General features: G+C 39.5%; 2 protein-coding genes and 1 pseudogene across 3 annotated transcripts; all 3 read left to right on the top strand.

Annotated features, from left to right (window-relative positions):
- The first annotated feature begins 42,550 nt into the window (after nucleotides 1-42,550).
- On the top strand, nucleotides 42,551-61,469 carry LOC138211741 (cyclic nucleotide-gated cation channel-like; annotated as a pseudogene).
- Nucleotides 61,470-61,879: 410 nt separating this feature from the next.
- On the top strand, nucleotides 61,880-64,204 carry LOC138211774 (calnexin-like). Its single transcript, XM_069171898.1, has 5 exons — nucleotides 61,880-61,914; nucleotides 62,396-62,467; nucleotides 62,914-63,033; nucleotides 63,129-63,231; nucleotides 63,741-64,204. The coding sequence occupies exons 2-5, from the start codon at nucleotides 62,396-62,398 to the stop codon at nucleotides 63,830-63,832; spliced, it is 387 nt and encodes a 128-aa protein (XP_069027999.1). The 5' UTR covers nucleotides 61,880-61,914; the 3' UTR covers nucleotides 63,833-64,204.
- Nucleotides 64,205-66,089: 1,885 nt separating this feature from the next.
- Nucleotides 66,090-69,856, top strand: fgl1 (fibrinogen-like 1). 2 transcript variants are annotated; one of them, XM_069170929.1, is made up of 7 exons: nucleotides 66,090-66,173; nucleotides 66,464-66,626; nucleotides 66,807-66,966; nucleotides 67,190-67,278; nucleotides 67,794-67,882; nucleotides 68,421-68,608; nucleotides 68,750-69,856. In XM_069170929.1, exons 1-7 carry the CDS (start codon nucleotides 66,120-66,122, stop codon nucleotides 68,946-68,948), a joined length of 942 nt encoding a protein of 313 aa, XP_069027030.1. In that variant the 5' UTR covers nucleotides 66,090-66,119; the 3' UTR covers nucleotides 68,949-69,856. The 2 variants fall into 2 exon arrangements, with proteins under 2 accessions (XP_069027030.1, XP_069027029.1); XM_069170928.1 differs by having other exon boundaries at nucleotides 66,464-66,966.
- Nucleotides 69,857-72,089: the final 2,233 nt, after the last annotated feature.

The following is a 72,089-nucleotide window of genomic DNA, read 5'->3' as shown; positions in this document are numbered from 1 at the left end:
CTTTGTGTCTGCAATTTCACAGAAAACAGCATTTCAAGTCTCACTTTCTCAGCCTAATGTAAAACTGCATCACAGTGCCACGGCTTAAACTAAGTGTTTACGAACAAGTTTCAGACTCAGAATAATGGAAATTGGGATAAACTACATGGCCGAAGTGGTTTCAAGTCACTTTGTGTGGACAATTTCACAGGAAACACAATGTTTCATAAACAGCCTTATGTCAGCGAGAGAAGCTCAAATACAGCATAAAACTGCATTACAGTGCCAAGGCTTAAACTAAGTGTTTACGAAAAAATTTCTTCATCAGTACTATGGCAAATGGGATAAACTACATGGCCAAAGTGTTTTCAAGTCACTTTGTGTCTGCAATTTCACAGAAATCAGCATTTCAAGTCTCACTTTCTCAGCCTAATTTAAAACTGCATCACAGCGCCATGGATTAAACTAAGTGTTTACGAACAAATTTCTTCATCAGTACTATGGCAAAGTGGTTTCAAGTCACTTTGTGTCTGCAATTTCACAGAAAACAAGATTTCAAAGTCTCACTTTCTCAGCCTAATGTAAAACTGCATCACAGCGCCACGGTTTAAACTAAGTGTTTACAAACAAGTTTCCGACTCAGAATTATGGAAATTGGGATAAACTACATGGCAAAAGTGGTTTCAAGTCACTTTGTGTCTGCAATTTCACAGAAAACAGGATTTCAAGTCTCACTTTCTCAGCCTAATGTAAAACTGCATCACAGCGCCACGGCTTAAACTAAGTGTTTACGAAAAAATTTCTTCATCAGTACTATGGCAAATGGGATAAACTACATGGCCAAAGTGGTTTCAAGTCACTTTGTGTCTGCAATTTCACAGGAAACACTATGTTTCAAAAACAGCCTTATTTCAGCGAGAGAAGCACAAAAACAGCATAAAACTGCATTACAGCTCCACAGCTTAAAACTAAGTGTTTACAAACAAGTTTCTGAATCATAACTGTGGCAAATGGGATAAACTACATGGCCAAAGTGGTTTCACGTCACTTTGTGTCTGCAATTTCACAGAAAACAGGATTTCAAAGTCTCACTTTCTCAGCCTAATGTAAAACTGCATCACAGCGCCACGGTTTAAACTAAGTGTTTACGAACAAATTTCTTCATCAGTACTATGGCAAATGGGATAAAATACATGGCCAAAGTGGTGTCAAGTCACTTTGTGTCTGCAATTTCACAGAAAACAGGATTTCAAGTCTCACTTTCTCAGCCTAATGTAAAACTGCATCACAGTGCCACGGCTTAAACTAAGTGTTTACGAACAAATTTATTCATCAGTACTATGGCAAATGGGATAAACTACATGGCCAAAGTGGTTTCAAGTCACTTTGTGTGGACAATTTCACAGGAAACACAATGTTTCATAAACAGCCTTATGTCAGCGAGAGCAGCTCAAATACAGCATAAAACTGCATTACAGTGCCACGGCTTAAACTAAGTGTTTACGAACAAATTTATTCATCAGTACTATGGCAAATGGGATAAACTACATGGCCAAAGTGGTTTCAAGTCACTTTGTGTGGACAATTTCACAGGAAACACAATGTTTCATAAACAGCCTTCTGTCAGCGAGAGAAGCTCAAATACAGCATAAAACTGCATTACAGTGCCACGGCTTAAACTAAGTGTTTATGCACAAATTTCTTCATCAGTACTATGGCAAAGTGGTTTCAAGTCACTTTGTGTCTGCAATGTCACAGAAAACAGCATTTCAAGTCTCAATTTCTCAGCCCAATGTAAAACTGCATCACAGTGCCACGGCTTAAACTAAGTGTTTACGAAAAAATTTCTTCATCAGTACTATGGCAAATGGGATAAACTACATGGCCAAAGTGGTTTCAAGTCACTTTGTGTCTGCAATTTCACAGAAAACAGCATTTCAAGTCTCACTTTCTCAGCCTAATGTAAAACTGCATCACAGCGCCACGGCTTAAACTAAGTGTTTACGAACAAATTTCTTCATCAGTACTATGGCAAATGGGATAAACTACATGGCCAAAGTGTTTTCAAGTCACTTTGTGTCTGCAATTTCACAGAAATCAGCATTTCAAGTCTCACTTTCTCAGCCTAATGTAAAACTGCATCACAGCGCCATGGATTAAACTAAGTGTTTACGAAAAAATTTCTTCATCAGTACTATGGCAAAGTGGTTTCAAGTCACTTTGTGTCTGCAATTTCACAGAAAACAGCATTTCATGTCTCACTTTCTCAGCCTAATGTAAAACTGCATCACAGCGCCACGGCTTAAACTAAGTGTTTACGAACAAATTTCTTCATCAGTACTATGGCAAAGTGGTTTCAAGTCACTTTGTGTCTGCAATTTCACAGAAAACAGCATTTCAAGTCTCACTTTCTCAGCCTAATGTAAAACTGCATCACAGTGCCACGGCTTAAACTAAGTGTTTACGAACAAGTTTCAGACTCAGAATAATGGAAATTGGGATAAACTACATGGCCGAAGTGGTTTCAAGTCACTTTGTGTGGACAATTTCACAGGAAACACAATGTTTCATAAACAGCCTTATGTCAGCGAGAGAAGCTCAAATACAGCATAAAACTGCATTACAGTGCCAAGGCTTAAACTAAGTGTTTACGAAAAAATTTCTTCATCAGTACTATGGCAAATGGGATAAACTACATGGCCAACGTGTTTTCAAGTCACTTTGTGTCTGCAATTTCACAGAAATCAGCATTTCAAGTCTCACTTTCTCAGCCTAATTTAAAACTGCATCACAGCGCCATGGATTAAACTAAGTGTTTACGAACAAATTTCTTCATCAGTACTATGGCAAAGTGGTTTCAAGTCACTTTGTGTCTGCAATTTCACAGAAAACAAGATTTCAAAGTCTCACTTTCTCAGCCTAATGTAAAACTGCATCACAGCGCCACGGTTTAAACTAAGTGTTTACAAACAAGTTTCCGACTCAGAATTATGGAAATTGGGATAAACTACATGGCAAAAGTGGTTTCAAGTCACTTTGTGTCTGCAATTTCACAGAAAACAGGATTTCAAGTCTCACTTTCTCAGCCTAATGTAAAACTGCATCACAGCGCCACGGCTTAAACTAAGTGTTTACGAAAAAATTTCTTCATCAGTACTATGGCAAATGGGATAAACTACATGGCCAAAGTGGTTTCAAGTCACTTTGTGTCTGCAATTTCACAGAAAACAGCATTTCAAGTCTCACTTTCTCAGCCTAATGTAAAACTGCATCACAGCGCCACGGCTTAAACTAAGTGTTTACGAACAAATTTCTTCATCAGTACTATGGCAAATGGGATAAACTACATGGCCAAAGTGTTTTCAAGTCACTTTGTGTCTGCAATTTCACAGAAATTAGCATTTCAAGTCTCACTTTCTCAGCCTAATGTAAAACTGCATCACAGCGCCATGGATTAAACTAAGTGTTTACGAAAAAATTTCTTCATCAGTACTATGGCAAAGTGGTTTCAAGTCACTTTGTGTCTGCAATTTCACAGAAAACAGCATTTCAAGTCTCACTTTCTCAGCCTAATGTAAAACTGCATCACAGTGCCACGGCTTAAACTAAGTGTTTACGAACAAATTTCTTCATCAGTATTATGGCAAATGGGATAAAATACATGGCCAAAGTGGTTTCAAGTCACTTTGTGTCTGTAATTTCACAGAAAACAGGATTTCAAGTCTCACTTTCTCAGCGTAATGTAAAACTGCATCACAGCGCCACGGTTTAAACTAAGTGTATACAAACAAGTTTCCGACTCAGAATTATGGAAATTGGGATAAACTACATGGCCAAAGTGGTTTCAAGTCACTTTGTGTCTGTAATTTCACAGAAAACAGCATTTAAAGTCTCACTTTCTCAGCCTAATGTAAAACTGCAACACAGCGCCACGGTTTAAACTAAGTGTTTACAAACAAGTTTCCGACTCAGAATTATGGAAATTGGCATAAACTACATGGCAAAAGTGGTTTCAAGTCACTTTGTGTCTGTAATTTCACAGAAAACAGCATTTCAAGTCTCACTTTCTCAGCCTAATGTAAAACTGCATCACAGCGCCATGGATTAAACTAAGTGTTTACGAACAAATTTCTTCATCAGTATTATGGCAAAGTGGTTTCAAGTCACTTTGTGTGGACAATTTCACAGGAAACACAATGTTTCATAAACAGCCTTATGTCAGCGAGAGAAGCTCAAATACAGCATAAAACTGCATTACAGTGCCACGGCTTAAACTAAGTGTTTACGAACAAATTTATTCATCAGTACTATGGCAAATGGGATAAACTACATGGCCAAAGTGGTTTCAAGTCACTTTGTGTGGACAATTTCACAGGAAACACAATGTTTCATAAACAGCCTTCTGTCAGCGAGAGAAGCTCAAATACAGCATAACACTGCATTACAGTGCCACGGCTTAAACTAAGTGTTTACGAACAAATTTCTTCATCAGTACTATGTCAAAGTGGTTTCAAGTCACTTTGTGTCTGCAATTTCACAGACAACAGCATTTCAAGTCTCAATTTCTCAGCCTAATGTAAAACTGCATCACAGCGCCACGGCTTAAACTAAGTGTTTACGAACAAATTTCTTCATCAGTACTATGGCAAATGGGATAAACTACATGGCCAAAGTGGTTTCAAGTCACTTTGTGTCTGTAATTTCACAGAAAACAGCATTTCAAGTCTCAATTTCTCAGCCTAATGTAAAACTGCATCACAGCGCCATGGATTAAACTAAGTGTTTACGAAAAAATTTCTTCATCAGTACTATGGCAAAGTGGTTTCAAGTCACTTTGTGTCTGCAATTTCACAGAAAACAGCATTTCAAGTCTCACTTTCTCAGCCTAATGTAAAACTGCATCACAGTGCCACGGCTTAAACTAAGTGTTTACGAACAAATTTCTTCATCAGTATTATGGCAAATGGGATAAAATACATGGCCAAAGTGGTTTCAAGTCACTTTGTGTCTGCAATTTCACAGAAAACAGGATTTCAAGTCTCACTTTCTCAGCCTAATGTAAAACTGCATCACAGCGCCATGGATTAAACTAAGTGTTTACGAACAAATTTCTTCATCAGTACTATGGCAAAGTGGTTTCAAGTCACTTTGTGTCTGCAATTTCACAGAAAACAGCATTTCAAGTCTCACTTTCTCAGCCTAATGTAAAACTGCATCACAGCGCCACGGCTTAAACTAAGTGTTTACGAACAAATTTCTTCATCAGTACTATGGCAAATGGGATAAACTACATGGCCAAAGTGTTTTCAAGTCACTTTGTGTCTGCAATTTCACAGAAATCAGCATTTCAAGTCTCACTTTCTCAGCCTAATGTAAAACTGCATCACAGCGCCACGGTTTAAACTAAGTGTTTACAAACAAGTTTCCGACTCAGAATTATGGAAATTGGGATAAACTACATGGCCAAAGTGGTTTCAAGTCACTTTGTGTGGACAATTTCACAGGAAACACAATGTTTCATAAACAGCCTTATGTCAGCGAGAGAAGCTCAAATACAGCATAAAACTGCATTACAGTGCCACGGCTTAAACTAAGTGTTTACGAACAAATTTATTCATCAGTACTATGGCAAATGGGATAAACTACATGGCCAAAGTGGTTTCAAGTCACTTTGTGTGGACAATTTCACAGGAAACACAATGTTTCATAAACAGCCTTCTGTCAGCGAGAGAAGCTCAAATACAGCATAACACTGCATTACAGTGCCACGGTTTAAACTAAGTGTTTAAGAACAAATTTCTTCATCAGTACTATGGCAAAGTGGTTTCAAGTCACTTTGTGTCTGCAATGTCACCGAAAACAGCATTTCAAGTCTCAATTTCTCAGCCTAATGTAAAACTGCATCACAGTGCCACGGCTTAAACTAAGTGTTTACGAAAAAATTTCTTCATCAGTACTATGGCAAATGGGATAAACTACATGGCCAAAGTGGTTTCAAGTCACTTTGTGTCTGCAATTTCACAGAAAACAGCATTTCAAGTCTCACTTTCTCAGCCTAATGTAAAACTGCATCACAGTGCCACGGCTTAAACTAAGTGTTTACGAACAAATTTCTTCATCAGTATTATGGCAAATGGGATAAAATACATGGCCAAAGTGGTTTCAAGTCACTTTGTGTCTGCAATTTCACAGAAAACAGGATTTCAAGTCTCACTTTCTCAGCGTAATGTAAAACTGCATCACAGCGCCACGGTTTAAACTAAGTGTATACAAACAAGTTTCCGACTCAGAATTATGGAAATTGGGATAAACTACATGGCCAAAGTGGTTTCAAGTCACTTTGTGTCTGTAATTTCACAGAAAACAGCATTTAAAGTCTCACTTTCTCAGCCTAATGTAAAACTGCATCACAGCGCCATGGATTAAACTAAGTGTTTACGAACAAATTTCTTCATCAGTATTATGGCAAAGTGGTTTCAAGTCACTTTGTGTGGACAATTTCACAGGAAACACAATGTTTCATAAACAGCCTTATGTCAGCGAGAGAAGCTCAAATACAGCATAAAACTGCATTACAGTGCCACGGCTTAAACTAAGTGTTTACGAACAAATTTATTCATCAGTACAATGGCAAATGGGATAAACTACATGGCCAAAGTGGTTTCAAGTCACTTTGTGTGGACAATTTCACAGGAAACACAATGTTTCATAAACAGCCTTCTGTCAGCGAGAGAAGCTCAAATACAGCATAACACTGCATTACAGTGCCACGGCTTAAACTAAGTGTTTACGAACAAATTTCTTCATCAGTACTATGTCAAAGTGGTTTCAAGTCACTTTGTGTCTGCAATTTCACAGACAACAGCATTTCAAGTCTCACTTTCTCAGCCTAATGTAAAACTGCATCACAGCGCCACGGCTTAAACTAAGTGTTTACGAACAAATTTCTTCATCAGTACTATGGCAAATGGGATAAACTACATGGCCAAAGTGGTTTCAAGTCACTTTGTGTCTGCAGTTTCACAGAAAACAGCATTTCAAGTCTCAATTTCTCAGCCTAATGTAAAACTGCATCACAGCGCCATGGATTAAACTAAGTGTTTACGAAAAAATTTCTTCATCAGTACTATGGCAAAGTGGTTTCAAGTCACTTTGTGTCTGCAATTTCACAGAAAACAGCATTTCAAGTCTCACTTTCTCAGCCTAATGTAAAACTGCATCACAGTGCCACGGCTTAAACTAAGTGTTTACGAACAAATTTCTTCATCAGTATTATGGCAAATGGGATAAAATACATGGCCAAAGTGGTTTCAAGTCACTTTGTGTCTGCAATTTCACAGAAAACAGGATTTCAAGTCTCACTTTCTCAGCCTAATGTAAAACTGCATCACAGCGCCATGGATTAAACTAAGTGTTTACGAACAAATTTCTTCATCAGTACTATGGCAAAGTGGTTTCAAGTCACTTTGTGTCTGCAATTTCACAGAAAACAGGATTTCAAAGTCTCACTTTCTCAGCCTAATGTAAAACTGCATCACAGCGCCACGGTTTAAACTAAGTGTTTACAAACAAGTTTCAGACTCAGAATAATGGAAATTGGGATAAACTACATGGCCGAAGTGGTTTCAAATCACTTTGTGTGGACAATTTCACAGGAAACACAATGTTTCATAAACAGCCTTATGTCAGCGAGAGAAGCTCAAATACAGCATAAAACTGCATTACAGTGCCAAGGCTTAAACTAAGTGTTTACGAACAAATTTCTTCATCAGTACTATGGCAAAGTGGTTTCAAGTCACTTTGTGTCTGCAATTTCACAGAAAACAGCATTTCAAGTCTCACTTTCTCAGCCTAATGTAAAACTGCATCACAGCGCCACGGCTTAAACTAAGTGTTTACGAACAAATTTCTTCATCAGTACTATGGCAAATGGGATAAACTACATGGCCAAAGTGTTTTCAAGTCACTTTGTGTCTGCAATTTCACAGAAATCAGCATTTCAAGTCTCACTTTCTCAGCCTAATGTAAAACTGCATCACAGCGCCACGGTTTAAACTAAGTGTTTACAAACAAGTTTCCGACTCAGAATTATGGAAATTGGGATAAACTACATGGCCAAAGTGGTTTCAAGTCACTTTGTGTGGACAATTTCACAGGAAACACAATGTTTCATAAACAGCCTTATGTCAGCGAGAGAAGCTCAAATACAGCATAAAACTGCATTACAGTGCCACGGCTTAAACTAAGTGTTTACGAACAAATTTATTCATCAGTACTATGGCAAATGGGATAAACTACATGGCCAAAGTGGTTTCAAGTCACTTTGTGTGGACAATTTCACAGGAAACACAATGTTTCATAAACAGCCTTCTGTCAGCGAGAGAAGCTCAAATACAGCATAACACTGCATTACAGTGCCACGGTTTAAACTAAGTGTTTAAGAACAAATTTCTTCATCAGTACTATGGCAAAGTGGTTTCAAGTCACTTTGTGTCTGCAATGTCACCGAAAACAGCATTTCAAGTCTCAATTTCTCAGCCTAATGTAAAACTGCATCACAGTGCCACGGCTTAAACTAAGTGTTTACGAAAAAATTTCTTCATCAGTACTATGGCAAATGGGATAAACTACATGGCCAAAGTGGTTTCAAGTCACTTTGTGTCTGCAATTTCACAGAAAACAGCATTTCAAGTCTCACTTTCTCAGCCTAATGTAAAACTGCATCACAGCGCCACGGCTTAAACTAAGTGTTTACGAACAAATTTCTTCATCAGTCCTATGGCAAATGGGATAAACTACATGGCCAAAGTGTTTTCAAGTCACTTTGTGTCTGCAATTTCACAGAAATCAGCATTTCAAGTCTCACTTTCTCAGCCTAATGTAAAACTGCATCACAGCGCTATGGATTAAACTAAGTGTTTACGAAAAAATTTCTTCATCAGTACTATGGCAAAGTGGTTTCAAGTCACTTTGTGTCTGCAATTTCACAGAAAACAGGATTTCAAGTCTCACTTTCTCAGCCTAATGTAAAACTGCATCACAGCGCCACGGTTTAAACTAAGTGTTTACAAACAAATTTCCGACTCAGAATTATGGAAATTGGGATAAACTACATGGCCAAAGTGGTTTCAAGTCACTTTGTGTCTGTAATTTCACAGAAAACAGCATTTAAAGTCTCATTTTCTCAGCCTAATGTAAAACTGCATCACAGCGCCACGGTTTAAACTAAGTGTTTACAAACAAGTTTCCGACTCAGAATAATGGAAATTGGGATAAATTACATGGCCGAAGTGGTTTCAAGTCACTTTGTGTGGACAATTTCACAGGAAACACAATGTTTCATAAACAGCCTTTTGTCAGCGAGAGAAGCTCAAATACAGCATAAAACTGCATTACAGTGACACGGCTTAAACTAAGTGTTTACGAACGAATTTATTCATCAGTACTATGGCAAATGGGATAAACTACATGGCCAAAGTGGTTTCAAGTCACTTTGTGTCTGCAATTTCACAGAAAACACGATTTCAAAGTCTCACTTTCTCAGCCTAATGTAAAACTGCATCACAGCGCCACGGTTTAAACTAAGTGTTTACAAACAAGTTTCCGACTCAGAATTATGGAAATTGGGATAAACTACATGGCCAAAGTGGTTTCAAGTCACTTTGTGTCTGTAATTTCACAGAAAACAGCATTTCAAGTCTCAGTTTCTCAGCCTAATGTAAAACTGCATCACAGCGCCATGGCTTAAACTAAGTGTTTACGAACAAATTTCTTCATCAGTACTATGGCAAATGGAATAAAATACATGGCCAAAGTGGTTTCAAGTCACTTTGTGTCTGCAATTTCACAGAAAACAGGATTTCAAGTCTCACTTTCTCAGCCTAATGTAAAACTGCATCACAGCGCCACGGTTTAAACTAAGTGTTTACAAACAAGTTTCCGACTCAGAATTATGGAAATTGGGATAAACTACATGGCCAAAGTGGTTTCAAGTCACTTTGTGTGGACAATTTCACAGGAAACACAATGTTTCATAAACAGCCTTATGTCAGCGAGAGAAGCTCAAATACAGCATAAAACTGCATTACAGTGCCACGGCTTAAACTAAGTGTTTACGAACAAATTTATTCATCAGTACTATGGCAAATGGGATAAACTACATGGCCAAAGTGGTTTCAAGTCACTTTGTGTGGACAATTTCACAGGAAACACAATGTTTCATAAACAGCCTTCTGTCAGCGAGAGAAGCTCAAATACAGCATAACACTGCATTACAGTGCCACGGTTTAAACTAAGTGTTTAAGAACAAATTTCTTCATCAGTACTATGGCAAAGTGGTTTCAAGTCACTTTGTGTCTGCAATGTCACCGAAAACAGCATTTCAAGTCTCAATTTCTCAGCCTAATGTAAAACTGCATCACAGTGCCACGGCTTAAACTAAGTGTTTACGAAAAAATTTCTTCATCAGTACTATGGCAAATGGGATAAACTACATGGCCAAAGTGGTTTCAAGTCACTTTGTGTCTGCAATTTCACAGAAAACAGCATTTCAAGTCTCACTTTCTCAGCCTAATGTAAAACTGCATCACAGCGCCACGGCTTAAACTAAGTGTTTACGAACAAATTTCTTCATCAGTCCTATGGCAAATGGGATAAACTACATGGCCAAAGTGTTTTCAAGTCACTTTGTGTCTGCAATTTCACAGAAATCAGCATTTCAAGTCTCACTTTCTCAGCCTAATGTAAAACTGCATCACAGCGCCATGGATTAAACTAAGTGTTTACGAAAAAATTTCTTCATCAGTACTATGGCAAAGTGGTTTCAAGTCACTTTGTGTCTGCAATTTCACAGAAAACAGCATTTCAAGTCTCACTTTCTCAGCCTAATGTAAAACTGCATCACAGTGCCACGGCTTAAACTAAGTGTTTACGAACAAATTTCTTCATCAGTATTATGGCAAATGGGATAAAATACATGGCCAAAGTGGTTTCAAGTCACTTTGTGTCTGCAATTTCACAGAAAACAGGATTTCAAGTCTCACTTTCTCAGCCTAATGTAAAACTGCATCACAGCGCCACGGTTTAAACTAAGTGTTTACAAACAAATTTCCGACTCAGAATTATGGAAATTGGGATAAACTACATGGCCAAAGTGGTTTCAAGTCACTTTGTGTCTGTAATTTCACAGAAAACAGCATTTAAAGTCTCATTTTCTCAGCCTAATGTAAAACTGCATCACAGCGCCACGGTTTAAACTAAGTGTTTACAAACAAGTTTCCGACTCAGAATAATGGAAATTGGGATAAATTACATGGCCGAAGTGGTTTCAAGTCACTTTGTGTGGACAATTTCACAGGAAACACAATGTTTCATAAACAGCCTTTTGTCAGCGAGAGAAGCTCAAATACAGCATAAAACTGCATTACAGTGACACGGCTTAAACTAAGTGTTTACGAACGAATTTATTCATCAGTACTATGGCAAATGGGATAAACTACATGGCCAAAGTGGTTTCAAGTCACTTTGTGTCTGCAATTTCACAGAAAACACGATTTCAAAGTCTCACTTTCTCAGCCTAATGTAAAACTGCATCACAGCGCCACGGTTTAAACTAAGTGTTTACAAACAAGTTTCCGACTCAGAATTATGGAAATTGGGATAAACTACATGGCCAAAGTGGTTTCAAGTCACTTTGTGTCTGTAATTTCACAGAAAACAGCATTTCAAGTCTCAGTTTCTCAGCCTAATGTAAAACTGCATCACAGCGCCATGGCTTAAACTAAGTGTTTACGAACAAATTTCTTCATCAGTACTATGGCAAATGGAATAAAATACATGGCCAAAGTGGTTTCAAGTCACTTTGTGTCTGCAATTTCACAGAAAACAGGATTTCAAGTCTCACTTTCTCAGCCTAATGTAAAACTGCATCACAGCGCCACGGTTTAAACTAAGTGTTTACAAACAAGTTTCCGACTCAGAATTATGGAAATTGGGATAAACTACATGGCCAAAGTGGTTTCAAGTCACTTTGTGTCTGTAATTTCACAGAAAACAGCATTTAAAGTCTCATTTTCTCAGCCTAATGTAAAACTGCATCACAGCGCCACGGTTTAAACTAAGTGTTTACAAACAAGTTTCCGACTCAGAATAATGGAAATTGGGATAAATTACATGGCCGAAGTGGTTTCAAGTCACTTTGTGTGGACAATTTCACAGGAAACACAATGTTTCATAAACAGCCTTTTGTCAGCGAGAGAAGCTCAAATACAGCATAAAACTGCATTACAGTGACACGGCTTAAACTAAGTGTTTACGAACGAATTTATTCATCAGTACTATGGCAAATGGGATAAACTACATGGCCAAAGTGGTTTCAAGTCACTTTGTGTCTGCAATTTCACAGAAAACACGATTTCAAAGTCTCACTTTCTCAGCCTAATGTAAAACTGCATCACAGCGCCACGGTTTAAACTAAGTGTTTACAAACAAGTTTCCGACTCAGAATTATGGAAATTGGGATAAACTACATGGCCAAAGTGGTTTCAAGTCACTTTGTGTCTGTAATTTCACAGAAAACAGCATTTCAAGTCTCAGTTTCTCAGCCTAATGTAAAACTGCATCACAGCGCCATGGCTTAAACTAAGTGTTTACGAACAAATTTCTTCATCAGTACTATGGCAAATGGAATAAAATACATGGCCAAAGTGGTTTCAAGTCACTTTGTGTCTGCAATTTCACAGAAAACAGGATTTCAAGTCTCACTTTCTCAGCCTAATGTAAAACTGCATCACAGCGCCACGGTTTAAACTAAGTGTTTACAAACAAGTTTCCGACTCAGAATTATGGAAATTGGGATAAACTACATGGCCAAAGTGGTTTCAAGTCACTTTGTGTCTGTAATTTCACAGAAAACAGCATTTAAAGTCTCATTTTCTCAGCCTAATGTAAAACTGCATCACAGCGCCACGGTTTAAACTAAGTGTTTACAAACAAGTTTCCGACTCAGAATAATGGAAATTGGGATAAATTACATGGCCGAAGTGGTTTCAAGTCACTTTGTGTGGACAATTTCACAGGAAACACAATGTTTCATAAACAGCCTTATGTCAGCGAGAGAAGCTCAAATACAGCATAAAACTGCATTACAGTGAGACGGCTTAAACTAAGTGTTTACGAACGAATTTATTCATCAGTACTATGGCAAATGGGATAAACTACATGGCCAAAGTGGTTTCAAGTCACTTTGTGTGGACAATTTCACAGGAAACACAATGTTTCATAAACATCCTTCTGTCAGCGAGAGAAGCTCAAATACAGCATAAAACTGCATTACAGTGCCACGGCTTAAACTAAGTGTTTACGAACAAATTTCTTCATCAGTACTATGGCAAAGTGGTTTCAAGTCACTTTGTGTCTGCAATTTCACAAAAAACAGGATTTCAAGTCTCACTTTCTCAGCCTAATGTAAAACTGCATCACAGCGCCACGGCTTAAACTAAATGTTTACGAACAAATTTCTTCATCAGTACTATGGCAAATGGGATAAACTACATGGCCAAAGTGGTTTCAAGTCACTTTGTGTCTGCAATTTCACAGAAAACACGATTTCAAAGTCTCACTTTCTCAGCCTAATGTAAAACTGCATCACAGCGCCACGGTTTAAACTAAGTGTTTACAAACAAGTTTCCGACTCAGAATTATGGAAATTGGGATAAACTACATGGCCAAAGTGGTTTCAAGTCACTTTGTGTCTGCAGTTTCACAGAAAACAGCATTTCAAGTCTCAATTTCTCAGCCTAATGTAAAACTGCATCACAGCGCCATGGATTAAACTAAGTGTTTACGAAAAAATTTCTTCATCAGTACTATGGCAAAGTGGTTTCAAGTCACTTTGTGTCTGCAATTTCACAGAAAACAGGATTTCAAAGTCTCACTTTCTCAGCCTAATGTAAAACTGCATCACAGCGCCACGGTTTAAACTAAGTGTTTACAAACAAGTTTCAGACTCAGAATAATGGAAATTGGGATAAACTACATGGCCGAAGTGGTTTCAAATCACTTTGTGTGGACAATTTCACAGGAAACACAATGTTTCATAAACAGCCTTATGTCAGCGAGAGAAGCTCAAATACAGCATAAAACTGCATTACAGTGCCAAGGCTTAAACTAAGTGTTTACGAACAAATTTCTTCATCAGTACTATGGCAAAGTGGTTTCAAGTCACTTTGTGTCTGCAATTTCACAGAAAACAGCATTTCAAGTCTTACTTTCTCAGCCTAATGTAAAACTGCATCACAGCGCCACGGCTTAAACTAAGTGTTTACGAACAAATTTCTTCATCAGTACTATGGCAAATGGGATAAACTACATGGCCAAAGTGTTTTCAAGTCACTTTGTGTCTGCAATTTCACAGAAATCAGCATTTCAAGTCTCACTTTCTCAGCCTAATGTAAAACTGCATCACAGCGCCACGGTTTAAACTAAGTGTTTACAAACAAGTTTCCGACTCAGAATTATGGAAATTGGGATAAACTACATGGCCAAAGTGGTTTCAAGTCACTTTGTGTGGACAATTTCACAGGAAACACAATGTTTCATAAACAGCCTTATGTCAGCGAGAGAAGCTCAAATACAGCATAAAACTGCATTACAGTGCCACGGCTTAAACTAAGTGTTTACGAACAAATTTATTCATCAGTACTATGGCAAATGGGATAAACTACATGGCCAAAGTGGTTTCAAGTCACTTTGTGTGGACAATTTCACAGGAAACACAATGTTTCATAAACAGCCTTCTGTCAGCGAGAGAAGCTCAAATACAGCATAACACTGCATTACAGTGCCACGGCTTAAACTAAGTGTTTACGAACAAATTTCTTCATCAGTACTATGGCAAAGTGGTTTCAAGTCACTTTGTGTCTGCAATGTCACCGAAAACAGCATTTCAAGTCTCAATTTCTCAGCCTAATGTAAAACTGCATCACAGTGCCACGGCTTAAACTAAGTGTTTACGAAAAAATTTCTTCATCAGTACTATGGCAAATGGGATAAACTACATGGCCAAAGTGGTTTCAAGTCACTTTGTGTCTGCAATTTCACAGAAAACAGCATTTCAAGTCTCACTTTCTCAGCCTAATGTAAAACTGCATCACAGCGCCATGGATTAAATAAGTGTTTACGAAAAAATTTCTTCATCAGTACTATGGCAAAGTGGTTTCAAGTCACTTTGTGTCTGCAATTTCACAGAAAACAGCATTTCAAGTCTCACTTTCTCAGCCTAATGTAAAACTGCATCACAGTGCCACGGCTTAAACTAAGTGTTTACGAACAAATTTCTTCATCAGTATTATGGCAAATGGGATAAAATACATGGCCAAAGTGGTTTCAAGTCACTTTGTGTCTGCAATTTCACAGAAAACAGGATTTCAAGTCTCACTTTCTCAGCCTAATGTAAAACTGCATCACAGCGCCACGGTTTAAACTAAGTGTTTACAAACAAGTTTCCGACTCAGAATTATGGAAATTGGGATAAACTACATGGCCAAAGTGGTTTCAAGTCACTTTGTGTCTGTAATTTCACAGAAAACAGCATTTAAAGTCTCATTTTCTCAGCCTAATGTAAAACTGCATCACAGCGCCACGGTTTAAACTAAGTGTTTACAAACAAGTTTCCGACTCAGAATAATGGAAATTGGGATAAATTACATGGCCGAAGTGGTTTCAAGTCACTTTGTGTGGACAATTTCACAGGAAACACAATGTTTCATAAACAGCCTTTTGTCAGCGAGAGAAGCTCAAATACAGCATAAAACTGCATTACAGTGACACGGCTTAAACTAAGTGTTTACGAACGAATTTATTCATCAGTACTATGGCAAATGGGATAGACTACATGGCCAAAGTGGTTTCAAGTCACTTTGTGTGGACAATTTCACAGGAAACACAATGTTTCATAAACAGCCTTATGTCAGCGAGAGAAGCTCAAATACAGCATAAAACTGCATTACAGTGCCAAGGCTTAAACTAAGTGTTTACGAACAAATTTCTTCATCAGTACTATGGCAAAGTGGTTTCAAGTCACTTTGTGTCTGCAATTTCACAGAAAACAGCATTTCAAGTCTCACTTTCTCAGCCTAATGTAAAACTGCATCACAGCGCCACGGCTTAAACTAAGTGTTTACGAACAAATTTCTTCATCAGTACTATGGCAAATGGGATAAACTACATGGCCAAAGTGTTTTCAAGTCACTTTGTGTCTGCAATTTCACAGAAATCAGCATTTCAAGTCTCACTTTCTCAGCCTAATGTAAAACTGCATCACAGCGCCACGGTTTAAACTAAGTGTTTACAAACAAGTTTCCGACTCAGAATTATGGAAATTGGGATAAACTACATGGCCAAAGTGGTTTCAAGTCACTTTGTGTGGACAATTTCACAGGAAACACAATGTTTCATAAACAGCCTTATGTCAGCGAGAGAAGCTCAAATACAGCATAAAACTGCATTACAGTGCCACGGCTTAAACTAAGTGTTTACGAACAAATTTATTCATCAGTACTATGGCAAATGGGATAAACTACATGGCCAAAGTGGTTTCAAGTCACTTTGTGTGGACAATTTCACAGGAAACACAATGTTTCATAAACAGCCTTCTGTCAGCGAGAGAAGCTCAAATACAGCATAACACTGCATTACAGTGCCACGGTTTAAACTAAGTGTTTAAGAACAAATTTCTTCATCAGTACTATGGCAAAGTGGTTTCAAGTCACTTTGTGTCTGCAATGTCACCGAAAACAGCATTTCAAGTCTCAATTTCTCAGCCTAATGTAAAACTGCATCACAGTGCCACGGCTTAAACTAAGTGTTTACGAAAAAATTTCTTCATCAGTACTATGGCAAATGGGATAAACTACATGGCCAAAGTGGTTTCAAGTCACTTTGTGTCTGCAATTTCACAGAAAACAGCATTTCAAGTCTCACTTTCTCAGCCTAATGTAAAACTGCATCACAGCGCCACGGCTTAAACTAAGTGTTTACGAACAAATTTCTTCATCAGTCCTATGGCAAATGGGATAAACTACATGGCCAAAGTGTTTTCAAGTCACTTTGTGTCTGCAATTTCACAGAAATCAGCATTTCAAGTCTCACTTTCTCAGCCTAATGTAAAACTGCATCACAGCGCCATGGATTAAACTAAGTGTTTACGAAAAAATTTCTTCATCAGTACTATGGCAAAGTGGTTTCAAGTCACTTTGTGTCTGCAATTTCACAGAAAACAGCATTTCAAGTCTCACTTTCTCAGCCTAATGTAAAACTGCATCACAGTGCCACGGCTTAAACTAAGTGTTTACGAACAAATTTCTTCATCAGTATTATGGCAAATGGGATAAAATACATGGCCAAAGTGGTTTCAAGTCACTTTGTGTCTGCAATTTCACAGAAAACAGGATTTCAAGTCTCACTTTCTCAGCCTAATGTAAAACTGCATCACAGCGCCACGGTTTAAACTAAGTGTTTACAAACAAATTTCCGACTCAGAATTATGGAAATTGGGATAAACTACATGGCCAAAGTGGTTTCAAGTCACTTTGTGTCTGTAATTTCACAGAAAACAGCATTTAAAGTCTCATTTTCTCAGCCTAATGTAAAACTGCATCACAGCGCCACGGTTTAAACTAAGTGTTTACAAACAAGTTTCCGACTCAGAATAATGGAAATTGGGATAAATTACATGGCCGAAGTGGTTTCAAGTCACTTTGTGTGGACAATTTCACAGGAAACACAATGTTTCATAAACAGCCTTTTGTCAGCGAGAGAAGCTCAAATACAGCATAAAACTGCATTACAGTGACACGGCTTAAACTAAGTGTTTACGAACGAATTTATTCATCAGTACTATGGCAAATGGGATAAACTACATGGCCAAAGTGGTTTCAAGTCACTTTGTGTCTGCAATTTCACAGAAAACACGATTTCAAAGTCTCACTTTCTCAGCCTAATGTAAAACTGCATCACAGCGCCACGGTTTAAACTAAGTGTTTACAAACAAGTTTCCGACTCAGAATTATGGAAATTGGGATAAACTACATGGCCAAAGTGGTTTCAAGTCACTTTGTGTCTGTAATTTCACAGAAAACAGCATTTCAAGTCTCAGTTTCTCAGCCTAATGTAAAACTGCATCACAGCGCCATGGCTTAAACTAAGTGTTTACGAACAAATTTCTTCATCAGTACTATGGCAAATGGAATAAAATACATGGCCAAAGTGGTTTCAAGTCACTTTGTGTCTGCAATTTCACAGAAAACAGGATTTCAAGTCTCACTTTCTCAGCCTAATGTAAAACTGCATCACAGCGCCACGGTTTAAACTAAGTGTTTACAAACAAGTTTCCGACTCAGAATTATGGAAATTGGGATAAACTACATGGCCAAAGTGGTTTCAAGTCACTTTGTGTGGACAATTTCACAGGAAACACAATGTTTCATAAACAGCCTTATGTCAGCGAGAGAAGCTCAAATACAGCATAAAACTGCATTACAGTGCCACGGCTTAAACTAAGTGTTTACGAACAAATTTATTCATCAGTACTATGGCAAATGGGATAAACTACATGGCCAAAGTGGTTTCAAGTCACTTTGTGTGGACAATTTCACAGGAAACACAATGTTTCATAAACAGCCTTCTGTCAGCGAGAGAAGCTCAAATACAGCATAACACTGCATTACAGTGCCACGGTTTAAACTAAGTGTTTAAGAACAAATTTCTTCATCAGTACTATGGCAAAGTGGTTTCAAGTCACTTTGTGTCTGCAATGTCACCGAAAACAGCATTTCAAGTCTCAATTTCTCAGCCTAATGTAAAACTGCATCACAGTGCCACGGCTTAAACTAAGTGTTTACGAAAAAATTTCTTCATCAGTACTATGGCAAATGGGATAAACTACATGGCCAAAGTGGTTTCAAGTCACTTTGTGTCTGCAATTTCACAGAAAACAGCATTTCAAGTCTCACTTTCTCAGCCTAATGTAAAACTGCATCACAGCGCCACGGCTTAAACTAAGTGTTTACGAACAAATTTCTTCATCAGTCCTATGGCAAATGGGATAAACTACACGGCCAAAGTGTTTTCAAGTCACTTTGTGTCTGCAATTTCACAGAAATCAGCATTTCAAGTCTCACTTTCTCAGCCTAATGTAAAACTGCATCACAGCGCCATGGATTAAACTAAGTGTTTACGAAAAAATTTCTTCATCAGTACTATGGCAAAGTGGTTTCAAGTCACTTTGTGTCTGCAATTTCACAGAAAACAGCATTTCAAGTCTCACTTTCTCAGCCTAATGTAAAACTGCATCACAGTGCCACGGCTTAAACTAAGTGTTTACGAACAAATTTCTTCATCAGTATTATGGCAAATGGGATAAAATACATGGCCAAAGTGGTTTCAAGTCACTTTGTGTCTGCAATTTCACAGAAAACAGGATTTCAAGTCTCACTTTCTCAGCCTAATGTAAAACTGCATCACAGCGCCACGGTTTAAACTAAGTGTTTACAAACAAATTTCCGACTCAGAATTATGGAAATTGGGATAAACTACATGGCCAAAGTGGTTTCAAGTCACTTTGTGTCTGTAATTTCACAGAAAACAGCATTTAAAGTCTCATTTTCTCAGCCTAATGTAAAACTGCATCACAGCGCCACGGTTTAAACTAAGTGTTTACAAACAAGTTTCCGACTCAGAATAATGGAAATTGGGATAAATTACATGGCCGAAGTGGTTTCAAGTCACTTTGTGTGGACAATTTCACAGGAAACACAATGTTTCATAAACAGCCTTTTGTCAGCGAGAGAAGCTCAAATACAGCATAAAACTGCATTACAGTGACACGGCTTAAACTAAGTGTTTACGAACGAATTTATTCATCAGTACTATGGCAAATGGGATAAACTACATGGCCAAAGTGGTTTCAAGTCACTTTGTGTCTGCAATTTCACAGAAAACACGATTTCAAAGTCTCACTTTCTCAGCCTAATGTAAAACTGCATCACAGCGCCACGGTTTAAACTAAGTGTTTACAAACAAGTTTCCGACTCAGAATTATGGAAATTGGGATAAACTACATGGCCAAAGTGGTTTCAAGTCACTTTGTGTCTGTAATTTCACAGAAAAACAGCATTTCAAGTCTCAGTTTCTCAGCCTAATGTAAAACTGCATCACAGCGCCATGGCTTAAACTAAGTGTTTACGAACAAATTTCTTCATCAGTACTATGGCAAATGGAATAAAATACATGGCCAAAGTGGTTTCAAGTCACTTTGTGTCTGCAATTTCACAGAAAACAGGATTTCAAGTCTCACTTTCTCAGCCTAATGTAAAACTGCATCACAGCGCCACGGTTTAAACTAAGTGTTTACAAACAAGTTTCCGACTCAGAATTATGGAAATTGGGATAAACTACATGGCCAAAGTGGTTTCAAGTCACTTTGTGTCTGTAATTTCACAGAAAACAGCATTTAAAGTCTCATTTTCTCAGCCTAATGTAAAACTGCATCACAGCGCCACGGTTTAAACTAAGTGTTTACAAACAAGTTTCCGACTCAGAATAATGGAAATTGGGATAAATTACATGGCCGAAGTGGTTTCAAGTCACTTTGTGTGGACAATTTCACAGGAAACACAATGTTTCATAAACAGCCTTTTGTCAGCGAGAGAAGCTCAAATACAGCATAAAACTGCATTACAGTGACACGGCTTAAACTAAGTGTTACGAACGAATTTATTCATCAGTACTATGGCAAATGGGATAAACTACATGGCCAAAGTGGTTTCAAGTCACTTTGTGTCTGCAATTTCACAGAAAACACGATTTCAAAGTCTCACTTTCTCAGCCTAATGTAAAACTGCATCACAGCGCCACGGTTTAAACTAAGTGTTTACAAACAAGTTTCCGACTCAGAATTATGGAAATTGGGATAAACTACATGGCCAAAGTGGTTTCAAGTCACTTTGTGTCTGTAATTTCACAGAAAACAGCATTTCAAGTCTCAGTTTCTCAGCCTAATGTAAAACTGCATCACAGCGCCATGGCTTAAACTAAGTGTTTACGAACAAATTTCTTCATCAATACTATGGCAAATGGAATAAAATACATGGCCAAAGTGGTTTCAAGTCACTTTGTGTCTGCAATTTCACAGAAAACAGGATTTCAAGTCTCACTTTCTCAGCCTAATGTAAAACTGCATCACAGCGCCACGGTTTAAACTAAGTGTTTACAAACAAGTTTCCGACTCAGAATTATGGAAATTGGGATAAACTACATGGCCAAAGTGGTTTCAAGTCACTTTGTGTCTGTAATTTCACAGAAAACAGCATTTAAAGTCTCATTTTCTCAGCCTAATGTAAAACTGCATCACAGCGCCACGGTTTAAACTAAGTGTTTACAAACAAGTTTCCGACTCAGAATAATGGAAATTGGGATAAATTACATGGCCGAAGTGGTTTCAAGTCACTTTGTGTGGACAATTTCACAGGAAACACAATGTTTCATAAACAGCCTTATGTCAGCGAGAGAAGCTCAAATACAGCATAAAACTGCATTACAGTGAGACGGCTTAAACTAAGTGTTTACGAACGAATTTATTCATCAGTACTATGGCAAATGGGATAAACTACATGGCCAAAGTGGTTTCAAGTCACTTTGTGTGGACAATTTCACAGGAAACACAATGTTTCATAAACATCCTTCTGTCAGCGAGAGAAGCTCAAATACAGCATAAAACTGCATTACAGTGCCACGGCTTAAACTAAGTGTTTACGAACAAATTTCTTCATCAGTACTATGGCAAAGTGGTTTCAAGTCACTTTGTGTCTGCAATTTCACAAAAAACAGGATTTCAAGTCTCACTTTCTCAGCCTAATGTAAAACTGCATCACAGCGCCACGGCTTAAACTAAATGTTTACGAACAAATTTCTTCATCAGTACTATGGCAAATGGGATAAACTACATGGCCAAAGTGGTTTCAAGTCACTTTGTGTCTGCAATTTCACAGAAAACACGATTTCAAAGTCTCACTTTCTCAGCCTAATGTAAAACTGCATCACAGCGCCACGGTTTAAACTAAGTGTTTACAAACAAGTTTCCGACTCAGAATTATGGAAATTGGGATAAACTACATGGCCAAAGTGGTTTCAAGTCACTTTGTGTCTGCAGTTTCACAGAAAACAGCATTTCAAGTCTCAATTTCTCAGCCTAATGTAAAACTGCATCACAGCGCCATGGATTAAACTAAGTGTTTACGAAAAAATTTCTTCATCAGTACTATGGCAAAGTGGTTTCAAGTCACTTTGTGTCTGCAATTTCACAGAAAACAGCATTTCAAGTCTCACTTTCTCAGCCTAATGTAAAACTGCATCACAGTGCCACGGCTTAAACTAAGTGTTTACGAACAAATTTCTTCATCAGTATTATGGCAAATGGGATAAAATACATGGCCAAAGTGGTTTCAAGTCACTTTGTGTCTGCAATTTCTCAGAAAACAGGATTTCAAGTCTCACTTTCTCAGCCTAATGTAAAACTGCATCACAGCGCCATGGATTAAACTAAGTGTTTACGAACAAATTTCTTCATCAGTACTATGGCAAAGTGGTTTCAAGTCACTTTGTGTCTGCAATTTCACAGAAAACAGGATTTCAAAGTCTCACTTTCTCAGCCTAATGTAAAACTGCATCACAGCGCCACGGTTTAAACTAAGTGTTTACAAACAAGTTTCAGACTCAGAATAATGGAAATTGGGATAAACTACATGGCCGAAGTGGTTTCAAATCACTTTGTGTGGACAATTTCACAGGAAACACAATGTTTCATAAACAGCCTTATGTCAGCGAGAGAAGCTCAAATACAGCATAAAACTGCATTACAGTGCCAAGGCTTAAACTAAGTGTTTACGAACAAATTTCTTCATCAGTACTATGGCAAAGTGGTTTCAAGTCACTTTGTGTCTGCAATTTCACAGAAAACAGCATTTCAAGTCTCACTTTCTCAGCCTAATGTAAAACTGCATCACAGCGCCACGGCTTAAACTAAGTGTTTACGAACAAATTTCTTCATCAGTACTATGGCAAATGGGATAAACTACATGGCCAAAGTGTTTTCAAGTCACTTTGTGTCTGCAATTTCACAGAAATCAGCATTTCAAGTCTCACTTTCTCAGCCTAATGTAAAACTGCATCACAGCGCCACGGTTTAAACTAAGTGTTTACAAACAAGTTTCCGACTCAGAATTATGGAAATTGGGATAAACTACATGGCCAAAGTGGTTTCAAGTCACTTTGTGTGGACAATTTCACAGGAAACACAATGTTTCATAAACAGCCTTATGTCAGCGAGAGAAGCTCAAATACAGCATAAAACTGCATTACAGTGCCACGGCTTAAACTAAGTGTTTACGAACAAATTTATTCATCAGTACTATGGCAAATGGGATAAACTACATGGCCAAAGTGGTTTCAAGTCACTTTGTGTGGACAATTTCACAGGAAACACAATGTTTCATAAACAGCCTTCTGTCAGCGAGAGAAGCTCAAATACAGCATAACACTGCATTACAGTGCCACGGCTTAAACTAAGTGTTTACGAACAAATTTCTTCATCAGTACTATGGCAAAGTGGTTTCAAGTCACTTTGTGTCTGCAATGTCACCGAAAACAGCATTTCAAGTCTCAATTTCTCAGCCTAATGTAAAACTGCATCACAGTGCCACGGCTTAAACTAAGTGTTTACGAAAAAATTTCTTCATCAGTACTATGGCAAATGGGATAAACTACATGGCCAAAGTGGTTTCAAGTCACTTTGTGTCTGCAATTTCACAGAAAACAGCATTTCAAGTCTCACTTTCTCAGCCTAATGTAAAACTGCATCACAGCGCCATGGATTAAATAAGTGTTTACGAAAAAATTTCTTCATCAGTACTATGGCAAAGTGGTTTCAAGTCACTTTGTGTCTGCAATTTCACAGAAAACAGCATTTCAAGTCTCACTTTCTCAGCCTAATGTAAAACTGCATCACAGTGCCACGGCTTAAACTAAGTGTTTACGAACAAATTTCTTCATCAGTATTATGGCAAATGGGATAAAATACATGGCCAAAGTGGTTTCAAGTCACTTTGTGTCTGCAATTTCACAGAAAACAGGATTTCAAGTCTCACTTTCTCAGCCTAATGTAAAACTGCATCACAGCGCCACGGTTTAAACTAAGTGTTTACAAACAAGTTTCCGACTCAGAATTATGGAAATTGGGATAAACTACATGGCCAAAGTGGTTTCAAGTCACTTTGTGTCTGTAATTTCACAGAAAACAGCATTTAAAGTCTCATTTTCTCAGCCTAATGTAAAACTGCATCACAGCGCCACGGTTTAAACTAAGTGTTTACAAACAAGTTTCCGACTCAGAATAATGGAAATTGGGATAAATTACATGGCCGAAGTGGTTTCAAGTCACTTTGTGTGGACAATTTCACAGGAAACACAATGTTTCATAAACAGCCTTTTGTCAGCGAGAGAAGCTCAAATACAGCATAAAACTGCATTACAGTGACACGGCTTAAACTAAGTGTTTACGAACGAATTTATTCATCAGTACTATGGCAAATGGGATAGACTACATGGCCAAAGTGGTTTCAAGTCACTTTGTGTGGACAATTTCACAGGAAACACAATGTTTCATAAACATCCTTCTGTCAGCGAGAGAAGCTCAAATACAGCATAAAACTGCATTACAGTACCACGGCTTAAACTAAGTGTTTACGAACAAATTTCTTCATCAGTACTATGGCAAAGTGGTTTCAAGTCACTTTGTGTCTGCAATTTCACAAAAAACAGGATTTCAAGTCTCACTTTCTCAGCCTAATGTAAAACTGCATCACAGCGCCACGGCTTAAACTAAATGTTTACGAACAAATTTCTTCATCAGTACTATGGCAAATGGGATAAACTACATGGCCAAAGTGGTTTCAAGTCACTTTGTGTCTGCAATTTCACAGAAAACACGATTTCAAAGTCTCACTTTCTCAGCCTAATGTAAAACTGCATCACAGCGCCACGGTTTAAACTAAGTGTTTACAAACAAGTTTCCGACTCAGAATTATGGAAATTGGGATAAACTACATGGCCAAAGTGGTTTCAAGTCACTTTGTGTCTGTAATTTCACAGAAAACAGCATTTCAAGTCTCAGTTTCTCAGCCTAATGTAAAACTGCATCACAGCGCCATGGCTTAAACTAAGTGTTTACGAACAAATTTCTTCATCAGTACTATGGCAAATGGAATAAACTACATGGCCAAAGTGGTTTCAAGTCACTTTGTGTCTGTAATTTCACAGAAAACAGCATTTCAATTCTCAGTTTCTCAGCCTAATGTAAAACTGCATCACAGCGCCACGGTTTAAACTAAGTGTTTACAAACAAGTTTCAGACTCAGAATAATGGAAATTGGGATAAACTACATGGCCAAAGTGGTTTCAAGTCACTTTGTGTGGACAATTTCACAGGAAACACAATGTTTCATAAACAGCCTTATGTCAGCGAGAGAAGCTCAAATACAGCATAAAACTGCATTACAGTGTCACGGCTTAAACTAAGTGTTTACGAACAAATTTATTCATCAGTACTATGGCAAATGGGATAAACTATATGGCCAAAGTGGTTTCAAGTCACTTTGTGTGGACAATTTCACAGGAAACACTATGTTTCATAAACAGCCTTCTGTCAGCGAGAGAAGCTCAAATACAGCATAAAACTGCATTACAGTGCCACGGCTTAAACTAAGTGTTTACGAACAAATTTCTTCATCAGTACTATGGCAAATGGGATAAACTACATGGCCAAAGTGGTTTCAAGTCACTTTGTGTCTGCAATTTCACAGAAATCAGCATTTCAAGTCTCACTTTCTCATCCTAGTGTAAAACTGCATCACAGCGCCATGGATTAAACTAAGTGTTTACGAACAAATTTCTTCATCAGTACTATGGCAAATGGGATAAACTACATGGCCAAAGTGGTTTCAAGCCACTTTGTGTCTGCAATTTCACAGAAATCAGCATTTCAAGTCTCACTTTCTCAGCCTAATGTAAAACTGCATCACAGCGCCACGGTTTAAACTAAGTGTTTACAAACAAGTTTCCGACTCAGAATTATGGAAATTGGGATAAACTACATGGCCAAAGTGGTTTCAAGTCACTTTGTGTCTGTAATTTCATAGAAAACAGCATTTAAAGTCTCATTTTCTCAGCCTAATGTAAAACTGCATCACAGCGCCACGGATTAAACTAAGTGTTTACAAACAAGTTTCAGACTCAGAATTATGGAAATTGGGATAAACTACATGGCCAAAGTGGTTTCAAGTCACTTTGTGTGGACAATTTCACAGGAAACACAATCTTTCATAAACTGCCTTATGTCAGCGAGAGAAGCTCAAATACAGCATAAAACTGCATTACAGTGCAACGGCTTAAACTAAGTGTTTATGAACAAATTTATTCATCAGTACTATGGCAAATGGGATAAACTACATGGCCAAAGTGGTTTCAAGTCACTTTGTGTCTGCAATTTCACAGAAAACAGCATTTCAAGTCTCACTTTCTCAGCCTAATGTAAAACTGCATCACAACGCCATGGATTAAACTAAGTGTTTACGAACAAATTTCTTCATCAGTACTATGGCAAAGTGGTTTCAAGTCACTTTGTGTCTGCAATTTCACAGAAAACAGGATTTCAAGTCTCACTTTCTCAGCCTAATGTAAAACTGCATCACAGTGCCACGGCTTAAACTAAGTGTTTACGAACAAATTTCTTCATCAGTACTATGGCAAATGGGATAAACTACATGGCCAAAGTGGTTTCAAGTCACTTTGTGTCTGCAATTTCACAGAAAACAGCATTTCAAGTCTCACTTTCTCAGCCTAATGTAAAACTGCATCACAGCGCCATGGATTAAACTAAGTGTTTACGAACAAATTTCTTCATCAGTACTATGGCAAAGTGGTTTCAAGTCACTTTGTGTCTGCAATTTCACAGAAAACAGGATTTCAAGTCTCACTTTCTCAGCCTAATGTAAAACTGCATCACAGCGCCACGGTTTAAACTAAGTGCTTACAAACAAGTTTCCGACTCAGAATTATGGAAATTGGGATAAACTACATGGCCAAAGTGGTTTCAAGTCACTTTGTGTGGACAATTTCACAGGAAACACAATGTTTCATAAACAGCCTTATGTCAGCGAGAGAAGCTCAAATACAGCATAAAACTGCATCACAGTGCCACGGCTTAAACTAAGTGTTTACGAACAAATTTATTCATCAGTACTATGGCAAATGGGATAAACTACATGGCCAAAGTGGTTTCAAGTCACTTTGTGTCTGCAATTTCACAGAAAACAGCATTTCAAGTCTCACTTTCTCAGCCTAATGTAAAACTGCATCACAGAGCCACGGCTTAAACTAAGTGTTTACGAACAAATTTCTTCATCAGTACTATGGCAAATGGGATAAACTACATGGCCAAAGTGGTTTCAAGTCACTTTGTGTCTGTAATTTCACAGAAAACAGCATTTCAAGTCTCTCTTTCTCAGCCTAATGTAAAACTGCATCACAGCGCCACGGCTTAAAATAAGTGTTTACGAACAAATTTCTTCATCAGTACTATGGCAAATGGGATAAACTACATGGCCAAAGTGGTTTCAAGTCACTTTGTGTCTGAAATTTCACAGAAAACTGCATTTCAAGTCTCACTTTCTCAGCCTAATGTAAAACTGCATCACAGTGCCACGGCTTAAACTAAGTGTTTCCAAACAAGTTTCCTACTCAGAATTATGGCAAATGGGATAAACTACATGGCCAAAGTGGTTTCAAGTCACTTTGTGTGGACAATTTCACAGGAAACACAATGTTTCATAAACAGCCTTCTGTCAACGAGAGAAGCTCAAATACAGCATAAAACTGCATTACAATTCCACGGCTTAAACTAAGTGTTTACGAACAAATTTATTCATCAGTACTATGGCAAATGGGATAAACTACATGGCCAAAGTGGTTTCAAGTCACTTTGTGTCTGCAATTTCACAGAAAACAGCATTTCAAGTCTCACTTTCTCAGCCTAATGTAAAACTGCATCACAGAGCCATGGCTTAAACTAAGTGTTTACGAACAAATTTCTTCATCAGTACTATGGCAAATGGGATAAACTACATGGCCAAAGTGGTTTCAAGTCACTTTGCGTCTGTAATTTCACAGAAAACAGCATTTCAAGTCTCTCTTTCTCAGCCTAATGTAAAACTGCATCACAGCGCCACGGCTTAAAATAAGTGTTTACGAACAAATTTCTTCATCAGTACTATGGCAAATGGGATAAACTACATGGCCAAAGTGGTTTCAAGTCACTTTGTGTCTGAAATTTCACAGAAAACTGCATTTCAAGTCTCACTTTCTCAGCCTAATGTAAAACTGCATCACAGTTCCACGGCTTAAACTAAGTGTTTCCAAACAAGTTTCCTACTCAGAATTATGGCAAATGGGATAAACTACATGGCCAAAGTGGTTTCAAGTCACTTTGTGTGGACAATTTCACAGGAAACACAATGTTTCATAAACAGCCTTCTGTCAACGAGAGAAGCTCAAATACAGCATAAAACTGCATTACAATTCCACGGCTTAAACTAAGTGTTTACGAACAAATTTATTCATCAGTACTATGGCAAATGGGATAAACTACATGGCCAAAGTGGTTTCAAGTCACTTTGTGTCTGCAATTTCACAGAAAACAGCATTTCAAGTCTCACTTTCTCAGCCTAATGTAAAACTGCATCACAGAGCCATGGCTTAAACTAAGTGTTTACGAACAAATTTCTTCATCAGTACTATGGCAAATGGGATAAACTACATGGCCAAAGTGGTTTCAAGTCACTTTGCGTCTGTAATTTCACAGAAAACAGCATTTCAAGTCTCACTTTCTCAGCCCAATGTAAAACTGCATCACAGCGGCACGGCTTAAACTAAGTGTTTACGAACAAATTTCTTCATCAGTACTATGGCAAATGGGATAAACTACATGGCCAAAGTGGTTTCAAGTCACTTTGTGTCTGCAATTTCACAGAAAACAGCATTTCAAGTCTCACTGTCTCAGCCTAATGTAAAACTGCATCACAGCACCACGGTTTAAACTAAGTGTTTACAAACAAGTTTCCGACTCAGAATTATGGAAATTGGGATAAACTACATGGCCAAAGTGGTTTCAAGTCACTTTGTGTGGACAATTTCACAGGAAACACAATGTTTCATAAACAGCCTTTTGTCAGCAAGAGAAGCTCAAATACAGCATAAAACTGCATTACAGTGCCACGGCTTAAACTAAGTGTTTACGAACAAATTTATTCATCAGTACTATGGCAAAGTGGTTTCAAGTCACTTTGTGTCTGCAATTTCACAGAAAACAGGATTTCAAGTCTCACTTTCTCAGCCTAATGTAAAACTGCATCACAGTGCCACGGCTTAAACTAAGTGTTTACGAATAAATTTCTTCATCAGTACTATGGCAAATGGGATAAACTACATGGCCAAAGTGGTTTCAAGTCACTTTGTGTCTGCAATTTCACAGAAAACAGCATTTCAAGTCTCACTTTCTCAGCCTAATGTAAAACTGCATCACAGCGCCATGGATTAAACTAAGTGTTTACGAACAAATTTCTTCATCAGTACTATGGCAAATGGGATAAACTACATGGCCAAAGTGGTTTCAAGTCACTTTGTGTCTGAAATTTCACAGAAAACTGCATTTCAAGTCTCACTTTCTCAGCCTAATGTAAAACTGCATCACAGTGCCACGGCTTAAACTAAGTGTTTACGAACAAATTCCTTCATCAGTACTATGGCAAAGTGGTTTCAAGTCACTTTGTCTCTGCAATTTCACAGAAAACAGCATTTCAAGTATCATTTTCTCAACCTAATGTAAAACTGCATCACAGCGCCAAGGATTTAAACTAAGTGTTTACAAACAAGTTTACTACTCAGAATTATGGAAATTGGGATAAACTACATGGCCAAAGTGGTTTCAAGTCACTTTGTGTGGACAATTTCACAGGAAACACAATGTTTTATAAACAGCCTTATGTCAGTGAGAGAAGCTCAAAGACAGCATAAAAATGCATTATAGTTCCTCGGCTTAAACTAAGTGTTTACAAACAAGTTTCCTACTCAGAAGTATGTCAATTGGGATAAACTACATTGCCAAGGATTATTCAACTCACTTTGGGTTTACACAGGAAACACAATTAACCTTAGGTCAGGGAGAGAAGCTTAAACAGAAAATTAGTTAAACAATATTCCTCCTTTAGATGTATCCTATTTCTAATATTTCTGTTACAAAAAAATATTTCACTTCAGTGTTGTGAAGTTTTATGCTTAAATTGAGCATCTCTGCACAACAAAAAGCTTGTTAAGACAAGCTGTGTGTCCTGGGCAATTCTTTAAAAAGCTTTCTCCTCCCTCAAATGTATTCAATTTCCAACAGTTCTGCTCAAAAACGTATTTTTTTAACTCTTAGTTTAAGCATTACAACTGTAGTGCTATTTTGTGTTTAACTTTACCATCTTTTGGAGATAAAGTCATTTTCTGTCCTATAACATTTTCCCTGGAAAGTGACTTCACAAAGTTTTCTCTAACAAACTTATCCATTTCCTATAGTTAAACTCATAGTTTCAGCAAACTTTTAGTTTTGCTGCATACCCTGGAATATGAGCGCTGATCCTCTCTCCATGCAGTGTTTCCACACTGTTTCTTATCTCTTTGCCTTATAACATGCAGCAAAAATCTTGATATTTCCCATTTATTTCTCAATTGCCATCAGTTTTGGGGGTTGAAAATACCCCCCCCCCCTCCATTTTGAACATTACAATTACTTTCCATTCTGTTTGTTCATCCTCCTTCCACTGTCCACTGTCCACTTCTTCCATGCACATCAGTATCCTGTTTTTGACTCTGATTGTGGTTTATGTCATATTCAGGATATAGTGTTCTGCTACTTTGAACATGAAACCTATATCTCCTCATACATACGGACGTTACAGCATGCAGATCATCGGTTGCCAGTTTTGTCTCATTTTGCAAACCACCACAAACCGAGAGAAGCCCGCAAAAACTACAGGCAAATTTCTGGCTTGCCAGGGGGCAAGCGAGATACTGCACCAAAAAACTTGTTGTCTTGGCTTGTATTGCAACTAGCTATGTTTCCAAAAGCAAAGATGTAATCCCAAAGTATTACAGCAGAAGATTTTATGGATGAGAATACATTTGACAATATATGGCTACTAATGTTTTCTGCCAAGCGTGGCTGGACAGGTAAAACAGTGGGTTTTTATTTTTCTGAGTATTATGACAGGTTTTATTGTTAGGACTAAATTAAAGCAAAAGCGGTACGCTGTGAGTCATAAACCAAAACAAAAGGTTAACGTTGCTAAAACACTCTTTAATATGAATGAAGCTGGGGGATAACAGACCTTTTTCAAACGAGATATTTTGACTTGTCATAGCAGGAAAATCACAGGTAGAATTAAAAACATTAACATTATACAACAGTAGTCCTAAACTGTTCAAGTAAGTTATTCCAGTGAGTCATGCAGAACAGGACCTAACCTAAGTGGAATATAACCATTGGTAATGTGAGTCAATGTCAGTTACACAATGACAGACTTTTACTTAGTCTTAAATCTAAATGATAGCCAGACTTTAGTTGAATATCCTAATGTAAAATAATTCACCGTTGACAAAACACAACTAATTCACTATGATATATTTAACAGTTATCATGATATTTTAATGGGAAAGTCCAAGAATGTAATAATATTTTCAATTTTTCTTTTCAAAAACTGATTTGGTGAGGATATTGCAGCCATGGCAGTGTAAAAATTTTGTCAGCCATTTGCTTAAACATTAGAAAAAGGATCGCGGGTGATGCGACACCTACTGTACCTCTTTCTCCCCCACTATATTGACAGCTTTCCTTTATGACACAAAACTGTTTTTTCCATAAATAATTGCTGCTTTGATTTCTGTTTTTCATATTTACTTACAACATAAAGAATATATGCTCTCATAGCCCAGTAATGTGGTTTTCAGAAATGATAAGCCTCTCCCTGAATGTAGACATTACATACTGCATGTTATTAATTTTGATGTGCATGCATGCGTACGTCGACCTGGCAAGTGGGGTCAAATAAGGCCAGCAGACGGTTAAAGGAAATGTCATTGAAGTGGCTATTTGATTTCTCTTCAAAACTTCCACTTAAGCTAGCAAAGTGCCTGAGAGGGATTGACAGAAATGCAGCTGTAGTTGACACCTGCAACTTCCAGATCTAGAGTAAAAAGTAAAAGTATAGTTCTGAAACATTGCTAGGTTCCATGCGCCAGGTAAGTTAACTCGGGGTGCCTATTTTCCTATTTTTGCCTATTTTTACTTTGCCTCATGTTTAGCCACACCCACTTAATTTTTTAGGTATCTGACAATATGAATAGCCAACCTTCATTGAGAAATGATCTGTCGTTCGCATAGGCTATCAATATTGGTCCCATTGAGGGCCCATTATTTGCCAAATTACCTTTTATTTAGCACTTTTTATTAAAGTAATTTGTTATGGTGTCATGGTTATTATCAGCATGCGAGATACAACCCTGTTTCTAAAAAGTTTGGAGGCTGTGTAAAATGTAAATAAAAACAAAATGCAATGATTTGCAAATTTCATAAACACACATTTAATTGCAAATATAGTCAAAACTGCAAGCATTGATATGCAGGCCCTTGGACGCTGCATGGGCTGGTGGCCCCAACCTGCTGGATCCCCGACATGCAGCATGCGAGGGTCCGCATATTCCCACTTGCAGTTTTAATTTTTTTTCTCGATCTCGTTCCTTATTCTTCTTAAAAGAAAATTGGCTATTTTTGACGGCTTTAACATCTTCAAAAACTCATGAAAGTTGGTGCCTGACGCATGTGCAAAGTTTCATGAGGTCTGGAGCATCGTTTGACCTTAAACATCAACTTCATGTGAAACGGCGAAACATCAAACTTAGCCGCATTGCTCTGGCTATACTATATACTAAAAACAAAAATGAATTTTGGGTCACTTTTTGGACGAGATGCTATAATATAACTCCTTTTGAATATTTCGGACAACATACATAGTATGACTTTTTTTGTCATATTTTGGACAACATACTTTGGATAACTTTTTTATCACTCTTTGGAGTATGACCTTTTTTCTGAACTGACACGCATGCCTTAAGTTACTTCTCACTGTGAGGCAACTGCCCTAACCACTGCACCACTGTGTCATACATGTCATACACCATGTCTGAAATATGAAAACAAATATCTCTTTTGGGGATTTTCATTTGAGTTTTGTTGTTGACCTTTGGTTTGGTATTAGTGTGACTGCGTGTACAAACCTGTGTGGCTTACCCTTACAGGGACTCACCCTCCATGATCCATGTGGCTTGCCCTTAGAGAGCTTTTCTCTCCTTGAACCATGTGGATTATAAAGGTGACTTGCCCTCCATGAACCATGTGTAATACATTGAGGAGGGGTCGAACCTGTGTCTTCATGAAGTAATTTCCAGTTCTGAATTGGCGACGTAGACCACTGGACTATCTTCGGCACCGGAGAAGAGTTGCGGCAGAAGAAAGTGTTTCATGGAGTTCACTCAGCCCTTTCCAGTGACTCAACCGGCAGTCTGGTTAACTCAACAGATAAAAGATTCTACTTCACCAAAGTTGCTATTAATGGTTCAAATTCCACCTTGGCCTGTTGCTGGTCATTCAACTTTTAGTGAAGTTGAAACATTTGGAGAAATTGAAAAAGTTTTGCATATACTACACATTACAGGAAGATATTTAATATCACTGCAGACCACCCCTGAAAACATGTATATCTAGTGTCCAAAAAATGTCTGCGGCAATTTTGGTTGCATTTGAATGAAAATGTATGGTCAGTGGAGTTATAGGTTGCAGTGAGCCAAAGATTTGTCACAATGCTGTCTAATTCGTGGGATAATAGATGGTGCAGTGTTTGGCACTGCTGCCTCTCAGTTAGAAGGTTTGGGGTTCAACCCCCCCCCCCTTTGTCATGACTTAAAAATAAAATCGTGTCATGGGTACATTTTTGCCCGCCACGCCATGGGCACACCGATCGATGAAAACGTATTATTTTGATAACTTTTAATTCCAAGCATGTTAAGAGTGCACAGTCTCAATTTCAAGTCAGTCCGACAAAATCTGTATGAGGAGTTCGTTAAAGAACAGTATGTGTGAATCAGAAAAAATGGCAACTAAATTCAAAATGGCGGACTTCCTGTTGAGTTGACGTAATGGTTCATTGGAACTTTTTGGTACATCTCGGTGTGATACACATGTCCACTGAAATTTGTGCATGTAGGTAAATATAGCTGCCGGGGCATCTGTTTAGGGAGCGCTAGCATGAGGTTTCAAGCATCTTTTGACCTTAAACATCAGCTTCCTGTGTCAAGGCGAAACATCAAACTTTTCCCCATCACCACGGCGATGCCCTTTGACAAAGTTGCATGAACTTCTCAATATATCATCATCAATGTTTGAAGGCTATTCTGACCCGACTTTAGGTTCATATGATCAACCAGCTCGACATTACATGTGAAAGTATGAAATATTTCATTTCCAATTTCCAGCAGGGGGCGCTATGACTAAGAGCAAATATGACCATACAGATGTCTTTTCAAGGCTGGACTTTTATCAGGGATGTAACATTTGAGGAAGATTGGAATATTTACATTAAAGTTACAGCAACTTGTAGTTTCATGGCGAGATGCTCAAAATGGCCATGGGCGATCGATGAAAACAAATTCCTTTGATAAATTTCCATCTCCCAGGTGTTAAGATAGGACAGAAAAAACTTAAGGTCGGTACGTCAAAGTCTGTAGGAGGAGTTCGTTAAAATACAACAGGTGCGATTTGCCCAAAATGACAACTAAATTCAAAATGGCGGACTTCCTGTTAAGTTGAAGTAATGATGTCAAGATACCTTTTTGTAAATATTGATGTGATATACATCCAAAAATGTTGGTGCATGTAGCTGAAACTAGGTGCCTGGGCTGCAGTTTAGGGGACGCTAGCGAACCATTTGGCCACACCCACTCGCAAAACACATATCAAATGTATTGTCTCACCACGCCAGGTTTCAAACATATCCTTTAACCTTAAACATCAACTTCCTGTGTCACGGCGAAACGTCAGACTTTGTCGCATCGCCACAGCAACACTCTTGGACATAGTCGAAAGATTTTCTAAATATATCATCAATCACATTTTTAAGCTATTCTGACCCGACTTTAGGTTCATTTGATCAACCAGCTTGACGTAGTACAGTGGTGTGAAAAAGTTCCTGATTTCTAATTTTTTTGCATGTCTGTCACACTTAAATGTTTCAGATCATCAAACAAATTTAAATATTAGTCAAAGATAACACAAGTAAACACAAAATGCAGTTTTTAAATGAAGGTTTTTATTAGTGATGTTACGAGGTGTGCCGATGCTTCGAAGCGTGTGTCGAGTAATGGAGGGGGCGTTTCCTCGATGCGTGTGTCGAGGCTTGCTTCATTTAGGGGAGGAGCCAAAAATGATGACGTCCGAAGCCTCCCTGCCCGGCTGTACCACGTGACTGCTTCGGGAAGTGGTTCAGATTTTGCCAGGAGGTTTGACAGCAATATAAACCCCTCAGGCTCCATTCAAAATGTGGGTTGTTGGTGGAGAGTTGAGGTCAGTTGAGAGTTTGGATAGTTTGGATAGTTTGGATCGCGTTTATTTAGTTTGGAGAAGTTAGAGAGAGAGATAGGTGATAAGATGGAGCCAGCTGGGAAGAGGAGGATTTCCCCTGTGGGAACACTTTGATTTGATAACTCCTAATAAGGTAAGCTAAATCTAACTCTATTTCAGACACATTAGATTTGCTTATCAAGAACTGTATTTTTCACAGTTTCTTATTTTATTCAAAGGTGAGGTGTTTATTGTGCTCCAAGGAGTTGGGGTACAATAACAACACCTCATCCATGCTGAGGCATTACTGTGCCTTGCATGAGAATAAGGAGGAAACTGGAGCTTCACCCAGCCAAGGTAAGTCATTACAATATTACAAATGCACCATCACAATTTTTCTCTGTTCACTTTTGTTTATTGTGCAAATAAAGACAGGTAACAGACACTGTATTTATTCTCTTTTAACCAGCCACCAGAAAACAAGAGCTGGATGAAGCCCTCGTCTCCATGATAGTGAAGGACATAGCCCTTCAGTATTGTGGATGATGTTGGATTCAGGGCATTTGTGTCCAAACTGGATCCTAATTATGTTCTCCCTACAAGGCAGGTATGTATGGGTGCATGCATGAAACAAATGAGTACTTTATTGTGTCTCACAGTTCAGCACTATATATTTTTTCCTTTAGGCTCTGAAGGCCATGGTGGAGGCCAAGTATGAGTCAGCTAAGGAGAAGGCTAAGGCTAAAGTGGAAAAGGTGGCTGCTGTTAGCCTTACTTCTGACATGTGGACATCCACAAAACCAAAAACTGTTGAGAAACTGTTATTTCTGAATAAAAATGAATAAAATGTCCCCTGTCCTGTACATCATTGTCCAAGTTACACAAGCATATTCAGTCCCCTCTTCCGAGTTCCACAAGCACTTTCACTGTCCTCTGCCTGCTTAAGCCCATGCCATTTTCCTAAAGTGACAGAAAAACATGATTACACAACCTGCCATATCATATGATACTACCATTTTGGGAAAATTTACACACACAGAATACATTCAAAAAATATTTTATTATGCACATATGTGTACAGAAATTATTTGGTCATACATTTTTGTAATTCATAGTCATTCCCAACAGCCATAACAGACACAAAAATGCAATGCATCACATTATGTGGTTCAGATACAGCTGCCTGTGATTATACACTTGGCCAGTAGGTGGTTCCGTGTGCACATGAAGCTTTGAGAAATGAACCCTTTCTCGAACCAATTGGCTGAAGTGGTTCGATGCCTCATGAGTAGTGATGTTACGAGGTGTGCCAACGCTTCGAAGCGTGTGTCGAGTAACGGAGGGGGCGTTTCCTCGAAGCGTGTGTTGAGGCTTGCTTCATTTAGGGGAGGAGCCAAAAATGATGACGTCCGAAGCCTGTACCACGTGACTGCTTCGGGAAGCGGTTCAGATTTTGCTGGGAGGTTTGACAGCAATATAAACCCCTCAGGCTCCATTCAAAATGTGGGTTGTTGGTGGAGAGTTGCAGTCAGTTGAGAGTTTGGATAGTTTGGAGAGTTTAGAGAGAGAGAGAGAGATAGTTTGGAGATTTAGGAGAGAGAAAGAGAGAGATAGTTTGGATAGAGTTTATATAGTTTGGAGAGTTTAGAGAGAGAGAGGTAGTTTGGAGATTTAGGAGAGTGAGGAGAGAAGGATAGGTGATAAGATGGAGCCAGCTGGGAAGAGGAGGATTTCCCCTGTGTGGGAACACTTTGATTTAATAACTCCTAATAAGGTAAGCTAAATCTAACTCTATTTCAGACACATTAGGTTTGCTGATCAAGAACTGTATTTTTCACAGTTTCTTATTTTATTCAAAGGTGAGTTGGGGTACAATAACAACACCTCATCCATGCTGAAGCGTTACCGTGCCTTGCATGAGAATAAGGAGGAAACTGGAGCTTCACCCAGCCAATAAACAAAAGTGAACAGGGAAAAATTGTGATGGTGCATTTGTAATATTGTAATGACTTACACAATATTACAAATGCACCATCACAATTTTTCCCTGTTCACTTTTGTTTATTGTGCAAATAAAGACAGGTAACAGACACTGTATTTATTCTCTTTTAACCAGCCACCAGAAAACAAGAGGTGGATGAAGCCCTCGTCTCCATGGTAGTGAAGGACACAGCCCTTCAGTATTGTGGATGATGTTGGATTCAGGGCATTTGTGTCCAAACTGGATCCTAATTATGTTCTCCCTGCAAGGCAGGTATGTATGGGTGCATGCATGAAACAAATGAGTACTTTATTGTGTCTCACAGTTCAGCACTATATATTTTTTCCTTTAGGCTCTGAAGGCCATGGTGGAGGCCAAGTATGAGTCAGCTAAGGAGAAGGCTAAGGCTAAAGTGGAAAAGGTGGCTGCTGTTAGCCTTACTTCTGACATGTGGACATCCACAAAACCAAAAACTGTTGAGAAACTGTTATTTCTGAATAAAAATGAATAAAATGTCCCCTGTCCTGTATATCATTGTCCAAGTTACACAAGCATATTCAGTCCCCTCTTCCTAGTTCCACAAGCACTTTCACTGTCCTCTGCCTGCTTAAGCCCATGCCATTTTCCTAAAGTGACAGAAAAACATGATTACACAACCTGCCATATCATATGATACTACCATTTTGGGAAAATTTACACACACAGAATACATTCAAAAAATATTTTATTATGCACATATGTGTACAGAAATTATTTGGTCATACATTTTTGTAATTCATAGTCATTCCCAACAGCCATAACAGACACAAAAATGCAATGCATCACATTATGTGGTTCAGATACAGCTGCCTGTGATTATACACTTGGCCAGTAGGTGGTTTCGTGTGCACATGAAGCTTCGAGTAATGAACCCTTTCTCGAACCAATTGGCTGAAGTGGTTCGATGCCTCATGAGGCTTCATCTCACCATCACTAGTTTTTATTATTAAGGGAGAAAAAAAATCCAAACCCACATGGCCCTGTGTGAAAAAGTGTTTGCCCCCTCCTGTTAAAACATAACTTAACTGTGGTTTATCACACCTGAGTTCAATTTCTCTAGCCACACCCAGGCCTGATTACTGCCACACCTGTTCTCAATCAAGAAATCACTTAAATAGGACCTGCCTGACAAAGTGAAGTAGACCAAAAGATCCTCAAAAGCTAGACATCATGCCGAGATCCGAAGAAATGAGAAAGAAAGTAATTGAGATCTATCAGTCTGGAAAAGGTTATAAAGCCATTTCTAAAGCTTTGGGACTCCAGCAAACCACACTGAGAGCCATTATCCACAAATGGAGAAAACATGGAACAGTGGTGAACCTTCCAGGAGTGGCCGGCCGACCAAAATTACCCCAAGAGCGCAGCGACGACTCATCCAAGAGGTCACAAAAGACCCCACAACAACATCCAAAGAACTGCAGGCCTCACTTGCCTCAGTTAAGGTCAGTGTTCATGACTCCACCATAAGAAAGAGGCTGGGCAAAAATGGTCTGCATGGCAGAGTTCCAAGACCAAAACCACCGCTGAGCAAAAAGAACATTAAGGCTTGTCTCATTTTTGCCAGAAAACATATTGATGATCCCCAAGACTTCTGGGAAAATACTCTGTGGACTGACGAGACAAAAGTTGAACTTTTTGGAAGGAGTGTGTCCCATTACATCTGGCGTAAAAGTAACACCGCATTTCAGGAAAAGAACATCATACCAACAGTCAAATATGGGGGTGGTGGTAGTGTGATGGTCTGGGGCTGTTTTGCTGCTTCAGGACCTGGAAGACTTGCTGTGATAAATGGAACCATGAATTCTACTGTCTACCAAAAAAATCCTGAAGGAGAATGTCCGGCCATCTGTTTGTGACCTCAAGCTGAAGCCAACTTGGGTTCTGCAGCAGGACAATGATCCAAAACACACCAGCAAGTCCACCTCTGAATGGCTGAAGAAAAACAAAATGAAGACTTTGGAGTGGCCTAGTCAAAGTCCTGACCTGAATCCTATTGAGATGCTGTGGCATGACCTTAAAAAGGCGGTTTGTGCTGGAAAACAGAGTTGTAAAACCCTCCAGTGTGGATACACTGGAGGGTTTTACAACTCTGTAAAGATGAGTGGGTCAAAATTCCTCCACAGCGCTGTAAAAGACTCATTGGAAGTTATCGCAAATGCTTGATTGCAGTTGTTGCTGCTAAGGGTGGCCCAACCAGTTATTAGGTTTAGGGGGCAAACACTTTTCACACAGGGCCATGTGGGTTTGGATTTTTTTGTTATCCCTTAATAATAAAAACCTTCATTTAAAAACTGCATTTTGTGTTTACTTGCGTTATCTTTGACTAATATTTAAATTTGTTTGATGATCTGAAACATTTAAGTGTGACAAACATGCAAAAAAATAAGAAATCAGGAAGGGGGCAAACACTTTTTCACACCACTGGATGTGAAAGTATGAAAAGGATAATTTCCAGTTGCCACCAGAGGGTGCTATGACTATGAGTGAGTATTACCACACAGGTGTCTTTAGGGCCGGACTGTTATCATACCTGTAACGTTTGGAGAAAGTCGGTCCATATACATAAGATTTAAATCAACTTGTAGTTTCATGGTGAGACGCTCAAAATGGCCACCATGCCAAGGGCACACCCATCAACAAAAACAAATTCTTTTGATAATTTTTAATCCCAAACATGTTAAGAGTGAACTGACTCATTTCAAGTCGGTCCGACAAAATCCCTAGGAGGAGTTCGTTAAAGTACAACGTGTGAATCGACAAAAATGGCAACTAAATTCAAAATGGTGGACTTCCTGTTGAGTTGATGTAATGGTGCAATGTAAATTTTTTTGTACGTCTAGGTGTGATACACATGTCCACCGAATTCCGTGCATGTAGGTAAATCTAGCCGCCGGGGCATCTCTTTAGGGGGCGCTAGCGAGCCATTTGGCCACGCTCACTCGCGACTCCACTAGAATACGATATTTTTCACCGGGAGAGATGTGTGTACCTAATTTCATGAGTTTTTGAAAATATGAAAGCCTCCAAAAATGCAGTTCTTTGCAGAGAAAAGTAAGAAATGAAAAGAATAATTTAATTTAAAGTGCAAGTTGATATGCCTTGCACGGTGCGCCTCGGGGATTCGGCGGTTCGGGGCTGGCAGTTCCCCGACGTGCAGAGCGTGAGGGACCGCATATCACTGCTTAAAGTTAAATTTTTGTCTCGTTTCCTTTTGTCTCGTTTCCTGTCTCCAGCAGGGGGCGCTATGAATGAGCGAATATTACCATACAGGTGTCTACAGGGCGGGACTGTTATCAAAGATGTAATGTTTGAGGAAGATTGGAATATGTACATAAAAGTTACTGTCACTTGTAGTTTCATGGCGAGAAGCTCAAAATGGCCACCACGCCACGGGCATACCGATTGACAAAAACAAATTCTTTTAACAACTTTCATCTCCCGGGTGTTAAGATAGGACAGACAAAATGTCAGGTCGGTGCGTCAAAATCTGTTGGAGAAGTTTGTTAAAATACAACATGTGTGAATAGCCAAAAAAGGTGACTAAATTCAAAATGAATTTGGGGATTTTGAATTATCTCCTTGAAGAACAATAGGGCTTTCGCAACATCGGTGCTCGGGCCCTAATAATTCCTTGGATAACAATAGGGCTTTCGCACCTTCGGTGCTCGGGTCCTAATAAAAACAACAAATCAAGTTTTGAAATGGAGAAATGTTATTGTTTTATGAAAAATATTTGCTCATTTTGAATTTGACACCAGCAACACATCTCAAAAAAGTTTGGACAGGGGCATGTTTACCATTGTTTTGCATCACTTTTTACAACACACTGTAATCATTTGGAAACTGAGGACACTAGTTGCTGGAGTGTTTCAATTGAAATGCTCTGCCATTCTTGCACATTTTAAACAGCGTCCCAACTATTTCGGAAACAGGGTTGTATATACTATGCCTTTTTAATATGAAATGTTTGTATTGCCACTAAAGATGCTTCAGCACTTACCTGTTAGACAGGGCTCTCGGGTGGGGCACCGTGATAAAAGTGACAATGATGTGAGTGCTTAAGTAGCCTATAATGTGCGACTGGTGAAGTAAGTCCATGCCATATGGCATCTTTTAACATTACATGACAAATTTGTGGTAAACCAATGACAAAACAACACAACTCAGAAATAATTGGGACAGGTCAAATACCTGCTATTTACCCAGAACAAGCTTTCATATTTTGTACGTGCATGTGTGCCTGTATGTGAGAGTATTAGGAGTAAATTGTGTTTCATTGATGCAAATGTACATTGTACATATATACAAAACAACCCATCAGATGATTCCCTGGCTCAATATGATGCTGTAATGGAAAATTTGAAAGGCATTTTTGATTCAAATGTATTTCCTGAAAGAGCTGAATCTTATTTCATCAGTGCAGGTGTGTGCATAAAAACACTTATCTTCCTTAGTAATCAGGAGAATAAATGGAGGCAAAGACACACTAGCAGATCAGAGGCCACTTCAAACAAGGTTCTTGAATTTAGATGAGCTTGCCAGTGAAAAGAAACACACACACACACACACACACACACACACACACACACACATTTGCAATTTAAAATTATGCTCTTTTTCGTGTTACGTGATTATCGGTTACATTTGTTCGCTGCATCCATCCACCTCGTCATATCGTCTGACATTTGTGATTAATGGCTTGAGAATTTAGAGAAATACATTAAAAAAAATGTTTTTTTTTTTAAATAGATGGGATGCAATGAACTGAACTGATTGACCAGCTGAACACATCAGGAAATTTATCAGGTTTGTTGGCTTGAACACCTATTTTTCCCTCTCCATTTTATGATTTGTTGTCATAACCATTATATGGTTTGTTGCTATGCCATCTGGTTTCTGTGGTGATGCAGGATGACCTTGTACTGGATAACCTTCCTTTTCTGACTGTGGGTCTTTGTGTATGTGCTGGTTAGTGAGATTAGTGTTTTTAGTTTTTTTTTTTCAGTCTATGTAAATACCTGTATGTGCCTGTCTCTTTACTCGAACAGTATGTGGTAGTGCGTACTTTATATTTACCCAATGTGTAAATATAGTGTGATATCTGTAGTTTGGTATGTTGTTATGCATCTGTCTATTTGACTGTGTGTGTGGTATTTAGTTATTTCTGTAATAGACAAAATGAATTGAATCTGAAGTTGGTGTGTGTATAGTATGACAGGTCCAGCGCAGGATTCCCACAGGCTGTCCGTGAAAACATGGACAGAGGAGGAGAGTGACCGAGCTGACAGCATCCTTAGCAGGTACACACACAGACACACACGTATGTGGAGTGTTGATGTCTCTCAAGTGTATCTTGAACTATGAATACTGGCAGTTTCAGAATACTAATCTATTGTTTGCAATAGTATAAGAGAATACATACAAATAGCCAAACACTGTTAAGGAAAGACAGAGCTTAAGTGATTACAGTCAGAGCCTGCCATTAAGGCTTTGCTTAACTTAGAATGATATTACACAATGGTAAAAGTCTTTTTAATTGTGCATTATTAATTTAATTTAATATGTTACAATCGTGTCTAAATAAAAGACACATATTTGCTATTGGATTTAAAATATTTACACATTGTTTTTAAGGCTGCACCAATTGAGATTTTGATATTCAAATTACAATCTCAAAGACCTATGGTGATAAGCAGTAATTACAGATGTGTTTTTCAAATTGTCAAAGACTGAGACCATGTAGCAACTCCTGTTGCATTAGCGCCACCTAACCTCTCTGGTGGAACAACAACTGTGAAAACAAGTCTCCATCTGGGCTACACTAGTGAGCGTTGTCAAGAACAACTACTTTGTTTAATTTATAATACTGCAAATGCAAGGGCTTTTATCAGTGGACCACAGACTTAATCACCATTGTGTTACTTAATTCAGCAATAGATAGTGACTTCACAGGCATTTTGTAATTTAAAATTCATGCATTTATAGGCCACCACTGCATCTCACTAACTTTATACCCTCTATCCCATAGTTTTGTTTATTTTATTAGTTGCCTCTGCAATTCTCCTTGCTTGCATAGTTGTTGTTTTTTGTTGTTTTTTACATATCTGGCCCTGGAGCTGCATGTTTCTGGTCTGCAGTTCCTGGCCCCACCATCATTTATTGTAACTTTTATCTCCATACTGTTCTTTTTCTTCTCCCACTCCTCTCAACCCAACCGGTTGAGGCATATGTCCTGGTTCTGTTGAAGGTTCCTTCCTTTCAGCTATCAGAAGCTTTCCTTCTGTTAAAAAAAAAAAAAAAGTTTTTCCTTCCTAATGTGAAATTATTTCTTCCAGTTTAAGGGGAGCTTTTTTATTCCAGCTATTGCTTGTCAGAATTCTTGAATTGTTGGGTTTCTCACTATAATGTTCTAAGGTTCTCTTGTAATGACTATTATTTTAAACACCTTGAGATAGCTTGTGTTGGGATTTGGTACTATATAAATTAACTAATTTGACAAATTTAAAATGAGATTGTTACTTTAACCATGGAAAAATGACTATGTATAGATATAGGTGTTTGTACTAACAAACCTATAAATAAAATCACAACTCAAGATATTTGCTCATCACTCCCCAAACTTCTGTGTAATCCCATCTACGGGGAGTGATGATTCAGAGCCTTGACAGCAAACTCGAACTATATTCTGCCGTTGAAATAAACATTTCAAATGTGGTGTCAGACTGAAATCTGTTCAAAAGTTTCACCCATTATCTCCAAATGAAGACATTGCAGTCTTCCGTAAATGTGTTTTGTAGGTGTTGTAGATATGATTTGCTTAATTATTCTTTTTATGTATGTTTTTGTGTGTGAATGTGTAGAGGACAGTCAATGTGTGATGACACTTCTTCAGAACTACAGAGAATGGCAGCCATTGACAGAAAAGATATTCATTCCCAGAACTCCTTTCGTGGGCGAGGTGCTTTGTCCAGGTATGACATTAGCCAGACATTCAGAAGCATTTAAGGAGATTTATTTAGTTCTTGAAAGGGATTATGTCAATTGTAGGGGTCCTACTGATGTTTTTCACGTTGTCTTAGATTCCGAATGTGACCACCGGTACCGCAGGGTGGGTTAATTCCACTTAGAATTTGGATAGAACAACCACGGCTCCACAAGTGACAGAAAGCAAATGGGCCGAGGCAAAGGATTCCCCCAAGATTACAAAGTTTATTTAAACAACTTTTAGAATATAACTGAAAAATAAAAAGCAATTTATTAAATCAACTACAATTATAAAAATACTATCCAATGTGCTTTAAAACATAAGCGGAGTACTACTGGTGACTAGGCCGCAGCTGTAGGCAGTAAAAGGGGGGAAGGGTGGAAACGGACTCTGGGACAGGGCCCTCACCAGCTCCTGTGCGCTACACACTCACGTCAAACAATACAAAATGATAACCAAAAACATGCAAATACTGAAAGGATGTGTAAAATAAAAAGAGAAAATACCATCAACCACATAACTGAGAATGTGAGGAGCAGGTGAGAGACCCAGTCACCAGACCCACCACCATCTGGGCGGCCACGCCACTGCCAGCCCCAAGCACTCCTAAAAGGAAACAAGAGAATCAAACTTAACGCAAATACAATTTTATGGAAAGTAATATTTTTGGGGAAAATACCAAAAACTGTTTAGTTAAAAGACAGGAAACTAACACCAACAATGGTCATCTAACTAAACAACACCACAGAAATAAAGAAACACAAAACAGGATCAAAACAGTAACAAAACAAAACAGCAGTGGCTTTCAGTTCTCGCCTGAATATTGTGGCTCCTCCATCTGGGCAGGCTCACACCTGAATTGGACCTCCCTGAGGAGCTGGATCTGGGGTACAAACAAACAAGCAATTACCAATAGCAGCATAACTTTACTTACAAACTGAACCTAAAAACACCTACCAGATCACTGTGGATCCTCAATGCAGCACTGACACCAAAAGGGACATTTTGTCATTCTATGCAGTTTTTATACTCTGCCTAATGGGTGAACCAGGAAGTAGGAGGTGCCAAGGCCTGCCTGAACCTACAGTAGCTCAGGAGGGACATTTCCTGACTGGCTACACATATAATGGTCAGACAACAACACAAGACGACTGATGTTACACTGTACCAATTTCAGGTGTAATCATGCTTTTTGTCTTTTTATCTTCAGAATAGTTAGTATGGTAATGACTTTGAGAGAATGGGCTCAGAAGAGTTTGGCTGAGGAGACGGAACGACCAGATTCCTTTTTGGAGCGTTTCAGAGGCCCTGCTAATATGGATATACAGGCTCCACCCAGCAGGTTCGGCCACAGTCACACAGTTTCTGATACAGAGAATGAAATCAGATGCTCCAGACGCACGTAAGGAAAAAATATAAACGCCCTAAATGCACAAGCATTGAAACATCAACTTATACTCACATGTAAATCTCTGTCTTCTTTTCCCTCTGTCAGGAGGAAGAAGTGTAACGTTGCGGTGTTATCCCCAACTGATGATGCGTACTACTACTGGCTGATGGTGATTGGTACTGCAGTCTTTTATAACTGGACCCTACTCGTTGTCAGGTTGGGAACTATTATTGTAACAATGCCAGTAACCATTGGTGTAGTACAAAATCCTGTGCACTGTACACTACCAGTCTCTTTGGGTCCCTTTTCTCTTTTGATCCCTTTCTTTCCAAAATCTTTTGAAAACTTTTAACATATAATTGGGCCAACAACTGTTCGCATGAATCTATAGTAGTTATCAGGATAATCACTATGAGGAACTCTTCATACCACATTTAAACTATTCATGTTTTAAATGTCACCATATTTCAACCCTCCTTTCGCAACAAACTAGCCTACTTTACTATGGTAAAATGACGTTGGCTTGGAGTTTCAAACTTAAGAAAAAACTATTGTCTTCCTATTCATTTATTCACCATTTCAAAGGTATAAAAGATTTTACTAAAGCTGTTTTACAAGGAAAAATGAAAAGACAAAATGAATCAGCTTTCCAATACACATTACATTGAACTACTTGTATGTTCAATTTGAGTAAATATATCTGTAGTAGTATCCAAGCCCACAGTTTAGTCATTCAAATGTACATAGGCCTAAAAGCAAAATAATTACAACTTTATACAAGCTGAAAAACAACTTTTTTTACTAGCTCGCTAAGCTTAGGCTAATATGATCGGTTTTGTGAAGTAAGTCTCACTTCAAACTTTGATCTGTATTTGAGTCTGACACATGATGTTGATGTTGCAGTTCATTCCCTAGTAAATGGTCACTCACAGGTCTTCTTGTTAGCAAAATCATTGATAACATCTTAAAAATCCTCTTTTCTTGGCTTTCATTGGAGAGAAGTGCAACGATTTTCAGTCTATCCTGGGACATTGTTGATCTCAGGTAGTTTTTCACCAGCTTCAACTTACTGAAAAACCGTTCACCCGCAGCAACACTCACAAGCAGTGTACAGAAAATCTTCAATGCAATACAAACTTCTCCAAAAATGCTCTGTAGCTGCATAGATGGCATTAAGGGGCTCAAGAAGGGAAAGAGTGTAGAAATGTGTCACCATATATTGTGCTCTGGTGCAGCATTTCATTTTCAAATTCAAATGAGATCCTTGTAAGATGGCGCCGCGCTAGCGGCAGCCTGTTGCGGCAGCTCCCCTCCCCTTGTTATTAGTATTATTAGTATTTTTTAAGCCTTTCTCCTCTCTTCGGATTTGTCTTTTGTTTTTTTCTTTCTCTCGTGTTAAGTTAACGGTCCGTAATGGACTGTAATTTTTCCACGTTTCTGGCTGGGGGCTCTGTTATTGTTTACTCTCGTGATCAGCTGGTCGCGCTGAGTAGACCTCTACTGCTGCTGCCCGGAGCGAGGCCTGAGATCCCCGTTGAACTTCGGAGAAGACGGCGGGGTTGCAGAGCCGGAGCTAAGCTAAAGGCGGAAAGGAGGAAATATAAACCAGCGGTACCGGCGATCTTAATGGGGAACGTGAGGTCGTTGGCCAACAAGACGGACGAGCTCGGCGCGCTGGTAAAGACCCAGAGAGAGTACCGGGAGTGCAGCATCATGTGTTTCACCGAGACATGGCTGCACTCACATTTCCCGGACCACAGCGCAGCCGTACCCGACTTCAGGACTGTTCGGGCGGACAGAGACGTTGTGCAGAGCGGCAAGAAGAAAGGTGGAGGGATTGCAGTCTATGTGAACGAGAGGTGGTGCAATCCCGACCACGTGTGTGTGAAGGAACGTTTTTGTAGCCCGGACATTGAACTGCTAGCCGTGGGGATGCGCCCTTACTATTTGCCGAGGGAGTTCACGTCCGCCATTGTTATCGCTGTGTACGTTCCTCCATCAGCTGACGCAGAGGCAGCAGTGGACACCATCTACTCCACTGTGGCTAAACTACAGACTAAGCATCCCGGTGCATTTTTGGCAGTTACTGGAGACTTTAACCACACCAGTCTGGATAAAGTACTGCCAACTTTGCACCAGTTTGTTAACTGCCCCACAAGGAACAATAAAACTCTGGACTTACTGTATGCTAATGCCATGGATGCATACAGTACTACTGCCCTTCCCCCCCTTGGTAGATCAGACCACAACCTGGTCCTGCTGACTCCCAGGTATGTCCCCCTGGTGCAGAGGCAGCCTGTGACCACCAGGACTGTGAGGAGGTGGACACAGGAGGCTAAAGATGCCCTGCAGGACTGCTTTGGGTCCACGGACTGGAATGTGCTGTTTGGACCACATGGGGAGGACATCAACAGCATGACGGACTGTATCACAGAATACATCAAATTCTGTGAACACACCACCGTACCATCCCGGACTGTAAAATGCTTCCCCAACAATAAACCGTGGATCACCAGTGACCTGAAAGTTCTTCTTAATAAGAAGAAAGCAGCCTTCAGGTCTGGGGACAGGGAGGAGCTCAGGAGAGTGCAGCGCCACCTGAAGGAGAAGATGAGGGAGTGCAAGGACTCCTGCAGGAGGAAGCTGGAGGCCAAACTCCAGCAGAACAACATGAGGGAGGTGTGGACCGGTATGAAGGAGATTACTGGGTTCAAGGGGCGAGAGAGACAACCAGGGGGCTCCCTGGAGAGGTCAAATGAACTAAACTGTTTCTTCAACAGGTTTAGTTCCCCACCCTCATCTGTCTCCTCCACACCTCACACCTCCAAAACACCTCTGCTGCCTCCCCCCCTCCCCCCTCTGCGCCCCCTGGTGAACTGCATAGAGCCCTCAATCACAAAGGGCTCTTCCTCCATCGACACCTCGACCCCCCCCCCCCCACCCCCCTCACCCCCCTCTCTGTGACGACTGGCCAGGTTAGGAGACAGCTGGAGAGAATCCACCAGCGCAAGGCTGCAGGACCTGACGGCATCAGCCCCGTGGTCCTGAAGACCTGCGCCGTCCAGCTGGCTGAGGTCCTACAACACCTCTTCAACCTGAGCCTGAAACAGGAGGAGGTCCCGGTGCTGTGGAAGACGTCCTGTCTGGTTCCTGTCCCCAAGAAGACGACTCCATCTGGCCTCAACGACTACCGACCGGTTGCCCTCACATCTCATGTGATGAAGGTGCTGGAGAGGCTGGTCTTGGCCCACCTCAGGCCGCTGGTGAAATCTTCTCTGGACCCTCTGCAATTTGTGTACCAGCCTCGTGTGGGAGTGGACGACGCCATCATCTACCTGCTGCAACGAGCTCAGTCTCACCTGGATGGAACCGGTGAATCTGTGAGAATCACCTTCTTTGATTTCTCCAGTGCATTCAACACCATCCAACCACTGCTACTGAGTGAGAAGCTGCGGGTGGTGGGGGTGGACGCGCCCACCGTCTCCTGGATCAATGACTACCTGACAGGCAGACCACAGTTTGTCCGTCTGGGCAGTGTGCTGTCTGATACGGTGGTCAGTGGTACTGGAGCTCCACAGGGGACTGTTCTGTCCCCCTTTCTGTTCACCTTGTACACAACTGACTTCCAGTACAACTCAGAGTCCTGCCATCTGCAGAAGTTCTCTGATGACTCTGCAGTGGTAGGATGTATAAGGGATGGACGGGAGGATGAGTACACGGCAGTAGTGGAGGACTTTGTGAAGTGGGAGGGAAGAAATCACCTGCTCCTGAACGTGGCCAAGACCAGAGAGATGGTGGTCGACTTCAGGAGGAAGACGACGGCTCCACAACCGCTGAGAGTTCTGGGAGAGGAGGTGGACATGGTTGAGGAGTACAAGTACCTGGGTGTGTCCATCGACAACAGACTGAAATGGAAGACCAACATCAATGCTGTCTACAAGAAGGTGATGAGTCGACTCTTTTTCTTGAGGAAACTTCGATCCTTCAATGTGTGCAGCGTGATGTTGGAGATGTTTTACCAGTCTGTTGTGGCCAGTGCTTTGTACTTCGCTGGGGTCTGCTGGGGGAGCAGCATTGGAGCCGGTGACACCAACAGACTTAACAAGCTGGTTAAGAAGGCTGGCTCCATCATTGGCTACAAACTAGATAGTCTGGAAAAGGTGGTGGAGAGGAGGACGCTGAACAAACTATTATCCATCTTGGATAATCCTGTCCACCCTCTCAACCACCTGCTGCAGGGACAGCGGAGCACTTTCTCTAAAAGGTTCCTCCAGCTCCGCTGTCACAAGGACAGATACAGGAGATCATTCCTGCCCACTGCCATAAGACTTTACAATAACTCACCTCTGGCAAAATCCGTCACAGTACAATAACACTGTTGACTGTGTTTTCTGGTTGCTTGTATATTATATATATAGATATATACTGTACTGTATGTGTATATATATATGTTGACTGTGTTTATTGGTTTGTTGTATATAATATATATAGATATATAATGTACTGTATATACTGTGCATTTTATATTTTATATTTATATTTTTTACTGCTATTTACTGCTATTTTATTTTATTGCTTTTCTATTATATTATTCTATTCTATTACTTTATTCTATTGTTTCTATTATTGCTTCTGTATGTATGCTGCTGTGGCGAAAAAATTTCCCCTCGGGGATTAATAAAGTATATACCTACCTACCTACCTACCTTGTAGTATCTTGACATATCTGGCATGTTGAATATATTTGATCTTTAGTCATATCTGTCAGCTTGAGAATGGGTGGAAATGTTTTGCATATGGCTTCTGTGGTCTGGAACCTTGCACTCAAGTCACTAATAATATAATTGTGACAAGCATCTTTGCCTTCACTGCGGATTCCCTCAGCACGAACGACAACACTTTCAGGCACAGTTCACAAAGGTGTTTATTTCCCCACCACCCCTATCTCACAGGTCAGTGTGCTATCCTGTCAAGTCTATGCGCACACGTCATACGTCTCAGGTCTCAGGTCTGCAGCCAGCCTGCTGCTCAGTCTCTCCAGGAGTGCGGACCCGTCTGGTGTCCTGCTACTTGGTTTTAAGGAGGAAGAGAGGGACAATCAGGGATTCGATTCAGCTGGGCTAATTAAGCCTCTTCCAGGCACCGTTCCCTGAATCACTCCCCCAATCAGTCCCTCCTGCAGCTGAGCCAAACCACGCCCCATCACCACAATAATTCATTGCAACAAAAAATGTGTTGTTTCTGAATATATTTTCTGTGCTCTCCTCAGTTGCATCGTCTCGTGTCATCTCATCTGGCATGCATTTCCTTCTCCACTCTCATCTCTCCTCCTTTTGAAATTGAGCAGGGATTTCCATTGCTTGTGCCACGACGGAGGCTTCAGCAAGCAGGGAGACCCATTCTTTACCAATAGCCTGCATTTGTTCTTGAAGTAACGTGATATCTGCAGCCTCAATGTTAAGAGAAATATCTCCAGCCCGAAGAATCAGGTTTCAATTCTCAATGCTCTGTTGGACCTTTACCCACACCGTGAGAAGGACAACTGCATCAAAGGCCTTGAAATAATTCTTCAGACAATTTGCCTCAGACTTTGCTTCACTTGTAAGATTGTATGTGGTTAACATGCATTCTACTGCATCAATGATCAAGGTGAGTCGCCACAACTCATACAGCAGCAATGCGGGCACCCCATCGAGTGTCAGAGAACAATGAAGAAAGCATCCTATCACTCTGGACAAGCACTGAAGAGACTGACAAGACAATTAACGGAGCCAAAAAACTCTGCTGCATGCAGAGTACATAGTACAGAGTACATAGCAATTGGATTGGCTTTTAAAATCTGAACTCTTTCAGGGTGGACTAAACCATTGTATGCTGTTTGCAGGGGGGTGAGAGGAGGCTGAGGGATTGTCCACTTTTGGTCCACTAATTTCTTCAAAAAATGTACTAAAAAGGTAGTCAGTCCCAACCAGCAGGTGTCACTCCTCATATTGTTGCTGCCTTAGACTGGAGTTGATTGTTGGGCACATGGTGCATTTGCTTGGCAGCACCGATGGAGACACACTTCTTCTTTGTAACAAGCCGGGTTAGCACAGGTTACTTCATGTACTGGCTCTTCGGCTAACCCAGCTCCCCGTTACCAATTGGCACCAGAACATCTCTTCTGTGGACCTTTGTTCAGCAAGCTAAACTGTAGGAAGACTTAATAGAGTCTTTCTGCATTCTCCCACCATGAAAGTCATAGTAAGTGGATATACTGCAGTTTTTCGGCGGAACTGTGCCGTGTTTCTGGCTAATGCTCGTTGAAGCTAACTGACTGTGCTTTGAAGTACTGGAGCACATGTGCCACGTTTCGCCGATGTTGGATTTATGTGCTATACATCATGGGATTCTTCATACAACATGAAAGATTAAAGTCAGCATTAAAAATCCAAAAAAACATGCACCTCAGGTCAGGTTACCTGGCGCCGCGCTAGTGGCAGCCTGCTGCAGCAGCTCCCCCCTGAGAGCCCCCCTGCTGTAGTGAAGAAATTTCCCCTCGGGGATTAATAAAGTGTATAAAATAAAAAAAAAAATTAAAAAAAGACACTCATAGATGCCATTTGCATTCACTTTGGATTAAAGGACAATTGAAAACTTTTTCTCCATGTCACAAAATGGCATCCCATCCTGACGTACAGGCAGCCAACTCTGATTCTGATATGGACATTGTATTGCTCACAATTCGCTCTATTCCTCAACGTGTTACTTCTGACCTTGAACTGCAGGTGCAGTACCTACAAGCAGAGATTGACTTGCGTGAATGTCTACATGACTCTCTGAACCTACAGCGCAACAATACTTAAGCACTTGGATGAGAAAAATAAAAGTGAAACTAATACCCCAGCAGCCCAACCATCACCTCAAACCCCCATCGCCACATCAACCCCACCTAATGTGATTAAAGTGCAACTTCCATCTCCAGAATCAAAATCGTACTCTGGAGCTCCGGATGAACACCCTGGCACTTTTCTGCACCATCACTGACTCGAACAAAGCAACACAACAAGAGTGCTAAAGTGGAGCCCACTGTGTTTGCTGGTGATGGTAAAGTTCACCCCTGTCACTAATTACAGATCCTAACTGAACCTGACAGATGTTCAGATATTGACTGAACTACCACATTTCCTTGCTAAGGAGCCCAGCAAATGGTTTAAAGCACAGTTCACATTTTCATTCACAATTCTGCCAGCTTTTCAACCAAGAGTTCAACCAAAAACGAGTCCCGAGAGCCATTCTTGACCATGCACAAGCACCGGATGAACCCTTCCCAACATCTGTGGCCCACATGCTGAGTGAATTTAATAAGTTAAAGAGCCTCCCACCAGAGCAACAACAAATTGAGTTGAAATGTAAGCATTAGCTGGAAAAATACAGAGTTGCCCTTTATGGTACACTTATCTTGCTGCTACGGGCTCACGAGCGACATGCACTCCTGGGACCTGACAGTCGCAAGAAATCCCCCACCTTGGACATACTACTGTGGCTGAACACAATTGACACAGGAGATGCAAAGCCCATCAATCTTGCCCTGTACTGTACATCTCCAGCAAAAAAACATTTCATTGAGGAGCAGGTAAAACAAATGTTGCAAGACGGCATCATTGAGTCATCCACTAGTCCATGGGCTGCCCCACTTGTGATTGTTAACAGGCCCGGTGTTGATCCAAGATTCTGTGTGGACTTTAGAGGTTTGAATCAGGTCACACTAAAACACTCATACCCCCTACCTTGTTGATGGGAAAAAAAGGATTTGTCTCTTCCTCTTGTTTGCATTGTGGCTCCGGAAAGTCTCTTTGTCAAGCAGGCTCCGAAAAGTTTCCTTTGTTTTCTGTCTTATTTGCAAGTGATTCACTTGACTTTCTGGTGAGAGGCCAGTTCATCACTACATTGGACTTAGGCAGGTGTTATTGGCAGGTGGCTGTTGCAGAGGAGTTCATACCAAAAACACCTTTTGTATCACATTGTGGACTTTTTCAGTTCCGTGTTCTCCCCTTTGGCCTCTGCAATGCACTAGCTACATTTCAGAAACTCATGAACTGAGTCCTTGTGGGCCTGGTCTTCAAAATATGCACTGTGTATCTGGATGACATTGTTGTTGCCTCCCCCACCTTTGAGTAACCTTTGGCTGATCTGGAGGAAGTACTCAAGAGACTGAGAGCTGCAGGTCTGTCTCGGACACTTAAGAAATGTCAGTTCTGCCTGAGTGAGCTCACTTTTCTCTGCTACTGTGTCATACCCACAGGCATAAAACCGGATTCAGACAAAATAAAACTGTAATTAATTCAAAACTCTATCCACTGTGAAACAAGTCAGACAAGTTCCTCGGTCTGACTGGCTATTATCAATACTTTGTCCAGCATTATGCACGTCATGCTGAACCCCTCCATATGCTCAGCAGGAAAGACACTCCTTTCCAATGGGATGACAAATGTCAGGAAGCCATGGATGTTTTGAAAATACACATCACATCAGTACCTATTTTGGGGTTCACTGATTTTTCATGCCCATTTTTCATTCATGCTGATGGTTGTGACCTCGGCCTAGGAGCCGCTTTAATGCAGAAAGATGAGCGAGGTTGAGAGGTTGTTGTTACATATGCAATTTGCTCCTTGTACAAAGCTGAAAGGTTATATTCGACCCCTGAGAAAGAGTGTTTGGGAGTCATTTTGGATCTTGAAGCCTTTAGACCTTATGTTGAAGGCCTCCACGTGAGTATCTTCACAGACCACAGCAGTCTAAGTGGGTTAATGTCCCGCCCTACCCCTTGTGGCAGGCTGGCCCGATGGTCACTGACTTTAAGATTTTGACGTTGACATTGTACACAAGCCTGGCACGCTGAGACTCAGGTTTTTCTGGCCCAACATTGCAGCCAATGTTAAGCTGTATGGCACTTGTTTTTTCTGCCAACTCACCAAACCAAGCAACAGAAAGCCAGCTGGTCTCATGGTTCCTATCTCACCTCAGACGCCGTGGGAATACACAGGTGTGGATTTTATCGGTCCTCTACCCCGCACTTCATCTGGAACTGCTTACTTGCTGGTCTTTGTCGACTACTTCTCCAAGTGGATGGAAGTAGGTGCAGTGAGAGAAGCACTGGCTCGGGTTGCTGCTAACATGTCTGTCAGCGAGATATTTGCTAGACATGGGACACCTACTTACCTCATCTCAGACAGGGGTTCACCTTCTAACCTCGAGAAGATGGCGCCGTGCTATTGGCAGCCTGTTGTAGCAGCTCCTGTGTGCGTTTTAGTTAGTTTTAAGACTTTTCCACTTTGTCTCTCTTCTGAGTTGTTTTGTTTTCTTTAACATTTTGTTAAGCGACGGTCAGGCAATGGATCGTAACTTTTTTTTCCTCTTTTTTGTTAGATTTTCTGTTACTTTTTTCCCTGCTTGTAACAGAGAGCCATGCACAGTGGACTGGTGCCTTTGTTTACTCGTGCGACCAACTGATCGCGCTGAGTAAAACTCTGCTGTCCTATTATGTACCAATAAAGCCGAACAGTGGAGAACCTTCTAATTCTTGCTTGTGTCGACTGCCGACCAGCTACTCCGGAGCCTGAACAACGTAGCTTGCGAGCTCTCCGGTTAACTCAGCCCCCAGTTACAACATGTCACCAAAACATACATACATTTGATAATACAAAATTTTATATTGTCATGTGTGAAATGCGAACATTGTTTCTCATAGTCACAAACACACCCAGAGTTATTAGGTGTGTGGCTCAGATGTTAGAGCACATTGCTCACTAATCAGAGGGTAGGTGGTTCAATCCCCAGCTCCTCCTTTCCACATGCCTAAGTGTCCTTTGGCTAGACACTGAACCCCAAGTTGCTCCCAATGGTGTATGTGAATGTATTCCTAATGGCGAGCACCTTGTACAGTGGCTCATATTAATTGGTGAATGGGAAACAGTGTAAAACTGCTTTGAGACCGCTATGGTGATAAAGCACTATACAAGTGCAGACCATTTATCAACTCTGCAGTTTCCCTGGCCATTATTTAGCTGTTTTGGTGCCTTTTAGCTTATCGTTTTGTTTATACGGCTCATAATGTTATTGTTTTGGAAAAATATAAAAAGTTTTTATAAATCTTGTTAATAATAGCAGCTGTTTTTAGAAAGCATGCCCTTATAAGCCCACTGTCTGCCACCTGCCTGGTATGAAATAGCAGACAGACCAAGTTACTGGCTTGTGAACATTATGCAGCATTATCACCTAAAAAGTCTTGTATTTGACTTGTAAATTGGTAAATCCCCAAAAATGAGCTAAATGGAAAGTGAATATTGAATTTACATTCATTATCAATTAATCAATGTGAAGGTTGCTACTTGTCTGCTGGATGTGTGAATAGGCAGCTGTTTACTAACAAGTGGAATATCTTCAATAAAACAGACACTTGCCCCAAAAGTGGTGTGTGTGTCCGTTTCCTTTATGATAGCACCAAGCCCCCTTTTTCATTGATTCTTGTGGAAAAAATATTATGACTTTTTATGATTTTTGAGAGAAAGCCTCAACATTCAGCAATAATTGTGGACTCCGTTATAATATACTAATATCCCCTCTGAAACCACTGTTATGGCAACAACCATGCTCAAAAAAGGATGTTGCTGTGATTTGCTTCGCTCAGCGCATGTCTTTCTGTAGGGCCTGTTTTGACGAGCTCCAGATGAGGAATGTGCTGGTGTGGCTTGTGCTGGACTATGTCTGTGATGGAGTATATATCCTGGATATTGCTGTTCGCCTCCACACAGGTGATCACAAAATTTTCCATTCTCGCATTGACAATTTTTTTTTAACATCAATATATTCTGATTGTCACAATTCATGTATATGTGATTATGTTTCAATGCATATTGTGAAAATGTCTAGAATTAGGGCATTGTATTTATATTTATTATGTATGTGAAGGTTTCTTGGATCAAGGCTTGATGGTGAGAGATGTGCGCCGTCTAAGAGAAGCCTACATTCAAATGTTACAGTGTAAACTTGACATCTCCTCTATCCTTCCAACTGACCTCCTGTACCTTCGCGTTGGGATCAGCTACACTCCTCTCCTCCGATTCAACCGGCTGCTGCGCTTGCCACGTCTGTTTGAGTTTTTTGAACGTACAGAAACACGAACAGGCTACCCAAACGCTTTCCGCATCTGTAAGCTGGTTCTGTACATCCTCGTCATCATCCATTGGAATGCCTGTGGATACTACAGCTTCTCCAAAGTCCTGGGTCTGGGCTCTGACTCTTGGGTTTATCCTAATGCATCTGACCCTGAGTTTGGCTCCCTGACCAGAAGTTACATATACTGTCTTTACTGGTCTACCCTGACACTGACCACCATTGGAGAGACACCACCCCCTGTTAGAGATGAGGAATATCTGTTCTTGATTTTTGACTTTCTGGTAAGTTCATAGCAACATAGCTGATGTTATCTCACTTGGGTGACAGATCAAAGTCTTGCACCATGTGGATCCCACTTGTTCCAGTCTATTAAAATTACTACTTGTATATCTCTCCCAGGTTGGGGTTCTGATTTTTGCCTCCATTGTGGGTAATGTTGGATCCATGATCTCCAATATGAATGCAACAAGAGCAACCTTTCAAACCCGTGTAGATGCACTCAAACACTACATGCACTTCAGACATGTCAGCAAGGTGCTGGAGCAGCGCGTCATTCGCTGGTTTGACTACCTCTGGACTAATCAGAAGACAGTAGATGAACAGGAAGTGCTGAGGAACCTGCCTAATAAACTGAGAGCAGAGATTGCTATTAATGTTCACCTGGACACACTGAAGAAGGTAAAGGCGCTTAAATCCATTGACATCTGTTTTCCCTTTAACTATGAAAAAGCTGTGTATTTGTAAGGTGACTATTATCAAAAGATCCACATCTTTTACAAACCCATTTCCAAGAAAGTTGGGACACTCTGTAAATAAAAACAGAATATGATGATTTGCAAATCACATAAACCGATATTTAATTGATAACAGACCAAAGACAACATAGCAAATGTTTAAACTGAGAGATGTTATTGTTTTATGAATAATATGTGCTCATTTTGAATTTGTCAACAAAAGACTGGACAACTTGTGTATAGCTAAAAAACAGCAACTGGTGGAACATCTCAAAAACTAATTAGGTAAATTGGCAAGAGATCAGTAACATGATTGGGTATAAAACGAGCATCCAGAGGCAGAGGTTTACCCATGCCTCTCTGTGTGGGAAAATATTGCAACAATTTAAGAATAATGTTCCTCAACGTAAAATTGCAAAGAATTTGGGGATTTCATCATCTACGGTATATGATATCATTAAAGGATTCAGAGAATCCAGAGAAATCAAGGGACAAAGCTAGGAATCAATATTGGATGACCATGATCTTCGGGCCCTTAGGCAGCACTGCATTGAAAACAAACACAATTCTGCAAAAACTTCTGATAACCACTGTCTATGAACACAGTTCATCGCTGCATTCACAAATACAGGTTAAAACTCCATAATGCAAAGAAAAAAACATATATAAACATGATCCAGAAACACCGCCGCCTTCTCTGGGCCCAAGCTCATTTAAGATAGACTGAGGTGAAGTGGAAAACTGTCCTGTGGTCTGACATAAAAATTCAAGCTTTTTTGGGGAAATCATGGATGCTGCATCCTCCGGACTAAAGAAGAGATACACCATCCAGCTTTTACTCAGCGTTCATTTAAAAAGCCAGCAACTGGTACATGGCATGGGTAGCTTGCACATTTGGCACGGGGCCATGAATGCTGAACAAAATATACAGGTTTTGGAGCAGCATATGCTGCCATCCAGTCTTTTTTAGGGAAGGCCTTTCTTATTTTAGCAAAACAATGCCAAACACATTCTGTAAATATTTTAACTGCATGGCTCTCTAGTAGAAGAGTCCAGGTGCGAACTGGCCTGCCTGCAGTCCAGACCTGTCTCCCATTTAAAAAAATTGGCACATCATGAAATGAAAAATACGACAAAGGAGACCTGACCTGTTGAGCAGCTGAAATACTATATCAAGCCAGAATTGGCCAATATTTAATTTTCAAAACTCCAGAAACTGATCTCCTCAGTTCCCAAATGTATACAGAGTGTTATGAAAAGAAGTGATGCAAAACATTGGTGAACATGCCCCTGCCCTAACTTTTCTGAGATGTGTTGCTGGCATCAAATTCAAAATAAGCATATACTGTATTTTTCATGAAACAGCATAATTTCTCAGTTTGATATGTTGTCTTTGTTCTATCTGCAATCAAAAAAGGGTTCATGTGATTTGCAAATCCTCGCATTCTGTTTTCATTTACATTTTAAACAGCATCCCAACTTTTTGGGTAACGGGGTTGTAAATCATATTGTTCTAGTGTGCCAGGAGTTTGAATATGTTTTGAGGTTTTTTACTGCAAAATTCAGTTTTCCCTTTTTACATTACATGCAAGCTCCTCAAGAGTTATGTTTGTGTCTGTAAATCTGGGTGTGGACATAGGTACGTATTTTCCAGGACTGTGAGGCAGGCCTCCTTGTGGAATTGGTGCTAAAACTTCGACCACAGGTTTTCAGTCCTGGAGACTACATTTGTAGAAAGGTTTGTATAACTTTTTCTGGTGCTTTTGAAATAATATATCATTAGATGCTACCGCTCTTGCACTGTCATGGATGTATGGGTTGTTATAACATAGCTGTCTATTTATTCTAATTAAAAGCTAATCACCCAACACATACAACAACATTGCATCTGCTTTCAGTTGAAAGCAGATGCAATTTTGTTGTTGTATGTGTTGGTGATTATTACATAACTATGTTGCCCATAATATGTTAAGGAAGGAAATATTATGAAACTATTTACTGTATCATGTGATATGTGTCCCTCTGCACAAGGACGATGCAAACAAAACTTGGACCCAGTCATAAAGAAATTGCTCCAAAATCCTACTACTGATTGCAAACTTACTTTATTACTTTATACTTTATTTAATCAAGACATTTCTTGTTTTTCTTAGGCCTAATACTACAAGTGCTATATTGTACCTGGACCGACCTAGTTTTCAGTTTTAATTTTATTGTTAAAAGGATAATATTGTTGTTAAAAGTACTGATATATATTTTGTCTTTTCTTTCAAGGGAGATGTGGGTAAGGAGATGTATATAATTAAAGATGGCCATCTGGCGGTGGTGGGAGAGGATGGAGTTACCCAGTTTGCAGTTCTGACTGCAGGAAGCTGCTTCGGAGAAATCAGCATCCTGAACATCAGCGGCAGCAAGATGGGAAACAGACGTACGGCTAATATTCGGAGTCTGGGATACTCTGACCTGTTCTGTCTTTCTAAACATGACCTGATGGAGGCACTTCAGGAGTTTCCCCATGCCAGGGCCCAGCTGGAGCATAGGGGCCGGGATATCCTACAGAAGGAGGGGCTTCTGGAAGAAATGAATTTGTCTGCAGGGGAGGAGTTGGACGAGAAGGTGGAGAGGTTGGAAACCAGTCTGGATCGACTGCAGGTCAATACTTTCCATTATTGCAGCTGCTGGTTCTGCTACTATGTCAACGATCAAATTTTTTGCATCTTTTGTTTTTAGTTGTGAAAAATGTTAATTATTTGCAGAACTAAAATTATGACTGATGACAGTAATATTACTTTCAGACATGTTTGGCCCGACTGCAAAGCGAGTTCAACTCTTCCCAGCTTCGACTGAAGCAGCGAATCACGGCCCTTGAACAAAACATGAACACAGTAGCCTCCGGCAGTGGCTTCCTGTCTGACGCTGATGGCAATGAGAGCATTTCTGGAGGTGATGGTGTGCGAAGTGAAATTAACATTCGGCTCTGATGAACATTATCATTTTATTTTTGTTGCTTTCATTAGTCATTTGACTACTATGTACAGACAAATTCTTCTAACATGTAGTTGTATTTGATTTTGAAGCTTTTGTAATGTCTTTTTTTCCGTACACGGCAAGGGCACTATTTTTGGACTTAGTGCAGTGCAGATACAAGCACATTGGCATTTTGGTGCAGCGCAAGTTTTTTTTTTTCTGTGCTAGCACTGATTTGCAATTTTCTGTGAAGATAAAGGTAAAGATGTGCCTGTGCAGTGTAATTTTGGTGTCAACTTTTAGGTGAAGTTGCACTTGTGCCTGCACCACCTCAAACTAGGTCTAAGTGCAGTGCAGCCGGTGGATTACTTTTTTTGTGGCTTTAGTGGGCAACAATGCACATAAACAGACCTATCCAAAATTCCATAGGCAGGTTTGGTGGTTGTTCTAAATATTAATCCCACCAACATATATAATTAAAACAAGACTTTTGAATTCAACCTTCCAATTTGGTTATTCATTAAAAAAAAAAAAAAGCTGACTCTTATGTCAGTGTCATTAAAAATTCCATTTATCATAATATTTATTATTATTGAAATCTTAAAACTATAATCTAACCATAACATGAATTATTTACTAAGAATATGAAGAACGATAAAAGTTGAATGCAACTGGCTCGCTAACTGTGAAAGGCGTATGAGAGTGTGTGTATGTGCATGCTGCCCTTATAATGTGGTAACTGTATAACTGCAGTCATGTCAGCAAGTGACTTAAGACCAAAGTCCAACATCACATGACTGAAGATTTCAGGAAGTGGCTTTTAAGGAACTCCAGAAAACTGACAACAATCCTTGTGTTAAAAAGGTAAAAACATCTGCTTTGGTCTCTTCTTTCTTTTAGTCTAATGTATTTTTATCTTCTCTTGTGTCTGACTCTGCTTCCCTTAATACACACTTCTTCATTCTTTTCCTGCTTCTAATTTAATTTTCTTTTTTAGAAAACTGCCTCTTCTCCTCTTTGACTCTCTCCTTTTGTCTTTAATGTTTCTGTCCCTGTCTGATCATTGCAGTCATACAATTTATATATATATATATATATATATATATATATATATATATATATATATATATATATATATATATGTATAATAGAAGGAGTGGTTGCAATAGAAATGTGTTTACCTCATTCAGGATCTTTGAATATGTTCTTACCTGATTATGTTTGGTGCGTGCATGTGGACAGGTGGAGGACACTCATTGTTACAATGTGAATGTTGACATTTTGCATATGGTTGTTTAAACTGATATTAAATTCATGTATGTACATACAATCATGTGTTTCATAGATGGAGAACAGCTTTGTGTTTCTGTGCATGATGCTTGTAGCCAGTGTGACATTGGTGTCTGCTGAAGCACTGGTAAGAGTTTTATTGCAATTTATTAGCGACAACTATTATTATTAACTGCGAGGGAAAATATGTTTTCATTTTCAAAAACACTTTAATGATGTTAATACTGTTGACATTAACAGAGACATAACATCATGTAATATGTTGACCATTTACCTACTATTACTTTTCCACTACTGTTGCCTCACAAAACATGTTTATGTCCATAACTTAATAATTCAAATATCTAATAGGACAAATGTATGTAAACTACAACTTGAGAAATTAGCAGAGGCATACAACCTTTAGGTAGTAATTTTAGTTAAATTGGCACTGTAGTTTTGATCCTTAAGGTCCTGCCTCTTGTTTCTTGTTGACATAAATGTTTTCTTTATGTGCAGTAAGGTGGTTAAATGATCTAGACTGTATTATTATATAACAAATGACATAGAAAAGTATCTGTGTTTATACTCTAGCCAGGTATCATAGAGAGCCTCGTTCTGGCCACCTCCCAGAGACCCTGGCTCTTGAGTGTCTATGTTTTTACGATTGGACTTCCCATCATTCTCTTCATAAGCTTCATGTGGCCTGACAAGGTATATTACAATTGTTATGTGAGAGTATGGTTTGGTCCTCCAGACAAATAGGACAGCTTCAAAAAAATTTAATTATGTGGTATGTTTGCATACAGCGGTTTGGGCCCCCTGACCAACCATATTACTATAAGAAATCTGATGATGCTCAACCAGACAATCCTGAGTTCTCACAGCTGAAAGATTCAGTGGATATCAAAGGTAATGTGTTATTTTTAAATGATGATTTGTAGTAATTGTGGAGATAAAACAATACTAGTTGTCCTACTCTTGCAAATGGCACAGATAAGCATTAGTTCATTTTTGATCATAGTACCTCACACAAGACTAAAGTGAACAGATTTTAAAAAGGCACCTAATTATATTTAAATAACCAAGGGCCACATTTTGGAAAATGTTTCAGACATACATTGTATTATCAAAAAAAAAAGTGCACAGCTCTAACTGTGAAATATCTAATAAAGAGGTTACACATCATGCAAAATATTGTACTATTAATCAACATCAAGCTATGTTTGGGCTAGTTTCAGGTTTGGTTTGGAATTTTTTGCTACAATGTCATGCAATACAAATTATTCAGAAACCTTTAAATTTCTACATATTACTTTGATGAATAAAACATTTTCTGGTCTATATCTATGATTACCTGTGAGCAGGTCATTGAAACTGTGTCTGACAAAACTTGACTGTGAGTTCTTGTGTGTGTTTAGGATTGCTGATCACTGAAACTACCTCAGGAAAGGAAGCCATACCAAGTCACAAGAGGATGCTAAACAAACACTTGAAATACAAGAAAATCTAAGAAATTAGATGTTCATCAAAGTATATGATATTGCCTCTTTAATTTTAAATACTTGTAATAAATGACTGAAATCTAACTACATCTGTGCAGTCAGGCTTTAGTAATTTACAAAAGCTAAAACATTTTTGATGTACCCATTAGGTATTTTAATACATAGAAACATAATCATAAACTGGGAAATGTATTGGCTGCTCACACCTTCTGACATTATTTTAGAAATGAGGATTTTAATCCTGCAGTTATTCTTGAGCAGCCCAGAATTACGTTAAAGTGTGTAGATTTGCCCATCCACTAGAGCAACATTTCATGTTGGGAGGCAAGTAAATCACTGGACTTTCAACAAAATACCCATGTAGGAGACCAGTGTGTAATTAAGCAACATCAATTTGTTTAAATAAATATTTTTTTTAACCCTAACAAAGTTGCTTTGGTGCCGAAGTTGTTTTTGTGGCTAACCCTAACCACATGGTTTTGTTTCTCTTAATGTAACCATAGGCCCTGTTTTTGTATTGGCACAAAGCTGGTCTAAGCACAGATTCAGGCGCATTTACATTTTGGTACAGTGCAAGGGACTTTTTTGGATTGCTATTTCCATGGCAACATGAACCAGGCTGCACCAAGATGGATGGAATGGCACAACAAGGAGTGTGTTTTTAAAGATACGGTTGTGTAGTGCAATTTTATGTCAGTTTTGAGGTTAAATTGCTCCATATTAACGGATCAGAGCAGCCACATTGCCTGCTGAGATGTGCGTCTCACCTGTGTGTCACGCCTTGCGTGTGCGTTGCATCCTTATAAAATAGAACTGACTATTTTTCACGTGACCCGTGCACGGTTCCCAGCTTAAATATTCAGGGAAACGAGCTGTGATTACATTTGTACTGTATGATCATCGCAAAAACCTAGTGTATGCTCAAACTACATCATGTAGTCACTTTACCAGGTGCGAGGCGAGGGTTTCCTTGCTGTGCTCTCTCCCTCCCTCTCTGTATTGCTCCTCTTTCCTTTTGTGAGTGTGTCTTGCTCCGTACGAGGATAAACACAACGCTGTGCTTGCTTTTTGCTTACAACTCATCAGTTGTCAGACCTCAAAATTACTATACTGATGGCCATTATTTAGGAGAAACTCATTGATGGTAGGACCTGCAGCCGCAGCGCCGCAACTGACAGGCTGGTGACATGCTGCAGGTGTGGATACACACATGCAAGCAAGCAGCTGCTAAAACATGCGTCAGAGGTACACACATGCCAAGCAGGCAGTGTGTTCCAGGTCTGTGTTATATGATACATACCATTGTTTCATCATCTCACTTCACTTGGTCTTTTGTGTGAAATTGGTGCCACCAACTGTTGATGTAACTATTTGCATCAGTCATTCATAGCTAATAAAAATCTCAATTTGACGTAATATGTTGGTTTTTTTTTAAATTATTTTAAGATTTCACGGTAACCTCAACATAATGTATTCACCATATACTTTGCACTATTTAAGTAAAATTTGCTTGATTCCTGTTCTCATCAATTGTAATTGATTTGGATGATCCTAGCATAAAATAAACGACACATCTAGATTAACCATTAAAACTCAAATGACTTTTGATATTTTCTAAAGGAATACTTTTTTTTTTTTTTAGAAATACTCTTCTTTGGGTTCTTATTGAGAGTTAGATGAGAAGATTTATACCAATTTATTGTCTATATATCGAAGGTAGATACCCTATATACTGAATATGAACAGCCAACTACCAAACATAATACTGAAGCATCACTGTCTAAAACCATGTGATTGTGTAGGTAATAACAAGCCCATCTACTTTTCATTGGAAAGTTGTGGTGTCTCCTCTTCATTAAAGAATAATGTGAAATTGGCATCATCTAGTAAGATATCAGAATCTAATAATGTGGTAAATATAATGCATCTGTTTAAAGGAAAATGTTTAGAGTTTGAATTACCTTCTGTTAACATGAAAAAGTAAAACTTCTCATCTTAATTCAACTGTATTTTAAGATTAGAAAAGAAGATGTTTTCCTGAAAGTGTGGCTGGTTTTGACAAAGGTTCTGGTCACTCCCTGCATATTTTGTGTATTTTACGACTGTAGAGAATCAGGTATTTCATCAGATTCTCCTTCGTCTTGGCTGCAGCTTTGTTTTGTACCAGATGTGGGGGAGATGTACCAAGCTCGTGTGCAAAAATCAAACACATACAACCAAACTCTGAGGTAGAAGTTTCTTTCTCTCTTTACTTTTTTCCTTTTAGTGTTGTGATATTCAAACCAGAAGAGGAAGATGCTGTTGCTCGTAGGACTGATAGTCATCATAGCTTGCACAAAATCGCTTTGTGTAAGTACTTGGATTTGACTTTGGATCTACTTTGAAAAGACTAAGCCAGGCAGGCTGATGGTGTTACTGGTTTGAATTCTTTAACATATATCCTCTTCTTTGCTTCACGTTTTGCATGTGTATACCAGTACAAAGGTGTGTGTATTCTTTCAAATCCTGAATTGTGTTACTATGCTCTGCCCTTATGTCTAGCTGATTATATTGTCAATAAATTCAAATTTATTTATTTGATCTCATAAGGAGTGAATGAAGATTGGTGCAAATATAGCAATACAACTATGTGTGTGTAGGCGTCAGACAGTTGCCGCGAGGAAATGGCTCGTCTGTGGGAACAGGAGAAGCTTCTGAAGGGCCAACTTCAGAAACAAGAGCTCCTTCTACACAGACTGCTGCACCAACCTGGCAACAAGGACAAAGTCAGCATCAACCAGACCCAGGACACGCGACACACAGGTCAGGGCCATGGACTGGAAGACATTACTTTACAACTAAACTGTACTGATCTTGTTTCAGTTCTCACATTGCTGAAACAGGAACCAGATAATGTGCTAAATACAGAATGTGTATATACAGTTTATATCTGTATATATGTGTTTGCGTGCGCATTTGTGTGTGTGTTTGCTTGTGTATCAGACTGCTTCGACCTCTTCAGTTCTGGCTCCAAGTCCAGTGGTTTATACAAAATCAAACCCAACGGCAGCCCTTCTCCATGCAAAGTCTACTGTGATATGAGTGATGGAGGTGGTTGGACCATCGTACAAAGACGGATCAATGGAGCAGAGACATTTAATAGGTGTGTATGCAACCCCTGTAAACAATTGAGTAAACTTCATTTGAAATGCAATATATGTCTGTCTACCTCTCTGTCACTCTCTCTCTCTCTCTCTCTCTCTCTCTCTCTCTCTCTCTCTATCTATCTATCTATCTATCTATCTATCTATCTATCTATCTATCTATCTATCTATCTATCTATCTATCTATCTATCTATCTATCTATCTATCTATCTATCTATCAGGTCGTGGGCAGAGTATAAGGATGGTTTTGGAGATGCACATGCAGAATTTTGGCTTGGAAATGAAAACCTGCATTATATCACTGCACATGGTCAGTATTACCCCAAAAGCCATTTTAAACTTTAACTTGCACTATTTTAAAACTTCTTGCCAATGGATCATGCTATCTATATGCAATGTGAAAATTGCTGCTCAGTAGTTATTTTTCATTTCTCTGATAAACCAGCAGCAGAAAACAGTTGTTAGCAGCAAAACATATCAGAACCCCACTGTATGCTACCTGCTCCGCTCCAAATTGCAGACAAACATGCATAGCAAATAAATAGCTAGAACGTTTTTCCAGGTGATTGCGAAGACCAAAAAAGAAAGAAAGAAAAAAAAAAAGACAGAAATTGAGTAAATATTGGTATTGTAAGGTTGTCAGGTCCTTAGACACATTTGTGTGAAAAAACAACTATTGCAATGTTTACAGCTTGTCGCTGCTGCCACCAAGTGGCCCACCAAAACATGTATTATTGCTTTAAAGGAAACATGTCACATATCCCTCTTGTTATCTTAATGATTTTTTAGAGATTTTTTTTCTTCTGTCTATCTGTCCCCTTCTAGGGAATTATTCTCTGAGAATCAACTTGGAAGACTTTGATGGTAACCAGCGCTATGCTGAGTACAAGAACTTTAAAGTCGCCGATGAAAAGGTGTTGATACTGAGTGACCACTAAATGCACAACTGTAGAATTTTTTTTTTATATTATAGCCTTGATGTTTTTTTTGAGGGCTAAAGATATTTGATTTTTCTAAGGAAAGTAATCTTAAATTCCAGGCATACTTGGAATATCTATGTATTTATTCAAAGCATTTTCCCTACTTTCTCTCTTTATTCTTAGAGAAACAGTTTGATGCGTATTAGCTATTTTGCAGAGGCATAAATAAGAAAACAATGCCACATTAATGCTTGTATGGTAAATATGAAGCAACAGTCAGCAGCTCGTTAGCTTAACTTAGAAACAGGGAAACAACTAGTCGGTCTAAAGAAAATCTGCTTTAAAAAGTTTTTTTTTAATTTTTTAATTTTTTTAATGCAAGTGTAAAAACAACAACTTTTGATGTACCGGGAGTTACATGGTGAAAATATTTCAGGGCTGGACTTGTGGCTTCCTTGAGTTTAATACTGTATTTAGGGTTCATGCCTAAGTCTGTGCAATTGACTAGGTCTCATTGCATCTGTCTCTGCAGGATCACTACCAACTTACCTTTGGAGCCTATGCAGGTACAGCTGGAGATGCTTTGTCAGGAAGATATCAGGTTGGTGTGCCAGAGTGGGCCAGCCACCAGGGCATCAAATTCAGCACCTACGACCAGGACAACGACAACTACATCGGAAACTGTGCCCAAGAAGACAAAGGAGGCTGGTGGTTTAATAAGTACGGGTTTCATGATTAGAGAATCTGCCCGTCAATCACATGATACACACAGATGCATGCATATGCAGCAAAATGTGCAATAAAAAAACCAACTATTATTTTTAAGTAAATTAACTATTATTAATTATTCACCTTTCTTAGGTGTCACTCTGCCCATCTTAATGGCATGTACTACCCCAATGGGCACTACAGTGCTTCAACGGATAATGGTGTAGTTTGGTTCCCATGGAAAGGATGGTGGTATTCGCTGAAGACGAGCATCATGAAGCTGCGACCCACCAACTTCAAAACTGATCTTATTGATGACCACAATGTGGTTCATCTCAGTCCATCTCCCTAGATCAGGCATAAGGACATATCAAATCTTAGCTTTTGGACAGAAACTAGACAACAATGGTGTAAAATCATATTTTAAATTTTAAAAAGCACCCTACAGATATTTAATCTTATTATCCTTTAAAATTCCACAGGAACTCGTTGGCACACAACACTAATCAAATCCACTGACTGACTCCTGATAAGTTTTCTGTTATCAGAATGTATCTGGGTGGAGCAAAGTATCAGTAACTAAGCAGACTATATAAAGTCAAGATGAACCAAAGATTTAATCCACCAGATTTCTGAAGTGGTCATTAATAAAACTGTACACATTACCCATCTTATGAAAATGACATTAAATAAGACTTTGGAAGTAGCGACACACTAGTGTCATGTAGCATGAGAACTTATTGTTCATTTTAGAGAGAGGAATGTTGCAAGAGGAAGTAGCACACACATGCAGCTGTTTGTTTTGGTGGAGAAAACGGAAATCTGATGTCAGTGTGTGTGCACAAGCTGAAACATTGGACTGAAGTTGGTAAAAGGAGCCATTATCATGTACTTGAAAATGGGTGTAACAAGACTGTTCTAACAATAATGTGTACTAAAAGAATTGTGTCATGTTATTTTTAAAACCTGCATGGAATGAGCTGAGTTCAAGCAAGTGTTATATGGATTCACATTAATTGCCTTTGCATCTCATACAATTGAAATAAAAGATGTCCGTTACAGTTATTTAAACAAAGTCACACAAAATATAGCTGTTTCATAAGATGATACAAGTGGCTTAAGGTTTGAAAAACTAGTTATCAAAGCATCCTTTCAAGGCTTTAGCATATTCTGTTTCTGATTTACAGGGATGTGAACACGCATTTAACTTTGTATTGCTTTCATTCGCTTTATAACAATGATTCAAGAAATAAAACAAGGAAACCCTTCTTGTCCATTGAATTATTTCATAGCACCATATTAACTGTAACTTAATACATGTACTCATCTATCTATCTATCACTACTGTGATACCCCTCATAACAATTCTAGGTTCATTCTTTAAGCTACGATGTTAATTTGTTGTTTTTTATGCATTAATTCTGATTTACAAAGAGCTTAGACACTGGACATTTGCTGTCATAATGAAAATTGAAGTGTAAAAAATGAAGTTTATAAAATTAAATTACTCTGATATTGCATTATGTGCCCTACATTATGAGCACATTTACAAAATTCTGATCCTAAATCACGAAATTGAGACAGAGAACTGACAATCTCTAAACATTAATCACTTAGAGATATTCTTTATCTTAACCACAACCTTTCTACTAATAGTGTTTCTCTATTTCTGAAAGATCATAGAGAGACTGAGGACAGGTACAATAGATAGACACTTTATTCATCCACTTGGGGAATACAGTAGCTCATACATATACAATAAAATAATCAACCATTTAAAGTCAATCAGAGGTAATGTGGATTTAAAGCAGGGATAAAATCAGAAGTATTACTAAAAATCAACCCATCAAAAGATAAATAGATGAATAAAATAAAAAGTGCCAATGAGAAAAAAAAGTGCTAATTATTATTGCACTGAGTAAACACTAATCCTCAAAGTCTTGTAAGCCCTGACAGCAGGAGAGGAGGGGGACAAGTAACAGTCCTGGTCATAACCACTCCACCTGGCTGAGGTGTTGTAAAGCCTGATGGCTGTGGGTACAGAAAAATCATCTAAACCTTAAAGTCCTACAGTACAGCGAGATGAGCTAACAGTTGCAACTGCTCTTCTGACCTGCCCTGATGTTGTGGAAAGGGTGGCTGGTATTGTCCATTATAGCCAGTACCTTGTTCCATATTCACCTCTCCACTACCATCCCCAGTGAGTCCAGACTCCTGCCAAGGACTGAGCCAGCTTTTTTTTAACAACTTGTCCAGCCGTCTCGTGTTCTTGTCAGACATGCTGCCACCCCAGCATACCGCAGCATAAAAAAGGATACTCGCCACCACTGACTGGTAGAACATATACAGCATTTCACTGAAGACATGAATGAATGTTTCCACACGGTGCAGGTCTTTTCTCTCAGTGGCGGTGCAGCTGTGTCTTCCGTCCTTGGTTCTTCTGAAATCAATGATCATCTCTTTTGTTTTAGCAGTGTTGAGGACCAGGTCATTGTCCTTACACCACTTAGCCAGATGATCCGCCTCCATCCTGTAGGCAGCTTCGTCCTCGTTTGAAATCAGGCCAACTACTGTGGTGTTGTCTGCATATTTAATTATGGAGTTGGAGGTGTAAACGGGGTTCCAGTGATGTGTAAAAAGTGTGAAGAGCATAGGGCTCAGCACACAGCCCTGTGGGGTGCCTGTATTTAAGATGAAGGTGGTGGAGGTGTGCTTGCTGACCCTGCCATGCTGTGGTCGGTCTGTCAGAAAGTCCATGACCCATGCACACAGAGAGGCCCTAGGCCCAGAGTGTTCAGTTTACTGACCAGTTTATGGGGGACATCAAGGGACCTAAGCATTCTGAAAAACAGCTGGCTCTGCCTCTATCTACAGATGGCATCCGTGTTCAGAGACCAGTCCAGTTTGTTATACAAATGCCCAGCTAAGTATTTGTAGGTCTGCACCACCTCAATGTCCCTCCCTTGGATAGTAATTGGCTGAAGGTGGCCCTTAGACCTTCAATAATCTATAAGAATCTCCTACCGTTGTGTGTAATGGAAATAAGGACCCAAATGTAGAACACGGAATCTGGAGTGAAAGTAAAAAGCTTTCTTGAGCCATATTTAGTGAATGTTGAAGGTGGACAATTGGGGAACAGCTGACAGGAACATCAGGTGAGTTGGAGCATGGGCAGGCAGGGGGAGGAACAAAGTCTGGACTGGAGAAGTAGAGCTATTGCTGAATCTTCAGGTAAATAGATAAGTACATTGCCAACGGAGGAGCAATGCTTAGCGAGCAGGCAGGGGAAGACTGTCCAGAGGGGTTGGAGTGTGTGGGTGGGTTACCAGGTGGACTGTAGGGTGGTAAAGGACGAGCAGGCACACAAGCTGTGGTTGCAGGTGAGTGACATAAGGAGTAGGAAGACGATGAGACTGAATGGGTCTGGACGCCGAGCTGGTCGAGTAGAGACTCAGGCTGATGAGAAGTTGAGCCGGTGGGTGGTGAGTTTGCG

This window comes from Embiotoca jacksoni, unplaced genomic scaffold (genome assembly GCF_022577435.1).
Source record: "Embiotoca jacksoni isolate LCO1_2020_lvr unplaced genomic scaffold, fEmbJac1.0.p SCAF_5, whole genome shotgun sequence".
Lineage (NCBI taxonomy): Eukaryota > Metazoa > Chordata > Actinopteri > Embiotocidae > Embiotoca > Embiotoca jacksoni.
The sequence above is the reverse complement of the archived record's forward strand: the minus strand, read 5'-3'. Positions and strand labels throughout refer to the sequence as shown.

Coding starts and splice junctions, on each gene's coding strand:
- LOC138211774 (XM_069171898.1), top strand. CDS start 62,396: ATGGAGAACAGCTTTGTGTTTCTGTGCATGATGCTTGTAGCCAGTGTG. Junction 63,034..63,128: donor GCTTCATGTGGCCTGACAAG/GTATATTACAAT, acceptor GTTTGCATACAG/CGGTTTGGGCCCCCTGACCA. Junction 63,232..63,740: donor AGATTCAGTGGATATCAAAG/GTAATGTGTTAT, acceptor GTGTGTGTTTAG/GATTGCTGATCACTGAAACT.
- fgl1 (XM_069170928.1), top strand. CDS start 66,120: ATGCTGTTGCTCGTAGGACTGATAGTCATCATAGCTTGCACAAAATCG. Junction 67,279..67,793: donor GCATTATATCACTGCACATG/GTCAGTATTACC, acceptor GTCCCCTTCTAG/GGAATTATTCTCTGAGAATC. Junction 67,883..68,420: donor TTAAAGTCGCCGATGAAAAG/GTGTTGATACTG, acceptor CTGTCTCTGCAG/GATCACTACCAACTTACCTT.